Source organism: Glycine max, chromosome 9 (genome assembly GCF_000004515.6).
Source record: "Glycine max cultivar Williams 82 chromosome 9, Glycine_max_v4.0, whole genome shotgun sequence".
In the NCBI taxonomy this organism is placed as follows: Eukaryota; Viridiplantae; Streptophyta; class Magnoliopsida; order Fabales; family Fabaceae; genus Glycine; species Glycine max.
The window spans coordinates 9,711,447-9,783,535 of NC_038245.2; the positions used below are offsets into that span (position 1 = coordinate 9,711,447).

The 72,089-nt window shown below is 34.7% G+C and overlaps 2 protein-coding genes and 1 long non-coding RNA gene across 3 annotated transcripts; 2 read left to right on the forward strand and 1 right to left on the reverse strand.

Annotated features, from left to right (window-relative positions):
* Positions 1-33,279: 33,279 nt before the first annotated feature.
* On the reverse strand, positions 33,280-35,234 carry LOC102661256 (uncharacterized). The gene is made up of 2 exons (XR_005886304.1): positions 33,834-35,234; positions 33,280-33,628 (listed from the first exon to the last, which is right to left on the reverse strand). It is a non-coding gene; the product is annotated as an uncharacterized lncRNA (long non-coding RNA).
* Positions 35,235-35,297: 63 nt separating this feature from the next.
* Positions 35,298-36,997, forward strand: LOC100775567 (UDP-glycosyltransferase 43). Its single transcript, XM_003533778.5, has one exon. The coding sequence runs from the start codon at positions 35,413-35,415 to the stop codon at positions 36,889-36,891; it is 1,479 nt and encodes a 492-aa protein (XP_003533826.1). The 5' UTR covers positions 35,298-35,412; the 3' UTR covers positions 36,892-36,997.
* Positions 36,998-50,156: 13,159 nt separating this feature from the next.
* Positions 50,157-52,614, forward strand: LOC106794472 (uncharacterized). Its single transcript, XM_041004882.1, has 2 exons — positions 50,157-50,476; positions 51,525-52,614. The coding sequence occupies exon 2, from the start codon at positions 51,528-51,530 to the stop codon at positions 51,876-51,878; it is 351 nt and encodes a 116-aa protein (XP_040860816.1). The 5' UTR covers positions 50,157-50,476; positions 51,525-51,527; the 3' UTR covers positions 51,879-52,614.
* Positions 52,615-72,089: the final 19,475 nt, after the last annotated feature.

Sequence of the window (72,089 nt, forward strand, 5' to 3'; positions counted from 1 at the left end):
GATCAGGAAAGTTTTTGTTGACAAAACCAGGTGGTTGTATCATGAAGACTTCCTCCTTAAGTGTCCCTTGAAGAAATGCATTGTTGACATCAAGCTGACGTATGGGCCACCCTTGACGAACTGCAAGAGTTAGGACAATGTGAATGGTCACCGGTTTAACAACGGGGCTAAAAGTTTGTGTATAGTCCCAACCAGGGCGTTGGTGAAACCCTTTGGCGACTAACCGAGCCTTGTAATGATCAATTGATCCGTCTGGATTTCGTTTGATTCGAAATACCCATTTACAGCCAACCAAATTTTGATCAGAGGGCCGACTGACAAGATCCCAAGTGTTGTTGTGGTGTAAGGCATCAAATTCGGCTTGCATGGCTGAGCGCCAATCAGGGTCGCGAAGGGCCTGGGTGATGGTGTTGGGTTCAATGGGAGAGGAGGCTTGGACATGGAGATTAAGCTTTTGGATGGGTTTGATAATGTTGTTTTTAGACCGAGTGATGATCCCACCTCCATTTGGGTTGACAATGGTTTGGGGTGGTGGAGTAGAGAGTTGTGGGGATGATTGTGAGGTTGGAGGAGGAGATTGAGTGGGGTTTGTGGGTTCGGTGGAGGACTGGGCCATATATGGGGAGTTGGTGATGGATGGGGAGGAAGGGGCAGGAGATGAATCTTCCGGTGGGTTCATGGGTTGTAAGATGGAGAGTTGAATTGGGCCTGTTTGTTGCTCCGGACTTGGACTAGCGTGAGTTACTAGGGAGTTGAACGGGAATTCAGATTCAACGAACTTCACATGCCGAGAGGTGTAGATCCTTCCTGTTGTGGGATCGAGACACAGATATGCATGTTGATCAGCCGAGTAACCTACAAAAACACACATAGCAGACTTTGGTGCAAGTTTATGGTTAGCATATGGTTTAATCCAGGGAAAACACAAACATCCAAAACACTTTAACTTATGATAATCCGGACTAATGTTGAGCAATTTAGAATAGGGTGATTGGTACCCAAGAATTGGAGTTGGGAGGCGATTTATGAGATAAGCGGCGGTGGTCATGGCGTGAGGCCAATAGGTGAGGGGCAAGCCCGAGTGATGGAGAAGAGAGAGACCGGTTTCAGCAATGTGACGATTCCGGTGTTCTGAAATTCCATTATGTTCAGGTGTATGAGGTGACGTTGTATGATGACTTATACCATGATTTAGTAAAAAAGGGCGAAGACCAATATATTCGCCACCATTATCTGTGTAAAGAATTTTTATTTTGTGATGATAGAAATTTTCAACGAGCGATTTAAATTTGGGAAATATAGTTTGCACATCAGATTTTCGTTTCATTGGATATAGCCAAATATAGCGAGTAAAATGATCAACAAACATGCAATAATAGCGAAGACCATCAATTGATAAAATAGGAGAAGTCCATACATCAGAGAAAATTATTTCTAATGGATAACAAGATTTAAGAGTGGATTCATGGAATGGAAGTTTATGACTTTTGCTAATTTGACACGAGTTACAATCGGATTGCGGAAATTTATTTGAGCCTAAGGAAAAATGTTTCTGAACAAATTTGAAAATAGAAGATGAAGGGTGCCCAAGCCTATGATGCCATGATGCAGAGGATTCTGTTCGAACCGTGTGGACGGAGGGTGAGGTGGCGGGCCAGAGATAGAGTCCATCCACACATGAGCCTTTATGGGTTGTGTGACCCGTCTGCAAGTCCTTCACATAAAAGGAGTTTGGCAGGAAAACAACAACAGAGTTAGTTTGTTAGGTAAGTTTAGAGACAAAGATTATTTTTTGTTTCATGGAAGGAACACACAAAGCATTAGACAAGGATAAATCATTAAGTAAAAGTGTTCCAGAATGAGTGATGTTTAAACCTGAACCATTACCCATAAACAGTGAGTCAGGACCAGTGTACGGATGATGAAGCGCCAGATTATCGAGATCATTGGTTACGTGATGTGTCGCTCCACTGTCAAACAGAAAATCATGTTGCGATGGGCCGGCAGTTGCAGTATTGACCTGAACCTGTCCAGTGTGAGCCGGAGAGTTACGAGGTGGCGGTGGGACACTAGGATGCTGCTGCTGGAAGGTTTTGCACTGAGAGAGAACATGATTTTTGATGTTGCACCACTGACAGCGGCCGAGAAAAGGTTTGCGAGTGCCAGTGCGTTGAGTTGATTGTCCAGGGTTTTGTCCATGCCGAGATTTGTCATTGGAATTGGGTCGAGCCTGAGCATTCAAGGCTGTCAACGGGGCAGGAGTTTGTCTTTGGGCAGCACCAATTGAAAGTTCCTGAATCAGAAGCCGTTCATGGAGGTCATCAAATTTGATTGGGGTGTCCCTTGCATTCACGGCATCAATGATTGCTCTATAGCCGTCACCGAGACCGTGTAAGACATAATCAGTCATGTCTTCAACAGAAACAGGAGAGCCAAGTGATGCAAGGAGATCTGCAGTTTGCTTTAGGTGATGCATATAGGTAGTGATGGATTGGGTACCTTTGGAAGCCGTACGGAGACGTTCCTTTAACTGCTTGAGATGGCTGCGAGATGCTTTGGCATAGGTGTTTTTGAGAAGGATCCAGAGATCATGCGATGTCTTGGTTTGAGACACCAGGGAGGCCACTTCATTAGAGAGAGTGGTGAGGAGAGCACCATATATAAGGCGGTCCTGTCGACGCCAGATTTGATAAGCAGGATTCTGAGTTGTTACCGGAAGTGATGCAGTGGTGGGGGTCGTTTCCGACGGAGTCGGCGTCGAAGATGTTGGAGTGGTGAGGATCGTTTCTGACGGCGCAGGAAAAGATCCATCTGGATATTTGAGGAGATCATAGCCATCAAGGAGAGCTTCAACTTGTTGTTTCCAATTAGGATAATTATTGGGAAGAAGTTTGGTGACATTGGTGAAAGTGATGCAAGCAAGGGGTTTGGATGGCTCATGATCAAGCTACCAATCTCCTAATAATTCTCAACAAATCAGAATTGGAAATAACAGATTTACACGGTTAAATAATTAAAGGAATTGAAAACTAATTATTATTATTGATAGTAACAAAGCAAGACGGAAATAACAAGATATTCCTCCACTCAGGATAGCACCTTCTTATAAGTGAACATAAAACTCAATTCAAAATGATGTTTCTTGTTATCCTAAATGACAAAAACAACCCATGGCATACAAATAGTTTTTAAATCATTGTATTTTGTTACATTTTTTTATTACTTATTTTGTAAAAAAGTCAAAAACTTGTGCAAAAATAATATAAAAATTGAAGAAAAAGAATATCAGTTTTCTACAATCAATCATAAGTTCATAACTCAGTATCAGAAATAAAGAAAAGAAAATGCACTAAAAGATTGGCAAATGACAGCAATTCCAGTACGTCACAAGATAAGGAAATGTCAAAAATATCACAATTACAAATGAAACTCTTGTGGCAGTCAATTATGCTTTAGATTTTGGGTGTGCATTTTTCTTTTTTGTAGAGCTGAATGCGCATTTCTAATACCATTAAAGTTGTTCAAGATGTGATTATGATGTTGACCCATGATGTTGAACTCCATTTAAGATTTGATACCATAAAGTAAGCATAACACTCTATAGAAAATTGTAACAAAAACTGTGCACAAAGTTTTTTAAAGTAACTAAACAACCTAAAATAACTATCACTGGCCAAAGATAAAATAATTAAGTTCAAACTTTGGGTCCATTAGTCAAGAAAATATTTATTTTAAACTTTTATAAAGAAATAAAAAGCTGCATTTATTAAGAAAAATGTGAATTTAGCCAAAAGGCCTCATATATACTCCTTTTTTTTAATGTCTCATATATAATCTGATTTAAAGTAAGAATATTTTTTTAAAAAATTTATTTTAGGTTCCACATCTCCTTATCTTGAAAAGAATTATTATAAAAAAAGTTATAGATATCTTGAAGTTGAAAAGTTAATTGGACGCTAAAAAATTAATTAAATTATAAGTGTTTCGTAAAATTAGTTGTTGAAATAGTTAAAAAGTGTAAAATGAGTAAACGACTAAAAATAATAAAATTATGATTTATTTTAAAAAAAATATAAGCAGGAAATATGATAAATATATTAAGGATAAAAAAAAAAGAAAATATAAAAAATTTAGAAGGTAGAAGCTAGAAGCTAGCATTTAAAAAAGGCTAGTTGAATTAGTGTTTCAGAAAACGCTAGAGGCTACTAAACAAATTTACATTCTAGTTGTTTTTACTAGTTTTTCAACTAGTAAAAAAAGTTAGAATTTAGTTGAAATGTCTTGTCAAACATAATTATATTAGCATTGACATTTGAATCTTACACTCCTATATTTGAATCCTGCACTTCCCAATGCATTCCAAAATATTTTTCCTGGAATGTAAATTTGCATTTATTTTGGAGGCTATGTTCGACAAAACTAGCTGAAAATTAAAATGCTAGCTGAAAGCTTTTAAGCTAGTTTATTAAATCATAAGTGTTCAGTAAAACTAATTGTTGAGTGATAATTACTATACATACTTGGTTTTTGCACTTAAATTACATATCAATTATCTCATTTCCTCTGTTTTAATGCTTGGTTTGATCCAAAAAGATAGGAATTTAGGTTCTTTTGGATTTTTAGCTTAAGAAAGTTAAAGTTAAGGAATTTTATAGTGTTTAGCTTTATTTTGTAGAGTTTAGGTACAACAACAATGGAATGGAAGATGTGTGAAGAATTGTAGCAGTTTGCTTAGTGCACTCGTGCATGCTCAACGCGGGAAGCCCAATTTGGAGGAACACATGTCAAGCATTTGGTGGTTTCTCAAGGTGCATGTGCGCTCACATGCAAGCTTAGCGCGCAAGGTCTTTTTGAAAAAAAATACTATAGTGCAACGTTTTTTAGGGGGTTAAAAGGGTCATTATTCCATTGGAAATAGAGAGATCGCCTAGGGAATTTTTCTAGAGTCTAAAACCACTTTGGAAGCTCTTCTTCTTCCATGTTCTCTATTTTATTTGTTTCTTCTTTTTGTTTTGAGTCTCTCATGGCCATGAGAGACTAACTTACCCATTGTTGGGAGCTTGGATACCAAAATTTGGTATATACAAACTCCAAATCCAAGTAAAGTTTCTGTGGACTCAACACTCAATCTTATCGTTTGTTACTACTTGTACAAATTGATACGTTTGTCAATGAGTTAACATGGAAGTAGCTGAAAAATATAAAATGATATATTTAAAAAGGATGATGAAGAAATTAAATAAATATTTTAAGGATAAAAAAGAATAAAAAAAACAAAAAAACTAGAAGTTAACCTTTTAAAAAATGCTACTTCAAATAACGTTTCAAAAAAATACTAAAAATTACTTAAAAAAATTTATTTACCAAACATACAAACAAAATTTTCAGTTAATAAAAAAATTAAAGACTCACTGAAATGACTCATCGAACTTATAGTCGAAATGAACTTTCTAAAACACAATAAAAAGTGCAAGATTCAATAGTAGTGTAGGAAACAAATGCCTACAATGTTGGGTGTATGATAAATAAGGCTTGAATTATGATTATGATGCAGAAATCACCTTAGCATGACGTGCTCACCACAAATAATCAAATATCAAAATTTACAACACAATAGTGTAGCCAAGCCGTCTAATAGTTACCGAATGTTTCACACGAGAATAATAAGAGTGTTTTTTTTTCTTTCCCCTTAAAAGAGGAAGGTTTAATTGATATTTTCATTTGTATTCACTACAATTGTTCTCACTTTATAGTTTTTTCCAAAACTGCTACAAAATGTTTACTGAGTTTTTTTTTTTTTTTTTAAGAATTGACTTCTTTTTGTCGTTTAAGTTTGCATTCTGATTTGTAAGTTCATACTGCATTGTTTTAGGTTTTACTTAAAATGTTGTGATCCATTTAAATTTTAATTCTCATCCTCTTATAATGTTTCCATTGCATTAAATTCTTGCATGAATCTCGTTTTGGAATGTTTGGGTGTAAATTTTCCATCGGCATTGGCATTTGGCATGTTATATAAGGGTGATTAACTGATTACAATAACTTGCAAGTATGTTGTTGGGACGTGACATTGGTTGCTTTTGGCTTGTTGTTTAGTATTTCATGTTACCTAATTAATTTTAAAAATGTTTAGTTAGTAATTTAGATAATTTTCTTATTCTTGCACATGGTTTGGCACATCCAATCTGTGTTTCTGCTGCAAAATTTGCTTCCTATTCTGCTTCTTCATGATGTTGACAATTTTGAAAGCATAGTGACATGGTAAGAAGCTAGGTATCATAGCTGTCACATATATGCATGTAGCATGTTTTGATTGGTAAATGGTAATCATCTAAATTGAAACAAGTTGCATGATTCAAGTGATAGAACAAAGATGGAGCCAATGTCCTATTAAGAATTTTTCTAGTGGTTGATGATTCTAATAAGAGAACAAAGAGTTTTAGCAATTGATATGAAGAAAATGCATATTTTTTCTTGTCTATTTCTCACTCTCTTGAAGATTCTGAAGCATATTTAAGTTTAGTTGGAATTAAAAAAGTCAAAGTAAATCAGGTTAAGGATTCCGGTTTCTATTACACCATTACCTATTATAGTACTATTTGAATATAAGTACATATGTTTTGGGGACTGATGATAACCATTTGTTTTGCTATCACATGCAGAGTAAGTGAAATTAAAGCACTTTATGAACTTTATAAAGACTAAGATCAACAACTCCACTTGAAAAGCTCATGCAACTCAGTTTTTGGTATAATGAAGACTTATAAAGCATCGACACTAATAGAGATATAGGACACAATACGAATACAGATATGTGGACACCTATAATGTCCAAAATATAGGACACGGACACGAACACATGAACAATTCAATATTTCACCTGTAACCGGTGGTATCTTGCTCCAAATGGCACCTCCCAGCATCCCAACTACTGCTTTGAACAAATGCTTGAGACAGGTTGTTACTTTTTCTTGGTCAAAATGTGTTTTGCACCACTTACATATACATTTGTTTTGAAATTTCCGGTTTAATCAAATAAAGGATAGTTTAGTTTCAAATTTATTTTTGGGAAGTGGTGTTTTTATCACAGATCCAATCTTGGGGCTGGGGGGTGATAGGTGCATTTTGCTCACTTTAACCTGTTATTTAATTTGATACGTCAATGTGTCACTTCTAAATATATATTATGTTTAATGAGGAATTTAGTTATATCATTCATAGAAGACTTTAATTCTTTTCAAGATTTCGTGTACATATGTCAGTGAGTATACTATGCATTGTATTTAAGTCTCAAATAGAATCTATTTATATAATAAAATAATATTGAATTGAACTTTCTTTTTATATATATAGTAGATTATTCATGATCTTTGGTTTTAAAAATCTTTTTTTATAATATTAAATTGAATTTTTAAAGCGTTGATGTATATAACAATAATTTTTAAAATTTATAATTAAGGAATTAATTTAGTTGTTAATTTGTTTAAAAGAGTAGCTAGATATAACATATATGTTTAAAGTGATAAATTAGAATGCACAAAAAAAGTGCTAAAATTAGATGATTTTTCTTAATATAGTTATATTTCAATATTTTTAATTTGAATTAAAGATTAAAGTTATCAGTATTTATAAATTTAACCGGGAGTCATTTTATTATAACACATTATTCTTAATATAGTTATCTTTTTTTTTTTTTTTGTATTTTTCAATCACATTTTTAACATATATTTTTCATACGTCTTTTATTTTTATTAAAATTATAATTTATGAATAAAATTAATTTTAGTATAGAATAAGACATAAATAATTTTATACTTTTTAATAAGTTTCAATTAATAATAAAACAGAATAGCAAAGAGTAGGCTTTCAAATTAGACTAGGCTTTCATATTTTCATCAAGAAACAAAAATTAGGTTGCTTCTTCCAAAAATAAGAAACAAAGATTAAAGAGTACAATGCAGGCAAAGTCAAAGTTAATTAGGACTATAGTATTGAATGCAGTGAGTGGAAGAGGGTCAGAGGGCATGTGCTGTGTTTCATCCGCGATCACACCAAATCAAAGATCTAAGATTATATATATAAAACAGCGAGTCCAAATAAATAGACTAAAATTATCTAAAATCTTCAGTAATTTTTTTAGGGTTTCTACTCATCAAAGAATTGAGAACAAGTCAGTAAAGGTTTGCATAAATTGTTGCTAATATACGTGTGCTATTTCATTTGGTCACGTGGTCCAAGAAATTAATTTCTTAACCAAAGTCAGGTTTTCTCCCATTCCTTATTGCTCACGTGATATTTTTAATTCTTTTTTGTGGGATGAAATTCACATACACCTAAAAAAAGGGTATCGTGAGTTTTCAATTATCACCCAATTAATTATGGATTTGAATGATGACTTAGTTCAAAATTATATTAGAAGAGTTTCTCCGTGTCATTCAGTCATTCTTAGATTTCCTTTTCAGGATAAGTTTCCTTTTCAGAATTTAAACTAGAATTTATTTTACTGCTGTGACTTTATAGGTATTGTTTACACCTTTTTCATAGTTCTGGACTTGAACCGGACCATTTCTCTATTGTAGTTGCTATGCTCTTTTATTATTGCAAACTTATCACTTGCCCATCTTTGGTTGTTCCTTCAAATAGCTTGCAAATTATGGGTTCTAGAATTCTATAATTTTCTATAGGTTTCAGTTTTCCAAGCTTATTTATGGAAGCTATGATGTGCCTCTTTTTCTATAGTTTTTTCTGCTGACTTTGTTTTATGATGCTGACTTTTGAATCCGATAGGCTAGAAAATATTTACACCGCTTGAGAGGATTCACAAAACTGAAGATCCAGACTCAAGGTTCCTCTGCTAAAAAACAAGCCGTTACCACTATAACTTATCTTCATTCATGGAGCAAGATACAGGCTGAGATTACAGCTCGTCGTATATGTATGGTTGCTGAATCTTCAATATCAAGTTGTTTATTTCATTTAGAGACTATTGTTGAATTCTAGTTAACCAATAGATTGGCTTTGTTTGTAAAGAGGCTCCTATCATACAGTATTAGAAATTCTGAAATGCATTTCTATCCTTGTAGAAACTTTCTCTTCTCTTTTCTATAGTTAGTTAAAATGCTTAACCAAATGTCTTAAAACATGTGGTCTTAATTGAAATCAGATTCCAGATATTAGTTTTTCCTATTCAATCATGGATGAAATACTTGGAATCTTTTATCATTGACCATTTAATAATGGTGGAATTATTTCACTAGATAAAAGAGTTGGATAGAACCCTCTTCAGTCACCCTTTTTCTGACCATCAGTTTGAACAAACAACAGGTGGAATGGTGTAGTGGTTCTGAAACCAAGAAGGAAATCCTTTCAAGGTTACATCAAAGAGAAGAAGCAGCAGTCAAGAGGGAAAGAACCATGGCATATGCCTTCTCTCATTAGGTAGGTTAATCTTAATCATGAGTAGTAGTCACATTACCATGTTTCACCTTGGTTCCAATGAAAATCATATGAATATCTTATGAAAAATAGTGGAGGGCCAGCTCTAGCCAAGGCCTAGGTAATTATGAACTTGGCAAAGCTAGTTGGAGTTGGAGCTGGAAAGATCGTTGGATTGCTGCACTGCCCACATTCAATTATGCATGTTCTAAGCTCTTTCTAAGATCTAAACATTTACCTACAATTGAAGATGATAGGTACATATTAAAGACTTTTACCTACAGTTAGGAGATGTAAGTAGAAGTTAATGACTTTTACCTACACACTATACATAGTAGGTAAAACCTATAGTGACAGACAATTAGCCGTCATTATACGTTCTTTCAAAGTTGATGGAAGAAACGTTCTTAGGACAAAGTCTATCATATATTTATCTACGGATTTTTTATTTATAGTGACAGTTTTTGTCTGTAGGTATAGGTCATTTTTCTTATAGTGATATATATATATATATATATATATATATATATATATATATATATATATATATATATATATATATAATAAAATAAAATAAAATAAAATTACATAAAATTAAATATGAGTGATATGCATAAAAGATCTAAATTGAAAATCAAGATTTATATATTCATCATCATCTCAAAAGAACTTTTCCTATGATAATTAGTCTCACTAAAAATATTAAGAGACCTCATTATACAATTTGTACACTTTGTTTCTTTACAAAAAAAAATTATAAAGCAAGATGATGAATTAGTAACTTTAAGTCTTCAAGAATTCCATAATCTAAGGCCTTTCACCCCTAGGTGATCATCATCATTGAAAAAGACACCCTCTAACTCTGGTTCATCTAAAGACAAACTAGCAATTTCAAGAATACCACAATCATCAAGTGATCCAAAATCATCTACAGTTACATCCCACATTTTAGTTTCCTCTTGATGATATTATAGAGTATTCCTTGAGAGAAGTCGTAGGTTGCTATGAACAAATACTAAATCTTCAGCTCTATGTGGTGTCATCTTGTTTCTCTTTAAAGAATGGATAAATGAATACGTACTCCAATTCCTTTCACAACATGAAGATGAACAAGGTTGCGCAAGTAGCTTAAGGGCAACCTTTTGAAGTATTGGAGCATTAATGCCATGAATTAGCCACCAAGCTTTTGGATCCATTTGACCTCTATCATTTAAAGAATCAAGATCATCAAAACCTTCTCTTCCATCCTAGAAGTTGGCAAACTCAATATTCACTTTCCTCCTTACATCCACATCAAGAAAGAACCTCTTGAAGCATTTTACTCTTTCACAAGTGAGTTCCATGTCTTGATGTGGAGGAACTCGATTAGAATCTTCACTTAGCCATTCATGACTATAATATCTACAATTAAAAAGAAATATATGCATGATTAAAATTTATGTAATTCTAAAAAAAATGTAAGTAAAAAAGTATAGAGTTAATTATCTTGGATTTTAGGAATGAGCTAAACAATGGAGAGGATGCTACTCTTAGTCCAACGGTCAATTAATATGGAGTGCACTACCTCATAAAAGGTTGATTCTTCACTCTCCTCCTTTCCCTCATATTGATATATGGCATTCTTCACCTTTTCAATCATTAAATCCCACATCTCATATACTAGATGGAGAGATGAAGCTTTCATATCAATTCTTCTAAGAACATCATAGATAGGGCTAGTGAAAGAAAGAATATAATCAACCTTATCCCACCAATTATCATCCAACAAAGTATCTTTCACAAATTAAGCCTTTGTAACATCATCTTCCTTGTAAGAAGACCATTGGTCACTAATGACCATCTCTTGGAGTCCTTTCTTCAATTGTTTGAATCTCTTGAGCATTACAATAGTGGAGGCAAATCTTGCTGGAGCAATGGATAGCAATTTCAATGAATTGAATGAATTTAAAATTGATAGTCTCATAGAGTGACTCATTACAAAGTTTTTCACAAACATTGCATCCTCCGCAATTTGGGTGATCCAAGAACATTCTTGATAAACAACATTGTTTTTTTTTTTTTCTGTATTCTTGGTTGCACATATGTTCTTCAAAGCAAGATTTAATGTATGGACAACACATGGAGTCCAATAGAGAGAAGGAAACTGAGCCTTAATTATTAAACCTGCCGCTTTAAAAATGGTTGCATTATCCATCACTATTTGCACAATATTTGAGGGCCCAACCTCCATAATTACCTCCCTCATATGTTTGGCAATGGAATCCTTTTCTTTTATCTCATTTGAACAATCGATGGCCTTTAAAAACATAGGTCCATTCTTTGTGACAACCATGAAATTAATAAGAGATCTTCTTTGCGGGTCACTCTATCTATCACTAACAATGCTCACACCCTTCTGGCTCCGTGCATTTTTAATTGGTTGTAACAAGTTCTCCACATGTCTCATCTCATTTTGAAGTAATGTTGTCCTTAATTTATTATAACCTGGAGGTTGGTAACCACCGATATAATTGTTGGTAGCATAGCTAAACGCCTTCCTAGAATGAGGATTTCTTGCTAAATGAAAAGGCAGCCCCGAAGAGTAAAACATCCTAGCAATTTCATGATCAAGTGTCTCTTTAGCTTGAAAATTAAAGGCACTTTCTACAGTTGATGTCTTTCTCTTTTTTGGATCAACACCAAGAATGTTTGTATCCATTTGGTGTTGAGTAGAAACCAGAGGCAATGACACAAATTTTGTTTTTGACTTCTCCACCCTCAATGTAGCCTCATTGTCTATATTCTTCAAATCTATAAGTTTGGCATTTGTTATCTTTTGACAACCTCTAACTCCCTTTCCAGTAATTTTTAACAAGTGTGCCCTCACTCTAGTGTAAGACCCATTAAAGGTAACATCACAAATATTGCATTTTATCTCATAATTTCCACCACCACCTACACTTTTTAACTTTGTAACATAGGTCCATAAAGGTTTGGTATCATCATCTTGTTCTTTAGCTTGACTAGGACTAGAAGCACTCATCTCTACAACAATTTTAAAAAAATAAAAATCAATGTAAATAATTTCTAAGTGAAAAACAAACAAAAAGCAATATACCAGAAGAAACTAGAAATGGCAGCACATACGAAAAACAAACAAAAAGCAATAACACTTTTGTATCTCCATTCTCCACACAAGAAAATAAGAGAAACATGGAGCATCTGAGCAAATTAGAAAAGAGAAACAAGGGCCTACCTGCTCGGGGAAACGGAGGTGACGATGTGCAGCAAGGGAGGCGTTTGGTTCGCTTGCGAGAAATGACAAGGAGAAGACAAAGAAGAAGGTGCATGAGAATGAGAACGGTTCGTATTTGGTAAGCATTTTTTTAATTTTTTTAATAAATAATAAAAATAGCTGAGGTGCCCGGCTAAGAAATATTTGTATGCTACTTGTTGGGTCGCGTCCGATCATGCGTGTCCGACTGTCCAACCGTGTCCGATGACGGCGGAAGCACCTGACACCGCATCGCACCGGAGTCATGTCCGCATTCGTGTCCGGTGCGAGTCCGACGCGGGACACGCCGCTGAAGTGCCACGTCCGTACTTCTTAGATGAAGACTAATAATTGAAGTTTACCTATAACAGTAAAATCACGTTTTGTAACAGTATAAGCCAACAAGAAACACAAAAACATGAAGAATGTTTGCACGGTTTTCATATTGAGAAATCATATAACTTCCCATTGCACGTCTTGGTTCAAATAATCCTATAGCGATATTTGTATGGGGTTGCCATTGGTGTCTACAAGACCCTTGTAAAGATCAAAGTATCTTTTCCAATAATTGGCACCACCCTTCCCCATTCCGCCACTCTTTCCTCTTTTCCTTTCTTCCTTCCTTCCTTCCTTTCTTTTTATCATTTCTTCATTCATTGCTTTTGTTCTTCACTCCTTGTCTCACATAGCTCTCCCTTGTGCAAGGCAATTTTTTTTCCCGGGTTTTTGCTAAACCAATGGAATCATAATTTCTTTATCTAACGATTTATGTAACACAACGGAATCTACTATTACCTTGTGTTACAAATTAGCTCCTTATGTAATATAACAAAATCAAGATTTCATTGTGTAACAATTTATGTACAATGTATAACAGAAACGTGTTTTCGTTGTACATAGTGCAACAAAATCATACTTTTATTGTACATACTTAATTGATCCCCACTTGTACAATGAGATTGTGATTCTATTGTACGTTTCTTGTTGCACCCCACCAGTGCAATGAAACTGTGTTTCCATCGTGCATTGTGGGAAATGATAAATTTGAAATTTGAGAATGATGATAGGGGCCAATAGTAACCCCTATTTCTACTTGTTGACAATCGAAAACTGGGTTTTTCTATGTGCACCCAGCAAAATTGTTGGTGTACCCAACAATAATATTGAAGTGGCGAAAATGTCCTTCAATAAAATTTTAAAAAACCTCTTTTCCTCACTCCCTCTTCATTGCGTTGCTGCTATTGTTCATCTCCCTCCTTTGTGCATCTAGAGCTCCGTCGTCGCCTTCCATGGTTGTCGTGTCGTCAGTGACAGCCTTGTCGTCGTCTCGCCGTAACTATCACGCTTCCTACCCTCTCGTGGTGTGGTTGTTTTGTGGATTAGGAAATCCGTATAACTCATATGGATTGGTCAATCCGTATGTGTTTTTTTAATTATAAATAAGTTAATTTATTTTTGTTTTTAAATAGTTTTTTAATTTATAAATATTTTAATTTATTTCTTATATATTAGCTTTTTTTTGTAAAAAAATAGGCAAAGGAACATATTTTTTGTTATTATATTTAAATAATTAATTAATTATAGTTTTTTTTAAGTTGCTTTTAAAATAGATAATGGTTTTATTTTTTTTAATTATAAATATATTATTATGATTTTTTGTTTTGAAATAGTTGTTGTTTTTTAATTATATATATATTATTTTGAATTATGTTTTTAAATAGTTACTTCTTTTTTAATAAAAAATAGATTATTTTGAATTATTTTTTAAATATTTATTGTATTTTTTAATTATAAATATATTAATTAATTTTTGTTTTTAAATAGTTATTGTATTTTTCTAATTATAAATATATTAATTTAATTTTTGTTTTTAAATAGTTGTTTTTTTTAATTATAAATATATTAATTTTATTTTTTGTTTTAAAATACATATTGTTTTTTTTAATCCTAAATATATTATTATGATTTTAGTTTTTAAATACCTATGGGTATTTTTTAATTATAAATATATAATTTTGAATTTTGTTTTTAAATAGCTATTCTTTTTTAATTAAAAATAGATTATTTTGATTTTTGTTTTTAAATTGTTATTGTTTAGTTTTTAAATTATAAATATATTAATATGATTATTATATATTAGTTTTTTTGTAAAAAAAAATAGGCAAGGAGACATATTTTTTGTTATTTAATTTAATTAATTAATTATAGTGTTTTTTAAGTTGCTTTTTAATAAAGAAGTTATTTTGATGACATAAAATTAATTAAAATTATATTTTAATATATATATATATATATAATTTTTTTATTTATGAATTATTGAATAGTAATTGATTGAAGTATTGCTTGAATTTTGACATAAATTTTTATGTATGTTCAAATTTACAGATTATGGTTAGAATCAAAGATTTTGGTCGTGCTTTAGGCATAGATATAGGAAGAATTATGGGGAGAGAAGATAATCGTTATTCAGATGAAACTTCCTAACGACGAATTATTAATATATTTATAATTTAATAAAATTTTAAAAAATAAATATTTCTTTTAATTAAAAACAATATTATAAATCTGTATAACTCATATAAATTGATTAATTCGTATGAGTTATACGGATTGAATAATCCGTATAACTTATACAGATTGACAATCTGTAAGTTATATAAAACTTACGGATTAATAAATCCATAAGTTTTAGATAACTTACAAAATATTTAATCTGTATTTTACGCAGAAAATAAAAAAAATAATGTCGATGTACCTCTGTTAACAACCAAACCAACCACCATCATAACCATCACCAACATATCTCCGTATCACTTTCACCTTAATCGAAGCAGCACATTGCACCTCTCATGATAATGAAAAAACTAGAAGAAATTGAGAAAACAAACGAATGAATGTGTTACAATAAAAAAAATAAACTTAAAAGGAAGAAGAAAGCATATAGGGGTATTTTTGGAATATCAATTTATTGTTGGGTGCATAAGCAATATGGCTGGTGCACCTAACAACACCCCCGAAAATTTAATTTCAAGTTCAATGAATGCAAGGCCTAATTGGCGGCTTGAAAATTGAGGCCATGAGTGTTCTAGATTTGAATGGAAGAATATGGACTTAACTTCTAAGACGCATTATTTGAATTTGGATCAGTAGCTAGTAAAAGGATGATTAAAGATCTTATTCTCCTACAAAATTGGAAGTGGTTCAGCTTATTGTTAGAGATCTTGCCGAAAATATTATCTTCAAATTCATGCTGCTCCAATGACCAGTGGACATTTCCATTTTTTGACATTGACAAAAACAGCACAAAATTTGTATCCTCGGAGAACAACAGCAGAGGGGGGAAGAACTTGGTTAAGTTTCTGTCACTATCTTAAAACCATTGAACGGAAGAGGAGAAAATAAAAAATAATTTTATGATCATTTTACAAACATGACATGCAGTATGACATCATTTCGGTGTGGCTTAAGATAAGGATAAAACTTTACATAATTAAAAAATAAATACAGATTCTAGGACTGATTGAAAAGAAAAAACAGTTAAATAATATAATTAAAAGTTGTTAAATAATTTAGACTATTTTAGAGACTCAATTGTGCGTAAAGATTCTCGAAAACGTAAAAACAAGCTAAAAAAACTATCGTGCACGTTTGATCTTGGATTGTGATTAGTAAGTCTAGTATACGACCCAAACACTATTAATTTGTATTACATTAACTATTGAAAGAGAGGCGTGTTACCTGTATTTATAAAATAAAAGGAAAAAATAGTAACAACAATTATATTTTAAATATTTATGAAGGAAATAAAAATATTTCTATATATTAAAAGATCATTTAAAAATAAAAATATATACACGAAAATGAATAATTATCTTTATTAATATATATATATATATATATATATATATATATATATATATATATATATATATATATATATATATATATATATATATATATATATATATATATATATCCTATATAATAAAAGAGAAGTATAGCAAAAACCCTAAAATGTCTCAGCTTAAAAATTTGACACGTGACATTTTTTGTGGTTTTTTGGTCATTTGTTGTGTTCAGCTTCCACTGCTTTTGTTGTGTCATGTGTCTGATGATTAAGTCAGCTTCCACTCTTTGGTTGGGCCACGTGGTTGGATCATTAAGCGTTGGGTGTTTTGTAGAATCCCGTTGCTGTGTCATTTTGGTTTACTGCTTCTTTTCTCTTTGTTTGCTTCTCCATTTCAAGTTGTGAGCTTTTTAGTATACTGAGTATGGTTATGTTATCTTTTTTGCTGAACCTCTTTGCCTTCGGTTTGTTTTTAGTTTGCATGTTGTGCATACCTGTGCCTGGGTTACCTTTTCCCGCTGATTTTAGAACTTTTTTTTGGGTGTTTTTCTAACTTTCGTGCTTTGTTTTTTAATGAGTTACGTTTGTTTTACAGTTTTCCTTTGCTTCGTTGTTCGTTTTGGGTGCGAGAAATCAAAGTTATACTTTTGTACCCATGTTGTTGGTTGTTTATGTTGTGCATGTCTGTCTTACCTTTTTTTTTCTTATTTTACAGTTTAATGAACTAGGTTTGTTTTCCAGTTTGGCTTTGCTCCGTTGTTCAGTTTGGTTGCGAGAAGTTAATGGATGGTTGTTTGACTTAATTTTCTCTTATTTTTCAACTTTTTTTGTGTGCTTTGGTAAGTTTCGTGCTTTGCTTATGTCTATAGTTAATGCATTCTTATATGTTTGCCCGCTGTTTTGTTAACTCTGTTTACTCACATGGTCAGGTGTTTATTTTTACTGATTCATAGGCATGTGTGTCTCTTGCTTTGGTCTTGATTGAAGCTTTTTTGCCTGCTTTTGCATTTACAAAGTTTCTTGCGGTCCTATGTGTGTTTCTGAGTTTTCTTCTTTGTTTTTTTGGTCACAGATTGTTAACTTTGGTTTCCCGTGGTTGAGGTGGTAATTTAATTTTTTTTCGTTCGGCTATATGCTTAGTTTTTAACTGATGTTCTGTTTTTCTTGGTGTTGTTGTTCAGCGTTTGTGATTGCCTACATCATAGATTTATGAGCAGCCAATTTTATATAAAGTTATGGCACGTGTTCGTGATAAGATTAAGTCGATAGATGGATCAAGGGAAACTCTTAAGCTTTCTGTAAGGATCACTGATCTTTGGTTCATTGGGATCCTTGAAAAGTCTGAACAAGCCAAAATGGTTATTGTTGATTCTGATGTATGTTTTTCCCTTTTTTTTTATTAATATATACTATATTATTGACCATTCAATCAAGTATTTATATACTTTGTGTATTATAGGGAGATGAAATCCATGTTGTTTGTAAACAAGATCAACTAAAGTTTTGGAAGGTTGATTTGAAGGAAAATTTAACTTATGTGATGCATAATTGTAAAGTTATGAAGAATGATGGTCAATTCAGAATTTGTGATCATGAATATAAATTATCTTTTACTGGAGTTACTGTTGTTAGGAAATCTGATATGGAACACCTACCTTTTAGGAAATTCAAATTTGTTGATTTTTCCACTGTCATTGCTAGTCATTTTCAAACTAGACTCTTGGTTGGTAAGATCGTTTGCAATTTGTGCATTAATTTTGATTGAGATACTTATGGATTTTCAAATAACATGCCTTTATGTTGTGATTGCTTTAGACATTATTGGTGTGGTTGATGAAGTGGTGTTCCGATATGTCTCATAAAAAAATACGAGGGTTGTTTTCAAATTAAAGGACTTGAGGTTATGTTTTAGAATTTAAGTTTTGAGTGTGTGTAATTGTTATTTGTATCTGATGATGATTAGATACTGATATATTGATATATTTATTGTTGTTTGCTTCTCATAGTGGGCAGGTGCTATCCTGCACACTCTGGGAAAATTACTGCTTACAGTTTTTATCTTACTTGAATGAGGTTGAAGATGAAAGGCCCATCATTATTCTTTTGACACATGTCAGGCTCAAGGAAGGCCAAGGTCAGTGTAATGTCAAATTTGTCAATTGTCACGCTCACCAGATAACATTTTTTTTGTCTCATCTATAGGATCATATCCACCCTCAGTTAGTAATTCTTTGAAGGTGTCTAAACTAATGATCAACGAGCTTGTGTTGGAAATTCAAGAATTCAGAGAGAGGTATTTTGACAATGTGTTAGTTTTGTGTTTGTAATTTCAAACAGTTAAATATGTAACTAATTTTTCCTGTGTTTTTGCATTTGTTCTATTCATATAGGCTTTCAGATTTAGGGATTAAGGTCAGATCAGTTTTGATGCCTATTGGACAAGGGAGTTCATAGGTTTCAGGGTCATCTCAATTATCATCAAAAGATGTGTTTCTTTCAAAGGTTGTACCAAAAAATATTTGTCAGATTAATGCCATTTCTGAGGTCATGTTCTTATTCATTTCTAGCTTCTCTTTATACAAAATCTAATGCCAGTTTTTTCAAACAGGAAATTGTTTGTGTTACTGTCGCCATGATTACAACTATAGTGATGGACAACCATTCATGGTGCTATCCGGCTTGCAGTCAATGTCACAAAAAAACTAACATAGAAACTGTGCCATTCACATGTCCATGTGGCAAAGACAACGATCAACCTGTACTAAGGTCATTGGTTCGCTGCTCAATTGGTATGACCTTCATTAACTACTTTTTCTTACACTGGTATGTATATTGGCAGGTATAGAGTTGAAGTGATGGTTAATCACAAGGGCGAACAAACCAAATTTTTGCTCTGGGACCGTGAATGTGCAGAGTTAATTGGTCAATTAGTCGATGAAGTCAACAGGCTCAAAATAGCAGTATGTTATTGTATTATCATGCAATGTTTTTTTAGTTTACAATCAAAATTTGTTAGGTTGCTATCCATTTTCATTGTTCATATTAAGTCATCGATTTTTTTTCCCCAAGGATGGCGATGTTGATTTAAATGCCTCTCCTCAAGCACTAGATAGGGTACTGGGTTGTTTCCTTGCATTCAAAGTCAAGGTACAATCAAGGTTCAGGAATGTTGTTGTTCTTAAATATTCAGATGAATTAGACTTGATCAATGTTGTGCTAGATATGCTTCCTGATACTGAGGTGGTCTTTTGTCAAGTGTGTTTTAGTTGTTGTCATAGTATCGATATATTCCATTTGTTTCTTTACTCTCAATTCATATATCATGCAGCCATGTTGCAAGATCGAGAGTTCAATGCTAGACTCGACCGACCCTACAAAGCTTGAATATGTAAGTTAACATTGTCCTTGTGTGTTTTTCCTGGTGTATCTTGCAATGATGGCAACAAAATTTAGCTCACTGATCAGTTAATATTTTATGCAGCAATTTGTGTCTGTTACCGTAGATCATGACCCCCTTCTCAGGATTCCATTAACACCAACTAAGCGCCTATCCTCTGATGAATTGGATGATGAACCCAAAAACTTTGAGATTTCACCCGCGCAAGTTTCCTCAAACAAATTACCCAGACATTATCAGGTTGAATGAATTAACCTGTTCATAGGTTGTCTTGGATTTTTTTTTTATCATGGTATGACCTAATTGTAATATTGGTCAAACTTTTGACTATTTTTCCTTTGTGCCCCTGTGTAACTTTAAAAAAACAATGTCATATGTTATGTGCTACTCAGATTAAATGAAACAATCATTTTTTTTTGTTTCCATTACTTCATTTGTTAATACTATTATGAAATTGTAATATGTTCTATTATGAAATACTATTACGAAATTGCAATCTGTTCAATTGTTGTCAAAATCCTGATCAATGTAAACAACTCAAGTTAACTGATGAATTAAGGTTTTTTTTTCTCGAAGGAATTCGCCTTCTTGCTGCTTGGATGAATGTTAGCTATTTTTTAACAATCACAGAAACTAAAACATAAGCTAACATTTAGCAATTAAACTCAGTTTTTTGCCGACTTAAACATTAATTATGAGTCATTAAAATCAGCAAAATAGATTGGTATATTAAGTAATTTTAAAAAGTATTTAATCCTATGTTTATTGGTAATATACAGTTAAACCAATTTTCGTTTAAAGTTGCCTTCAAGTTTAGCCTTGAAATTTAATATAGTGAGTACTTACTAAAGCTATCTATATTACCTTTCATATCAAAGTTTTCTGCACTGACAGCAACCCCTGTCTCTAAATGAAAGTGCAATGATTCCTATATACCAAATTTTTGTACCCGTGAATCTTTAATTGTAGTTTTGGCTTCTAATTTCAATTTCATCCTTAGCTTTCTTTTTAATTGCAACAACTGCAGATTTGATACTTACCATCTATTCCTCTGTGCCAAAAGAAATTTGTTTATTAATTATGAAATTCATTATATAAAAACGTCTAATCACATTTAATCCACCAAACGTAGATTTGATATTTGTCATCTCTTGCTTCATGTCAATTAAAATTTTGTTTATTAATTTACCCATGAATCTTTAGTTGTAGTTTTGGCTGCTAATTTCAATCTCATCCTTAGCTTTCTTTTTTATTGCAACAACTACAAATTTGATACTTACCATTTCTTCCTCTGTGCCAAAAGAAATTTGTTTATTAATTATGAAATCCATTATATAAAAACGTCTAATCACATTTAATCCACCAAACACAGATTTGATATTTGCCATCTCTTGCTTGATGTCAATTAACATTTGTTTATTAATTTACAAAATATTCCATCTTTTGTTCCAAGTTGAGCTCCAAATTCTTCACCTTTAAACGTGCAAATCAATCACATAGCTGACTCTACATCAACAACTTACCCCTCTATATACAATATATTTACATGTGAATGTCATTATTGTTAGATGGCTCATTTTTCAACCCACTTAAATTGAATTGCAATTCTGTGTCTCATTTGTCATTCCTTTCATCTTTAATGTTGTTCCATGTGCTATGCATTTAAATTAATATTGTCTTAATACATTTCAACAATATTGCACAACTGCGCATTTGCAATTCCTTTCATCTTTAATTTTCTCTTTGTGCATTTCAAAAGTGTGTGGTATTGAATTTATATATCAAACAGCTTCATCGATATCAATTGACAACATGCAAAACCAAGGAAATGCAAATCCACCTAGCTCAGCTAAAGCCAAGATGAACAGGAAAGCTATCCTACAAAAAAAAAAAACTCAGCCTCAGACACCACATGAGGCAACTATAGATTACACTGTGCAACATATACAATGTCATGGTGAGAAATTATAAATACCATGTTTTCTTTTTAAAAAAAACATTAGTCTATTCAATTTTACTTAATTTGTCTCTATTTTTAAGTCATAACAGCTAATTCATTAGATGATATAAATTCTGAATCCACACAAGGTACGATGATAGAAAATCCTTGCTCCATTTTTTTCCCAAATTTTAATTATAGCTATGATATCTAACTGAAATTGTTACAGCATCTGATTCTAATTTTTTGTCTGAGAATGAAAATTGTCAATCCAGCGCTAATGAACCTACAATCAACAGTGAAGGTAATAATTATAGCTTTGACTTAAGGTTAACGATATCAACTCATATGCTTTAAATTATGTTGTACTATCTCATTAAACAATTTTAGGCTATTCTGACCTCGGTGATCAAGCCATGCAATGTAGACATTGTAATGCAAAAATGTGGTATAATGAAAGAATTTCAAAAGATAAAAATACAACAAGCCCAAAGTTCAGCTTATGTTGTGGAGATGACAAAGTTGAACTTCCATTATTACAAAATCCACCAAAACATCTTGAACGACTTTTGTTTGATGATAATGCAACTGATAGTAAAAATTATCAATATAACATACGGACATATAACATGATGTTTGCCTTTACCTCTACTGGTATTAAGCTAGACAAATCAATTAATGAAACCAAAGGACCTCCTACAATTAGAATTCAAGGCCAACCATGCCATCGAATAGGCAGCCTATTACCAATGCCTGGAAAACAACCCAAATTTGCACAATTATATATCTTTGATACACAGAATGAAGTTGAAAATAGAATTAATACCATGAGGTAGTAGTTCTTTTGTTTATTTTATTATCAAATATGAAGAATTCTGATTGGCAAAACATGTTTTGTAACAACAATGGATGTATTTTGATATTGTTTTTTGTAGCCAACATGTTGCAATTCAGCCACACATTGTTTCAACTTTAAGTCAAATGTTGGATGACCACAATGTCCATGCAAAAAATTTTAGAATGGCCAGGGATAGATTGACAAATAGTCAAGTAGATAATGTGAAATTGAGATTGATAGTCAGTCGTGAAAAGGATGGTCGTACATATAATCTCCCAAATGTTTCTGAAGTTGCTGCTCTCATTGTTGGTGATTTTGATGCAAACTCAAGAAGGGATATTATTGTTGAAACTCAAAATGGAGAATTACAAAGAATCCATGAATTACACTCTAGCTATCTAGGACTGCAATACCCTTTACTCTACCCTTATGGTGAAGATGGATATAGACCTGACATACTTCACCGTTCTACATTTGACAACAAAAAAGGAAGAGAAATCGTGTAACGATGAGAGAGTGGTTTGCTTATAGACTTCAATCCAGGTCAAATGAAGCACAAACTTTGTTGCATTCTAGAAAACTATTCCAACAATTCATCGTTGAAGCATATACCATGGTTGAGTCTGAAAGACTTAGCTACATCAGGAACAACAAAAAAAAACTTAGAGTTGACAAGTATTGCAGTTTACAAACATCATTGGATGCTGGAACCAGTAAAGGCTCATCTAAAGGAAAAAGAGTGATTTTGCCTTCAATGTTTGTTGGCAGTCCATGTTACATGGATCAACTTTACTTTGATGGTATGGCAATATGCAACCATGTTGGTTTCCAAAATCTTTTTATTACTTTAACTTGTAATCCAAATTGACCTAAAATCCGTAGAGTACTTGCACCTTTGAATATGAAAGCAACAAATAGACCAGATCTTATCTCCCGTGTTTTCAGATTGAAGTATGAACAAATGCTTTCTGACTTAAACAAAAAAACACCTGCTTGGAAAAGTAGTCGGATGTGAGTTAGTTATTAATCTGGTTGTTAAACTTATACATTGGTTTATTACTTTCCATTTTTTCCTCATATGATACAACTGTACAAAATTTCTATATTACTGTTGCATTATTAATACCATCACCTAACAATTGCAGATATGCACACAATTGAATTTCAGAAAAGAGGACTTCCTCACGTGCATCTATTGCTATTTTTACACCCAGATAATAAATATCCATCTTCAAATGAAATTGACTAGATGATATCAGCAGAAATACCTTCACATGAAAATGACCCTGAATTGTATACATTGGTGCAAAATCATATGGTACATGACCCATGTGGAATTCTACCATCTAAGTCTCCATGTATGAAAGAAGGCAAGTGTAGTCGTTTTTATCCTAAAATGTTTCAGCCTCAGACTCTTTTAGATTCAAATGGCTATCCAATCTATCATAGAAGAAATGATGGTCGTACAATCTCAAAGAATGATGTTATCATTGATAATAGATATATAGTACCTTACAATGCAAAATTACTGAGGAAATACCTAGCACATATAAATATTGAATGGTGTAATCAAAGTACTTCCATTAAATATCTATATCACTCAAAATGATGAGATTAAAGAATATGTAGATTGCAGGTAATATTGATTTAACATGCATACTTCATTTGCTCATTGTTTCTTTAATTAACTTCTTTAATTAACTAATCTTTATGGCAGATATATTTCTCCCTGTGAAGCTACTTGGAGAATCTTTGGTTTTCCAATACATGCTAGAAAGCCTGCTGTCAAGAGATTACATTTTCATTTCCCAGGCCAACACAATGTTCTTTATGAAGATGATGATGATATAGATGATATCCTATCAAAGCCAAGCATTTCATATTCAAAATTCTTAGCTTGGATGAATAGCAACAAATGTTTTATAAAAGGTAGAAATCTTACTTATTCACAATTTGTTTCCAAATTCGTGTACAACCAAAAGGCTAGATCATGGAACCTTAGAAAGAAAGGCAATACAATTAGGAGGCTAATATGGGTTCCACCAACCATTGGAGAATTATTTTATGTAAGAATGATGCTTACTACATGCAAATGACCTACTTCATTTGTGGATATTAGAACAGTTGAAAATGTTCTATACCCTACATATAGAGAAGCATGCTTCACAATGGGTTTTTTGCAAGATGACAGAGAATTTGTGGAAGCAATCAAAGAAGCTAAGGACCGGGGTACAACTAATTATTTGAGGAAATTATTTGTGTTAATGTTATTAACAGGTGTCATTACTAAACCTGAAGAACTTTGGAATCAGACATGGAATTGGTTAGCTGAAGACATTGCATATCATTATATAAAAACAACACTAAACACAGGTTAATTTTTATGGGTTTGTAACTTTGTATGTTGAATAACATCAGAGATAAGCATTGTTTAACTATTTTCATTATCATTTGTTAGAATTACACATTGATGATGAGCAACTTAAAAATTTAACATTACTGGAAATTGAAAAACTTCTACATGCAAATCAAAAATCACTTAAAGACTATCCTACAATGCCATATCCTGAGGGTGCAAATCCTGCATGGTGTTTAGAGAATAGCTTGATATTATCAAAACTTAATTACAACAATGATGACGCTAGATCAGAATTCAAAAATCTTTTTTCATCTATGATAGGTAATCTACCAATGCATATATTATAAATTGTATTTAAGAAAGTTAAATTCAGTTGAAAATATGGAAAATGTAATTATCATCTATATCTTCCAATTTTGCATCTACTTATTCTTCATTTCTATCTAATGTGAACTTATTCCTGATTCTAGATGAACAAAAGCAAATTTATGAAAAAATTATGCAAGTTGTGAACAACGATGAAGGTGGTATGTTTTTCCTATATGGATATGGAGGTACAGGAAAAACATACATATGGAGAACATTAGCAAGTTCATTGAGGGCAAAGAATCAAATTGTGATTATGGTTGCTTCTAGCGGCATAGCTTCTCTGTTGTTGCCAGGAGGCAAGACTGTCCATTCCAAATTTAAGATACTTGTGCCAATTTTCGAAGACTCAACATGCAACACACTTCAAGGAAGTCAGTTAGCAGAATTGCTAAATCAAACAAATCTGATAATTTAGGATGAAGCACTGATGACTCACAAATTTTTCTTTCAAGCACTTGATCAAATTTTAACAGACATTATTAAAGAAAATAAAAATCCCAATCAAATCTTTGGAGGCAAAGTTATTATATTTGGTGGAGATTTCCGAGAAATACGGTCAGTCATTCCAAGAGGAAGTCGTTCAAACATTATAAATGCAACAATTAATTCATGATGTCTGTGGCGTTGCTGTCAAGTCTTATGGCTCACAAAAAACATGCGTTTACAAGCCAATGCCCAATCAGTTGATAATCAAGAAACTGCTAGATTTGCAAAGTGGATTCTAGATATTGGAGATGGAGTTATTGGGAATGAAAATGATGAATATGCTACAGTTGAAATTCCTGAGTACCTACTGATTACTGAATATAATGACCCAATTGATGCTATAGTTAGGTCAACATTCCCAAATTTATATCAACACCACAGTAATCCTGAATTCTTCAAATGTAGAGCAATATTGGCTTCCACCAATGAAACAGTTGAAGAGGTCAATGATTATATACTTTCTTTGATTCCAGGTATTTATACATATCTGTGAAACTTACAAAAACTAGGATCTATTTAATATTTGTGCTCTTTATGATAATTGTTATTATTAAGTTTGCATGCTAACTGAAATAAATATAATAGGTGAACACATGGAATACCTAAGCTCTGATTGTATAAACAAATCAAAAAGCATTGAGAGTTGGCATTTCCAATCAATTACCACCGAATTTCTTAATTCACTAAACACATCTGGTTTGCCAAATCATTGTATAAAGCTAAAAATCGGTAGTCCTATAATGTTGCTAAGAAACTTAGACCAAACACAAGACCTGTGTAATGGTACTAGATTAGTAGTTACAAGACTAGCTAAACATGTAATTGCAGCTGGAATTATTTTTGGCAAAAATCCTGACCATAATGTTTACATCCCAAGAATGTCAATGTCCCCTTCACAATCACCATGGCCTTTTAAACTTTTGAGAAGGCAATTTCCAATCATGCTATCTTATGTAATAGCAATTAACAAGTCTCAGGGCCAATCACTTTCTATGGTTGGACTTTATTTGCCAAAACCTGTCTTTAGCCATGGACAATTATACATTGCATTATCAAGGGTCAATTCAAGGGAAGGATTAAAAGTTCTTATTCATGATAAAGACAAAAAAAATATGACTTCTACTACCAATGTAGTTTTTAAAGAGGTTTTCAAAAATCTTACAAGGTAAATCTAAATTTTGCAAGAACATAAATTCTACTATTTATTGGCAACAATTCTAAACTGCTATCTTACTCATGTACATTATAATATACAACTAAGGACGAGATCATATATCACAATCTTAAATATTATATTATCAGGTACATAATCTTAGTTACTACATTAAAATCTGGCCGCTGAAGTTTATAATTCTATCTTTGATTTAAATTTCATCTAGTAAACTTACTTTTAATAATGTTATATTATTAACCGGTTTACAAAGATATCCATAACCTCTGAATGTTTAGTAGTTTATCAATGCTTAGCATAGTGCTGTCGCAGATTTAAAAATGTCTTTTACTTAATTAAACAATGCTCCTGATATTCAATTGCATTGTTTTATAGGGAAATCATAGAATGACCCCCTTTCATCCATAAATAGCAACTGCTCGAAGTCAACTACCATCAAATGAGTTCAATATATCTGACTCATGAATAATATTATGAAAATAGGATACAAATTTTTGGCAGATATATTCAATTTCTGCTATGTAAGAATTGTGTTTGTTTTTCTCCAAAACATAGGAATTTAAACAAGAACTAAGTTGGAAATTCTTCCTTTGACGTTTTTTATGACCTCTTGAAGTCCAATAACTCAAATAACCACTGATAATAATGTATCTAGCATTCCTCCGAGGCTAAAATTTCTTTTTGTTTCATCTACTACTCCTTATACGATAATTATTTTTTAAAGAATATTTATCAAATTTACCTTGCACTTTTTTGTGACTATGAAAAAAATTCACTTATGTCAATCCTGCAAATATATCAAATTATGGTGCATATGCTCGATTGGCTAAAAAAAACATCATTCTTATTTTACAAAAAAGACCACACTAAAAAAATCCAATTATGTAGAATGACATAATTATTTTAAAAAAATTGGTGTATATATGCTTTAGATATCATATGATTAAAAAATATCATATGATATTCACTAGGTACACAAAACACAATATGTGTTCATATTTGGCCACTCTACAATATATATTTTTTTTTCTACTGTTATTAAATTGATCTTCCAATCATTATTATATTCTACTATTACCCTCTGTTGTCTATGTATTAAAAACAATGCTAACAAGGAATTCTAAAAATTGCGCCAATGGTCATATCCAACATGAAAAAAAAAAACTGGACCGTTAATGCCCCATGATATCAATGGTGTTAACCTTCTGGTTTTAAGAAAAACTCTTCAGTTACTTGGCACCTATTCACTTCATGACTATTCACTTGACGCCTCTTGACAACCGTGCTAAACTCAAAAACAATGATGAAACCAACCGTAAGTTATAGCATTGGGAACAAGCATACATTAAATATTACACTCTGCAAAATGCTATAACCTACCTTTTTACGCCATCCACAAAATGAAGAGCACATCTTCAACAACATCAAGTGAAGTAAGTCGTTCCTATTATGCTCTTTATTGCATAATTTTTTTTCTCCTTTTCTTCAACATCAACACTTAAACTATTAAAATTACAATGTCTCTGTCATTGCAGATGAAAAATCCCATTATCGGGCCGCCGTTGATCATCCAATTTATCGCTGCCTTCAACAACGACAAAGTCATATTTGATTATTCTGTTATTTTGCAATTCTTTTATTAGTATTATCATTCCATATACATGCATTTACATTTCTTAGTTTTTTTGCAGAACATCATACAACTTCCAGCGTTCTACCATACACAATGGGCACCACAGGATCCCGAGTCTGTTCACCTGAGATATGATGGAGCCATCTACGAAATACAAGTCAGACGACACAAAGAAAGAGTCTATTTGGCAAATGGACTCGAAAACTTCAGGAAAGAATTGAAAATCTACGAGTCAACCACCATTAACTTTTTTGCCTATGACCATCAGTGCGTGTTTGACATACACTTCATACCACCACTGGAGTGGCAAACTTGTGGCAGGCAGAGGTATTCATCCAGAAAGCATATGTGGACTGTTTGGTTTACTCAGGAAATGCTCGATGCTCCTGAACCCCTGGTAAGTTGACCTTTCATAGATTAATCTCTTTAAACAAATTTTTAGCAATTTATTAATTTTACTTTTTTTCTATCTGTAGAAACTCCCGCTTTGTACACAAGTTCCTCTTAATGCTTGTGGTCACCACATGACAGTCTTAAGGCGATTTGGTCCTCCATTGCAATGGAAAGTTGAAACCCTGAATCCTGGTATTGGTGGAAAATGCGTTGTTCAACCATGGTATGATTTTCTTGAAGAAATGGACTTTGATGATGGAGATGAAATCTCTTTTTACTATAGATATTATGAAAAAATTTGGGATATTGTAATTAGAAGGCAGAATGATTGGGACGATAGTAACACTGATTAAATTGCCTTTTGTAGTCTAAGATTTTGAAAAAAAAATCTTGTTGATGTAGTTCTAGCAAACAATTACTTATAAATATTAACGATATTATTTTGCTTTATACTTAATTTGTGTATTTGACTTTAACTCTATTTTTTAACGTTTGCAAACTCGCTTACCAAACAACCCATGCATGTGTATGGATTGCATACTAACTAGAGAGACGCCCGTGCCGATGCATGGACTCATACTTCTATTTGAATATTGATAAATGTGAAGTATGTCAAAATATATGTATAATGTTTGAAAATTTTATTTAATGGGACGATAATAATATTGAAATATGTGTAGGGAAAAGAAAACATTAATTTAGAAATGTATTTGAAACTAACCTGATTGTATGGTAGAATGTTTTCATGGTGCTAGAAAGATTATGATGGTAACATCTTGTACGGAGTGAGAGACTATACAATAAACAGAAATAAATGAGTTGTTGCATATGCAAATAACATCAGTGAATATTTGGAATTTGTATGCAGGAGTTAGATACGATATACAACAACACTAAGCTAAAAAACGTAAGTTGATATGAACATGTAGTAATGGTCGTGATTTAATAAGAATGAAATATAAAGAGATCGTTTATAGTAATATATGAGATTTTTTAAATGTTAAATATTAGTAATATTTAAGAATGTATAAAAAAATTAACTTGTATATTTAAGCAAATAACAAATAAGCATATAGTATGGTTCAAATTACAAAAATAAAACTTTGTTTGATAAGACTGGTTAATAGAATTACAATTCAAAATACTATGTCAGACATATAATATATTCACGAACAAACAATTACAAAAAAAAATGTATGAGAGGTCTCATGACGTCAACTTGAAAAGTAGTAATGTTTGTCCCATGCGTCATCCATACTGGTCATATAATGATAATCTTTTTCACTTCCCATGATAATCTTTTGCACATCGGCAAACATTTAGTCTATTAATCCATATATATACTCTAATAATATACTTAGTATATTAAGCGCTGACCTTTTACTGTTTCAGTGCGTCATCCATATTTATTGCTGATCAGTATAATGATATTTTTTTTCACTTCCCGTGCTAGAAGAAATATCATGAATACGGTTGTATATTTATTGCGAGGCTATTACACTTCCCGTAATCGTTAATATTTATTTTCTTTATTAGAGGCTATGTAAAAAAATATTTGAAAGATTAAAAAGATAAACATAAAAAATACGAAAGTAAATAAATCTTGTAATAACATATACCATAAGCGAAAAAATCATAAATCTTAATAACATATTACTTTATAATATGTACCACCACAATTAAATTGTTCCTAGTAATGTATATTTATTTTATTAAATAATAAATTTTTTCACACGAAGAAAAATGTTTAAAAATACTTACAATTACTATTAATAAAAATAAAAATAATGGAGATCTCAGCATATTCATGAACAGATACAATGATGGAGAAGTTTCATGAACAAATATAATGAACAAAAATGAAAGCATATGAAAATAGTACAAAACCCGAGTATAAAAACTTAAAACTCCTTGAATATTGTTCAATAGTTGGGGAGGTGAACAACTATAATGAATAGTTAATAATGTACTTAGTATAATAAGCGCTAGGCTTTAACTATGCATAATCCATATTTATTGTTGATCAATGCATATTACTGTATCACAATGATAATTTTTTTTACTTCCCGTGCTAGACTTTTATCATTTATTATGAATATAATGATAATCTTTTTCACTTCCCGTGCTAGACTTTTATTATGAAAATATTGTTGTATATTTATCAATAGTGTTAAAATTCATTATGGAATGACTGAAAATTTAGTTTATTTGGATAATAATAATGTTTAAGTATTAACAGACAAAATACATTAAATAAAATATGAATTTGAAACCTGCGCCAAGGTGTAGACTTGTTAATAGTATTTCAAATCAAGACATTTCAATTAGTTTGAATGATCATGGAGAATCAAAAGGAGACATACTTATTCATGACATTAAATGATGATTGACACTGATGAATTTGAATTATTTTGATGATGATTGACTTTAAATTATATTTATTAATTATTTATTGATTTTTCGTTTGGAACATTAATCTGATGTTAACATTAATCTTATTTTTTTAACTAACATAATTAAAATATCTAACTCTTCAATAAAAATTTGAAATATCTACTCTTTGATTCAAGTATGAAACTTATTTTTGATAAAAAAAAAATTAACTACACTTAAAGATTTTTTTATTTTTTTAAAATATATAAATTATTTTACGCTATTAGTGTGAATTATTCTACACGTAAAGATTTTTAATATTATAACTTATAAAAGAAACTACATGTAATTTTTCTATTAAATATTTTGACAATATCATATGCTATTGAACTGTTAAAGTGATTGTGACACCATCAATTCACTTGTTACTCCATATTAAAGACTAAAGTTATTAGCAAAAGGAAAAGTATAAGAACCAAAGATGCTAAAAAAATTGTTTATGATATAAAAATGAAATTTGCAAAGCATAATTTTATAAAAAAATTAAACATAAACAAATAGTAAGTAAATATTAAAAGCAATATACTGTCTATTAATTATACTAAAATTAAATCATATTAAAATTTTATAAACTCAAACTTATTGAAAAAATATTCAATATAATAGTTAGTAAATAAAAGTTAACATATATAAAAGTTATTCAAAGCATAAATTTATCAATTATAATTATACACAATTACACACGTAGTATATTTTATAGAAAAACTTAATATGATATATTTAAATTGATAAAAAATAATTCCGACTCATAAAAAATGATGAAATTTAATTTATATAATAATTAATAAGGGCTAAATTATGTATCAAAAGGGCCTTATCTCGTCATCTCCTTATCCCAAATTGAAGTATCCAATCTACTTTTTATGCTTCAATTATTATTATTACTTTTAATAGGAAACCATCGACATGAATAAAACATTATGTGAAAAATTTGGCAATCAGTTGCCGAAAAATAGCCTAAAATATGCTTAAGTAATTTCGGAGATAAGATTCGTTAATTAAATAAATACAAATCTTTTAAGGATGATTGGCGAGGATTCCAAGCTAAACCATCTCAATGGCAATAGGAGAAATGGATGAAAACATTTCATTCAAAACATAGAAAATGGAAGAAAACACCCAAAAGTAGAAATGACTAAAAATATTTCACTCAAAACGTGAAAAATTGTAGAAAACACTCAAAACAATAACTAATTCTAAAAAATTATACTGATAAGAGGTACACTGTTTTACCAAGCTAGTCCTTAGTCATGTGTGGGTTTTTTTTTTTCATTTTAATTATTTGTTTTATTTGAATAAATTAAATTTTAAGTTTAATTTTAATCTTTTTATATTTTTAAATTATATTTATTAATTAATTATTTATTATTCGTTTGAAATATTAATCTTATGTTAACATTTAAATTTTAAAATAATTAATTTATTATAATAATGACTAAAAGCATCATAATAGAAAAACATATTGGAAAGACAAAGAAAAGTGCATTGGAAAGCCAAGTCTTGGGAACAGAAAAATGCATTGGAAATGCAAGTGTCTTGGGACCAAAAAAGCGCATTGGAAAGACAAACGTCTTGGGAATAGAATACAAATAATTAATTTTTCTTGGAAACATTAATTCATTGGAAACGAAAGCAAAATAAACATAAAATTCAAAAAAGGTAGCCATAATAAGAACGTAAAAGGCATAAAATAGTGCGAAATTGAAGGAAACAAAACACAAAAACATTAAAAGTAATTTCTATTTTATTTTTAACCGGTATAAGTACAAATGCCAAGAATATCTACATAGGGATTTTGTACAATACGTTGCCATAATAAGAACGGGAACATTAGAGAAGACTGAAGATCACTCGTGAACCTCAAAGTTAATCATAGTAATAAACGTCATTTTTTTCAAGTAATACAAAAATGAACATGATAAAGAAAGGAACTCAAACATGCAACACAAAAAAAAGATAAAAATAGGTAGCGAATGCAACACAAAGATCCATATTTTTCAATATTGTGCTATTAAGGCAGAACATCGGCAATCGAACTATGTTCATCTGAGTAAAGAAAAAAACGAAGCTTTCCCCTGCAAAGAAAAAGAAAATGAAGCACTACTCAATATTTGTACTGACAAAACCCAAAAATCAAAGTTTTTTGGAGAAAAAAATCGTAGCTTTAAGAGAAACAATGACCATGCAGTGAAAAAATAAAAAATCGAAATGAAAAACGCATACAAATACAAAAAAAGGGTAAAAAGAAAACGCAGAAGAAGACGGGGAGGGAAAACGAACCTGTAATTTATCCAACATACTATGATCTATGGCTTTTGTCTTGCAAAGGAAGAAGAGTAGGTTAACCACAGTCAAATAAGACTCAATAAGACTAAGGAACACAAAAAAAAAAAAAATTCAATCTTTTATACTGAAAGAACCCATAAATCAAAAGGAGAAATAAAATACATCACAAACCTGTCCTTCAAATGCCGAACACTATTTGCTCTCGATGACAACTTTATGTCGGAGAAGGTTCAAGAACACAAAAAAATTTAACCTTGTCTTGTGAAAAGTCATTATAACACAAAACAAAGACAGAAGACACAAAAAAATTGAAGCTTTTGTCTTGCAAAGGAAGAACAATACTCAGCCACCATCAAATAAACCAAATGAAAAAAGAAAACGTAGAAAGATAGGAGAGAAAAAACCCATAAATAATTTTTAGGCCAAATCAAGCAAAGAACTGCCAAACCCAGCAAAAAAGCTTTAGCCTTTGGGTACGTCGGAGAAGGCTCAGGAACACCAAAAAATTTAACCTTTTGTCCTGCGAAAAGTCATTATAACACAAAACAAAGACATAAGACGCAAAAAAATTGAAGCTTTTGTGTTGCAAAGGAAGAACAATAGTCAGTCACAGTCAAATAAATCAAATGAAAAAAGAAAACGTAGAAAGATAGGAGAAAAAAGAACCCATAAATCATTTTTCGATCAAATCAAGCAAAGAACTAGCAAACCTAGCAAAAAAGCTCCAGCCTTTGGGTACGTCGGAGAAGGCTCAGAAACACCAAAAAATTTAACCTCTTGTCCTGCGAAAAGTCATTATAACACAAAAAAACAGAAAACACAAAAAAATTGAAGCTTTTGTGTTGCAAAGGAAGAACAATAGTTAGTCACGGTCAAATAGAAATACAAACTTGGAGAGGAACGCAAATATGATATCGTTGTCATGGAATCTGAGATAAAAATCACAATTTTGGTGTAAAAAATCACAGCTTTAGATGTAAGAAAATACAAAAAAACGGGAAGAATGAAAAAAATGGAAAGAAGGAACAAAGAAGGGGGAGATAAAAATTCGAGAGAGAGAAATGAGAGAAAGCAATTTGGGAGAGAGAAATGAGAAAAAACAAGAATGGTAAAAAAAATGGCGTTTCAGATTTCTAAAGAAAAAGAGAAGGAAAATGCCTTCAACAATAAATGAAAATGATAAATGACGTGCCACAATAAATGCTTGCCTTTTTTAAAAAAAATAAAAAAAGTAATGCATCATCAATACTCCTAACGTGGAAAAAATAAAAAGGTTATGTTGATATTTTTGGGAATGGAAATGCATAAGTCTTCGAGACATTAATTTTATTCAATTATTTATTATATATTATTAATGGAAATGCACTGTAGCATGATTTGATATTTTTAGGCGAGAATTACATTACACCACAGCGTGACACGTAAGCCATTATATATATATATATATATATATATATATATATATATATATATATAATTCAAAGCTCGCGCGTCATCGCATCATGACTTATATTAATTCCTGATAGGATACAAAAATTATTAATAATTTTATTATGTTAGTTATTAACTATTAATGATACTATATGTATACATATATATGTCCATCATTCATCTCAATAATTCAAAGCTCCTTGGTCATCTTATCATGACTAGATTTGAAGTGGTTTTCATCGCTACCCCAGCCCTCGGCAACCTTGTTCCAATTGTGGAATTCGCGGATCTCCTAACCAAACACAACCCTCAATTATCTGCAACCGTTCTCACTGTCACCACGCCGCAACGACCCCTCATAAGCACCTACGTCCAATCCCGCGCCTCCTCAGCCACTAATCTCAAACTCCTCCACCTCCCTACAGTGGATCCACCCACACCCGACCAGTACCAATCCTTCATCGCCTTCGTCTCCCTCCACATCCAAAATCACAAACACCAGGTCAAGAACGCGCTCCTCAACCTAAAAAAAAACGAGTCAAACTCGTTTGACTCGGTTCGACTCGTCGCTCTCTTCGTCGACATGTTCTCCACCACGCTCATCGACGTCGCCGCCGAGCTCGCCGTCCCGTGCTACCTCTTCTTCGCGTCACCGGCGAGCTTCCTCGGCTTCACGCTCCACCTCGACCGAGTCGACCCGGTCGAGTCGGAATCCGAGTTGGCGGTTCCGAGTTTTGAAAACCCCTTGCCACGGTCCGTTTTGCCCAACCTCGTGTTGGACGCGAACGACGCGTTTTCTTGGGTGGCATACCACGCGAGAAGGTACAGGGAAACAAAGGGCATCTTCGTGAATACGGTTCAAGAGCTTGAACCTCACGCGCTTCAGTCACTCTACAACGATTCGGAATTGCCACGCGTTTATCCAATTGGGCCGGTTCTTGACCTTGTTGGATCGAACCAATGGGATCCGAACCCGGCCCAATACAAGCGAATTATGGAGTGGCTTGATCAGCAGCCTGTGTCTTCAGTGGTTTTTGTCTGCTTCGGGAGCATGGGAAGCTTAAAGGCAAACCAGGTGGAGGAGATTGCAACTGGGCTTGAAATGGCTAATGTTAGATTCTTATGGGCTTTGCGGGAGCCTCCGAAGGCCCAATTGGAAGACCCGAGAGATTACACAAACCCCAAGGACGTGCTACCAGATGGATTTCTTGAACGAACGGCTGAGATGGGTTTGGTGTGTGGGTGGGTCCCACAAGCGGTGGTGTTGGCCCACAAGGCCGTAGGGGGTTTCGTGTCGCATTGTGGTTGGAACTCGATATTAGAGAGCTTGTGGCATGGTGTACCGATTGCCACGTGGCCGGTGTACGCTGAGCAACAAATGAACGCGTTTCAAATGGTTAGGGAATTGGGATTAGCGGTGGAGATTAGGGTAGATTATAGGGTGGGTGGGGATCTGGTGCGGGCAGAAGAAGTGCTGAATGGCGTGAGGTCGCTGATGAAGGGTGCTGATGAGATCCAAAAAAAGGTGAAAGAGATGAGTGACATCTGTAGAAGCGCATTGATGGAGAACAGGTCATCTTACAATAACCTAGTGTTCCTAATTCAACAGTTGACAAGTTGAACAACCCATGCAATCAACTGCTTTTTTAGGGATTAAATAATAAAGTTTCATAAGTATGGATTATGCAATTTTTTATTTTATAAAAATGGATAATGCAATTCTAATAGTAGTTTTTATACTATCGATCAATAAATCATTTTTTATGTTATTTTAAGATAATTATTATAAAATTTAAATTAAATAATAATATAAAAATGATACTTTCTGTACATATATTATTTATTTTAAAAAATCTAAATCTTAATTTCTCTCTTAATGTCAGTACGTCAAACTTTGGACAAATAGCTCAACCTATTCCCAATCTCTAATACTTGATAGTAGACATAGTAAGAAAATCTGTATTTGATGTATTATTATTTTAAGCAGTAGTTTTAAGTTTAGTCTTTAGAAAAATTGAGTTTGCTTTAATGCCATGTCTTTTTTCCTGTGTGCTTGTTTCTTCCACTAATTGTTTCATTACTTTCGAATATAAATTGAAGATATCTAGTAGTTGTGTTCTTGATTATTTGTAAACAATTGATGATTTGTGTGGTGAAGATTATACCTGGAGGTTGTCCAATCATTTTAAAAAATTTAATAAAAAAAGATTGTGGTGATTTTGGAGTTAAATTAATTATATTTATCATAACAATTAATTTAGACATAGTTATAAATTGCAATTATGTTATAATTAATAATTTCAAATTTTAAAATACTGACGCACACTAAAAGATATAAATGAGACTTTTGAAATTCAATGAATCAAAACAAAAATAAAAACTAAAACACAAATGGCCATAAATGATATTTATAAAAAAAAATACTCTAATGTAACAAGCTAAGAAAATGTCAAAAATACCACAAATCAAACTTTTGTGACAATCCATTATTTGTTGAGGTAAGAGATGGGAAATGAATTACTCCAAACAAAAGGTAAAACCTGTACATCCAGGGGCAAAAATCCTCAAATGGTGCCTTTTTACAAACTAATTTCTAAAATGGGGTTATTCTGAAACTTATTCCTGGCCGGTGCAGTTTTTCTACGTGAAGGCCATGCATGGTGCCACCACCATAGGCGCTTCCGCGTAGGAGCTGCCACGTGGCCTCGGAGACTCCAGTAGCAGCAGCGCGTTGCCCTCCTGCTTACGTGGCGATGGACGCGCAAGGAGCATTGGCGTGTTCTGCATGGGAGAGTGAAGGCGCCAGTCAAAATGGCGTTTTAGCTTTGCAGCAAGGATAGCAACTTTGGCAGGTAGGAGTAGTGAGGGTCTGGAAGTGCAAATGGTGTTGGCGTTTTAGGGTGGTCTGGAAGCGCAAATGGTGTTGGCGTTTTAGGGTAGAATATGGCGCAAATGGGGTTGGCGTTTTAGGGTGTTTAAATACACCTCCTCCTTCACCATTTTTTTCAATTGTTTTCGCTTGCAGCAGTTGCTTTCGTTTTTGCTTTCGTGGGTTTGAAAATTTCTGTGATATCAATTTTTTTTGTAAGTTATTTTGTTAGGTGGTTTTGGAAGATCACATATTTTTTGTAAGTTATTTTGTTAGGTTGGAATAAAGATATATCTTGAAGTATTTTTTATAAAAATTAAATTAGTTTGTTATATTTAATAAGCTTGTTAGTGTGTGTTTAAATGTCTAAAATAAAAGAAAAATTATGTAATAATTTTATTTGAAGAAAATTTTATCAGTGAAAATAAAATATTTTGAATATGAATTTTGTAGTATTTTTTTAATTAGATTAGGTTGGTGTTAATGATTTATTAGTGTGTTAATAATTGATGAACGTTTCAACTTTCATTTAAAAAAATTTGTAGATCATATTTATTTGAAGAAAGTATTTTGAGTATGAAATTTATTTTAATATGAAGTTGTAGTATTTTTTTTAATTAGATTAGGTTCATTTTTTTGTGTGTTAAAAATTGATAAGCGTTCAAGTTGAAAGTGTTATTTGATGATGTTTTATTGTTGCTTGTATCATATTTAATTTAATATATTTGTAGTAATTTTTTAATTACCTATTTTCATTTTGAAGTTATTATTGTTAAGATTAATTATTTTTACTACTAACTTCGTTCATGAATTATTTTATTTTGTGGTAAAAATTAGTATCTTGAAATTGTTCATTTTTTTAAGTGTGTCCCATGAAATTAATTTGAAGTCAATTAATTTTTTTTAAAAGAGAAATTGAATGTGAAGTTCCAATAAAGAGATTTTTTGTGATTACATTTTATTAGTTTGGATTTAAATTTTTATAAAGTTGTTTGTGTTATTTAAGTGTGTTGATGTGAAATTTATTTAAAGTTAATAATTTTGATTACATCTTGATTAGTTTAAAATTACTACATTGAAATCGTTAATGTTTTTAAAGTGTCTTAATGTGAAATTGATTGAAGTTAAATTTTTATTTAAAATAAAGTTTTATTTTGAAGTTCCAGTAATGACTTTTTGTGATACCTATTTGATAATTTATTTGACGTGTTAAAATTTTGTTTTTGTAGGTACACAATGAATTCAGTTATAAGAGTGTTGTATTTCAATGGAAGGGTATATGAAGATAATGATGATGTAATATTTGAAGGCAGTAAAAAAACAATTCAGATTAAACGTGGAATTATTTTCAATGCTTTGAAGAAAAAAATTGGAGATAAGGTAAAGTTACAAAATAATGAAATTATTTCTGCTATCAGCTGTAGATTTTTAGTGTCGGGAAAATATATTGCCTTGCAAATTTGTGATGACGAAGTCATTGAAACGATGCTGGAAAGTTTTAAACAACAAGACCAAATGTCAGTTCTGGAATTGTACATAAAAAAGGATGTGGCTGGTGGTTCAATGTTTCATTATGCAAATTCGCTTACATCATGTGGAAATTATTTATCTAATGATGAGACACAACCGACAACAAATTTGAGCAATTTACATATTGACGAAGACGATGATGATGATGACGATGATGATGATGACGATGATTATCTTGTGTCTAACTCATACGTTGAAAAGTCTTTAGACGAAGATGACAGTCTTGACGGTATATCTGATACAGACGATGAAGTCATCGACATTCCTCAACCAGTAAGAATTGTTCACCAGCAGAAGGTATAATTTGTTGTATAAAAAAATTAGACAATACATTTATTATTTGATGACAATTGTATTTAATGCTAAATAAGTATTATTTGATTTTTTATTTTGAACTGTTAGGTGCACAACGAATTGAAAATCCATTTTGGAATGATGCTTTACATTATAACAATATCAACTGGAGTTATCCTGATGAGGAGGACATTTGCGGTTTGGAGATGCCGTCGACCTTTAATGTTGGCCAAGAATTATATGTTGGCATGGAATTTGATAGTAAAGATGCGGTCAAAAATGCAGTCAAACAATATGTTATGAAGGTGCATCAAAGTTTCAAAGTTGTTGAAAGCAAATCGAACAAGTATGTGGTTTGTTGCTTGAATAAAAGTGCAGAGTGTCCTTGCCCTTTCTATATGAGGGCAATTTTATCTAAAAAAACAATACGTGGAAAGTCACACAATGGGGTGGACCACACACATGTCTGAATATGACCATGACACAAGATCACGAGAAACTTGATTCAGATTTAATTGCCACTTGTGTAGTAGGTACGTATTTTATGTTCATATTATGTTATTTTTGTTAATTGTCATTTAAATTTTGTTATGTTATTGACAGGCATGATCAGAGAAGATCCATCAATAAAAGTTTCTTTGATTCAAGAGAGGATTAACAGTGAATTTGCGTACAAGGTGTCGTACAAAAAAGCTTGGTTGGTGAAACAGAAAGCCATTGCAATTGAATATGGCGATTGGGATGAGTCATATGCGAAACTTTCGTCGTGGCTAACACACATGCAAAATCATTCTCCTGGATCATATTTTCAAATACTACATGACGATTTTATCGTTGGAATATGGTTAGTCGCGAACACCGTCAGTTTCATAGAGTTTTTTGGACTTTTGGCCAATGTAAAGAGGCTTTCAAGTACTGTAAGCCAATCATACAAGTTGACGGCACACATTTGTATGGCAAATACCGTGGGACCCTCTTAATGGCCACATCACAAGATGGAAATGGTGGTGTCCTTCCTCTAGCATTCGCGGTGGTCGAAGGTGAGACGTTGACAGCGTGGTCATGGTTTTTGGCACACTTGCGTGAACACGTCAAGATAAAAATGGTATTTGTCTGATATCTGATCGACACGCGAGTATAAAGTCCGCTGTCGCTAACGAAGCACTTGGTTGGCAACCTCCCCACGGTTATCATGTCTACTGCGTGCGACACATAGCAAGCAACTTCAATCGAAATTCAATAATGCCAAACAAAAAGAAATGTTGAAGAAATTGGGTAAGATTTCATATTTGATGGTCACGTTTATTTAACTTTCATATATACTTAAAATTGTTATTGATAACTAATTTTATGCAGCCTACACTCCTTGCAAGCACATTTTTATCAAAATTTAGAAAAATTTCGTGAATGAGTCCAGCCATAGCAACATGGATTGATCGCATTTCAAAGGAAAAATGGACGATGGCTTATGATAGAGAAGGACGTCGATATGGCCACATGACAACCAACCTCTCAGAATGTATCAATAAGGTTTTGAAGGATTGTCGCAACATTCCCATAACAGCATTGGTCAAATCAACGTACAGTAGGTGTCGAAAGTACTTTGTTGAGCGTGGCCGCCAAGCCCAAGACAGTTAAATGAAGGACAAGTATATTGTTCAAAGCTTGTTAAAGAACTTAGAAAAAATCAAGAACAAGCTTGTTCGCACATCGTTCGCGTGTATGACATCCACTCCACAAGGTTTGAAGTAGAGGAGACCTTCAATCCTATTATGCAACGTGGCAAAAGTGGGCAGTTAACTTGAATGGTCATTATTGTCAATGCGGAAGGTATTCTGCGCTTCACTATCCATGTTCACATATTATTGCAGCTTGTGGTTACGTGAGCCTGAACTACTACCAATATATAGATGTTGTTTATACAAATGAGCACATCTTAAAAGCTTACTCCGCACAATGGTGGCCTCTTGGGAATGAAGCGGCTATTCCTCCTTCTAATGACGCATGGACACTTATCCCTGACCCAACTACAATTCGTGCGAAAGGTCGGCCAAAATCAACAAGGATAAGGAATGAGATGGATTGGGTCGAACCATCTGAGCACCGACAAAAATGCAGTAGATGTGGAGCCGAAGGGCATAACAGGCGTCGCTGTCCAATGCAATCTGAGCGTGGGAGTTGTTCAAATCATTGATTTATGTATGTTAGTCGAGTGACTTGTATTTGTTTAAGTTCTCTTCAATGTATTGAATTTGTGGGTTGAATAAATTTGTTAGTTAAAAACATTACTTATTTTGGTTTGTGTACATTAGCTATTTGTGGGGTTCAATGAATTCGTTAGTTAAAAACATAACCATAACCCTAACCCTACCTAAACCCTAAGCCATAAACCTAACCCTGACCCTAACTATAATCCAAACCCTAAGCCTAAAACCTAATGCTAAACCCTAACCCTACCCCAAACACCTACCTAAACCCTAACCCTAAACCCTAACCTAACCCTAAACCCTAAACCCTAACCCTAAAACCTAACTAAACCCTAAGCCCTAAAACCTAACCCTACCTAACCCCTAACCCTAAAACCCTAAGCCCTTAACCTAAACCCTAACCCTAACAATAAACCCTAACCCTAACCCCACCTAACCATAACCCTAACCCTAAACCTAACCCTAAACCCTAAACCCTAAGCCTAAACCCATAAGCCCTAACCTAACCTAAACCTAACCCTAAACATAAACCTAACCCTAACCCACCTAACCAATCCATAAACCCTAAACCTAACCATAACCCCTAACCCTAAACCCTAACATAAACCCTAACCCTAACCCTAACATAAACCCTACCATAACCCATAACCCTAAAACCCTACCATAACCCTAACCTCAACCCATAAACCCTAAACCTAACCCATAAACCCCTAACCAAAACCTAAGCCTTAACCATAAAACCTAACCCTTAACCTACCTAAACCCTAAACCCTAAACAATAAACCTAACCATAAACCCTAACAAAACCATAAACCCTAAAACCTAACAATAACCCTAACCATAACCCTAACCCTAAAACCATAATAAAGTGGGAGTCCAATGCTGTAGTTAAGGGTATTCAAATTGATACTAAAGGAGAACTATCTACAAGATGAACTATGGACTTAGTCAATGTGGAGTATCTGCACATATGGCGTTGGTGTTCGGCTTTAGTTACTAAAACTACTTATTTTTCGTTTGTCTACTTTAGTTTTATTTTTAAACTTTCTTTATTATTATAGTTTGATGCGCCACATAAACTTATACATTAGTAAGCATAATAAATGAGATGCGATAGATTAATTGTCAAAATCAAATGTCATACATACAACAACAAATTTACACAGAGACATCAAAATCAGTCATTATGGTGTCCGTGATGTCGTGAGGATGTGCCACATGGTCGATCCCATCTTCGGCTTGACGATCAGGATTTCTTCTGCCGCGTTGTCTCCCCGCTTCTGCTTGCTCAGCCTCAGCAGAAAACTCCTGACGCAAATCAACACCTAATAAGTCGCCCATATCAGGTATTGCTCCGGGTACATTCCATTGCGGAGCAAATGGGGCGTTAGGTGTTGCCATTGGGGCATCGTGTTGCTGTGAAGGAGTCATAGTGGGCCATGAAAAATGAGGTTGTGTTTCCGCAACACCACCGAACGAATGTTCGCTCGCAGAAGTATCAGTGTGATGACCTTCAAAAGGATACTGATACATCTGTGAAGGATATTGGGAAAATGTTGCTGGCGTGTAATACATTCCATGACCACGCTCCATCATTTGTTGGGAATATTGTTCCGCTTCAACAGGCTCCCTTCGTCTGCCTATGCCCCGAGTTTCAACACTTGACTAAAGAATGTGAAACTCTTGTGCTGGGAATTCACACTCTGATGCTGGACCATGTGACACTGGCTCAGTGATTCTCTCTTGCTCTTCGGATATAATCGCTAACTTTTCCACGTAAGGCACGAGATCATCAATTGTCCATGTGTTCCTCCCTTGTGGTGACACCATATACTGTAAAGTCTCCACAACTTCACCCTGCAATTATTAGCGTCAAGAAATTAATGCTCATGCTTAACAAAATAATTTGAAGTTAAACATTGAAAAACAGATAAATACCAATGTAGTTGTGTTTGCATTGTTTGGGTCGACAAACATCTTTGTTTTACGCCTATACCACACCATGTAGTCCGAGTTAAAACCCAGTAGGCCCTCCTGTCGAGGATAAACGTCGACCCTAAACTCATCTCGATTGTTCCACTGACTAATCATTGGGGCCAACAGGTGGAACCAATTCTCATCTTGTTTGCCTTTGAGCGTTATGCCATGGAGATTCTGCGGTTGCGAAGGACACCCGGAATAGGTTGTTGCAATCCAAATTGTCGTAAAACTCTATCGGGTTGGTGCCACTCAACAACATGGAAAAAATCAGTGGCACCACCGCGAACCAGGCTACACTTCCAACCACACAAATTGGAGGCAACGCTGCCATCACAGTTGTGTGTATGGCTCCCAGACAAACTGCATATAACAACACACTTGTCAATTTTCAGTCAAACATAACATATTAACATTTCATTTAACAATACATTACGATCTTCTTACCTCATGTCGTTTCATGAGATCCAATTTGCGACGGAAAACTCTAAGATCATCATTGCCATATGCTATTTCCACGTCGCAGCCACCTACAATAAAAATGAAATCATCATTGTCAACACGTTCCATCATTAATTATTTTCAATTCAAATCTAATTTTTTAAACGACAAACCTGTGTCCGAGTGGTTTATTTTCTATTACGGGAGGCGTCCTCTTTGGAGCCAAAGTCGTGCATCGTTCCCATGCCCACATTTGGATTAAGATGCACATACCTCCGATTGATTTAACTTTGTAATCGGTGGCGCTGCACATCTCTCTATATAAATACGCAAGCACGACAGGTCCCCAGCATACGTGTTGCACTGTTCAAAGTCACGTAAAAATTGTAGGTACCTTAAGGAAACTCTGCTACTGCTTTTGTTAACAAAGAGGACACCTCCTATGAATCGAAGGATCCATGCACGGGTAAACCTTTGTAATTGTTCAACGTTACCTCATCAATATTTATGTGAGAAAAATGGTGAGCCAGCCAACTTAATTTTACCACACTGCCTTCAAGTTCGCCTTCCTGTGGTCTGACTCCTAATAATTCTTCACATAAATCGGCCCAATCAAGATTTGTTGAACCAATTAATGGTGTCCGTCAGTACGAAGACCTAATAAAACTGACACATCTTGAAGAGTAATGGTAGCCTTCCGCATCTCAAGTGAAACGTGTGTGTTTCGGGCCTCCATCTTTCAATGAACGCACTAATTAAGGCCGCATTTATCTTTAGGTATCCCATCTTCATTATCCAATAAAACCCAGATTGCGAAGCAGAGGAACAATTTCCTCTGGTATTTTTCTTCACCTTGATACGTCGGGACTCGTTGATGTGTAATTTTCTGTCTGGTTCCCCATTCCAAACATGTTCTGAAACATGCTTGGGTTGCATCCACAAAACGTCACCATCAATTGGACCAGACCTAATTTGTATACTTGATGAGCATGACGACGAAGATGCATTGATCCTACAAAATAAAATATAATACAATTAATTGACGATAAAAATTTATACATACTCTCCAAATAATTACAAAAAATTAATAAATAACAAATTATAATATTTTCAATAATTCAAATATTTCAATAACAAAATATATTACACAATCAATAAAATTTAAATATATTCTACAAATAAATTAAAACAATATATATATATATACACACAAAATTAATAACTTAAAATACTTACGAGTCAAATAATTTAGCATCAAATATTCAAACTAGATATAATGTACCATATAAAAATTTAAACTAAACCTAATCTAAAATTAATAAGTTACGGAACCTATAAATATTTTTAATTTACCATATAAAATATTTTAACTAAACCTAATCTACCATATAAAAATTTAAACTAATTGTAATTTATCATATCAAATTTTTAAACTAAATGTAATGTACCATATAAAAAATTTAAACTAAACCTAATCTAAAATTAATAAGTTACGGAACCTATAAATATTTTTAATTTACTATATAAAAGATTTTAACTAAACCTAATCTACCATATAAAAATTTAAACTATTTCTAATTTATCATATCAAATATTTGAACTAAATGTAATGTACCATATAAAAAATTTAAACTAAACCTAATCTAAAATTAATAAGTTACGGAACCTTAAACTATTTTTAATCTACTATAATTTTTTTTTTAACTAAACCTAATCTACCATATAAAAATTTAAACTATTTATAATTTATCATATCAAATATTTAAACTAAATGTAATGTACCATATACAAAATTTAAATTAAACCTAATCTAAAATTAATAAATTACAGAACCTAAAATTATTTTTAATCTACTATATAAATTTTTTTAATTAAACCTAATCTATCATATAAAAATTTAAACTATTTCTAATTTATCATATTAAATATTTAAACTAAATGTAATGTACCATACCAAAAATTTAAACTAAATGTAATGTACCATACAAAAAATTTAAACTAAACCTAATCTAAAATTATATTTTTCAAAACCTCAAACTATTCTTAATCTACTATATAAACAATTTTAACTAAACCTAATGTACCATATAAAAATTTAAACTATTCCTAATTTATCATATAAAATTAATAACTTAGATTACCTAAAACTATTCCTAATCTACCATATAAATTTTTTTAACTAAATCTAATCTACTATATAAAATACAAAACTCAAACTAATAATATTAATAAATAAACTAACTCTAATGTATCCTATAATACAAATACGAACATACTAACTAAAATTATAACATATACATATAATATAAATAATATTAATATTTCAAATTACTACTTAAAATTTATAAATACCACCTAAACATACATAACATTAACATATAAAACAAACCTAACCTAAACATATTTAACACATAACACTTAAAATTTATAACCTAAACATACATAAAATTTATCATCAATTAAAATAAACTTACCAAGAAGTTACAAGCAGCAGAAACCAAAGAGGCAAAGGAAGCAAGGAAGCAACCAAAGGAAGCAAGGAAGCAAGCTTGAAGAAGGCTGAGGACAACGGGTAGCAATGCAGTGCACGAGAACTGCATATAAAAGGAGCAAATCGCTCTTCGTGATGGCGCGTTCCACCTGCAAACGCAACCCATAGGCTCCAATGGCGTTTCCTGCTCCTGCTTCCTGCAGCTGCAGCAGACTGCTGCAGCACTGTGCTCCCTGTCCTTGCTGCAAAGCTAAAACGCCAGTTTGACTGGTGCCTTCACTCTCCCTTGTAGAACGCGCCAGTGCTCCTTGCGCGTCCCTCGCCACATAAGCAGAAGGGCCACGCGCTACTGCTACTGGTGTCTCCAAGGCCACGTGGCAACTCCTACGCGGAAGCTCCAATGGTGGTGGCGCCATGCATGGCCTTCACGTAGAAAAATTGCACCTGCCAGGAATAAGTTTAAGAAGAACCCCATTTGGGGAATTAGTTTGTAAAAAGGCACCATTTGAGGATTTTTGCCACATCCAGGTCCAGGTCAATTAAATAGACTAATTGGTGGGATAGTCCTAAAGCCAATACAATTCCTCTAAAGAAAAAAAATAATTTTTTGTTAGAATCCATTAATTGTAGGGATTACATATGATTTGGATTTAAATTGTAATTGATTCAAATCCCTATATATTTTTTCATTTTTTATTTGTGATTCTGTTTTGATATTTTATTCTTAATAATCATGAAAAGATGGTAGAGAGGAAGTTTCATATCAATAAAAATTACCAAATTTCATTTTCTTAACATGGTATCAGAGCCAGGTTGAGGGAGTAAAGAAAACCGTCCCCCACTGAGGACAGCCCATCGAGGACCAGCTGTCCTCGATAGATCTTTATACTCGCCACACCTTTTCTGGCAAACTTCTTTTCTATGTTTTTGCTTTCTGGGGAACCCTTATGGTTATCACATTTATTCTGGCAACTTGCTTCCGCTTTGCCACGACCCTTTTCTCCTTTCCTGGAAAGTTTTCCGGTCATCATCGGCTATCGTCACTTTTTCGGTGATCCATTGTCCCGGTGGACCTGTCTGCTCGTCACCCATCTTCCAACGAGCCTTTTACGCTTTTCTGGCAACATATAAACCTTTTTTGGCGACCGCCATCCGCCATCGTGTTGGCAACCTTTCTGATTGGTGACTACACCATCGGACTTGCCTTTTGCGGATCTACACAGATCGGCCTACCATGTTGGCGTAGGAGCCCCCATGTGTGGCCCCTTTGATGCGCCAAACAGCACCCTTTGCTGGTGCGTGGCAGCACATGCGCCATCCTTTCCTGCCACACTTCCTGCTATGATCTCGCTTCTCAAGTGCAACCGCACCCCATGAGTCTTGCCTAGGTCTACGCATCCTTGTGGGACCACATCTCCAAGCGTGGTGCTGTTTGTTCATGTTTTTATTTTGTTAGCAGGAACTGTTTGGTTTGTGTCTTACAGTTACTATTTTTCACTCATCATGACATCTGCTGGTCTTGTGGGGATTTTAGCCAGTACTACCTTCTGCTTGCCTTCATCAGAGTTCTTTTGTGTGCTCGCCTCTTCAGCTTAGGTTTTGTAGAACAAGATCAGAGGTCGTAGACATTGGGGTTACACTCAATCCCTTGGGCAGGATTATCAAGAAACCTTTGCACCAGTTGCAAGAGGTTACACTCAATCCTTTGGGGTTGATTACCAAGAAATCTTTGCACCAGTTGCAAAGCTCAATACGGTGAGGATGTTATTATCACTAGCAGCAAATCAAGATTTACCACTTCTTCAATGAAGATTTAAAGACCCTTAGTAATTCTCTTGACAAGTTGGGAATGTGTGACATCCATGCACCAACTTCATAGGGAGTGTTAGAATCCATTAATGATAGAGATTAGATATGATTTAGATTTAAATTGTAATTGATCCAAATCCCTATATATTTTCTCCTTTTTTATTTGTGATTATGTTTTGAAATTTTATCCTTGATAATCATGAAAAAATGATAGAGATGATGTTTCATATCAATGAAAATTACTAGATTCTATTTTCTTAACAGTTTTGCAAATCTATTAGCTGTTCCATTGCACAACTGTTTTGTGTGGAAGAGCTTACTTGTAGTCAAATTTGACTTCAGCTACTCATAATCATCAATCAAAGTTTGGAAATAATCTCGCGGACCCCTTTGTTTTTCCATGCTCGAAGCACCTGGATACAATCAGTTTTAAAGATAATATGTGTGAAGCAAGAATTAAAAAAAATAATGGAAAAGAAAAATTAACAAATACTAAAATTTAATAGAATAAGAAAAATGAGATTTTATTATTGAATATAAAAATGTTTATATGCCATTCTTTTATTAACAAACTAACTACTAAAGAATTATGATGCGAAAGACTTGGATTATGCTTTGACATGCTTCTATTATTTTAATTTTTAGCACACCAGACCAATTATAGGGTGTATGCCATGCAAATCAACAAATGATTAAATACAACAAAATTACAACACCATTTATGTTGTAGCCCAACCCGATGTCTGATAGCTTCCCAAAGAACCAAATAAGAACCATAGAAAAGGTAGAGAATCATAAGTTTTTTTAATAAATATATTCTCTGATAATAAAAAAATACACTATTATTTAATTATGAATTACCATATATAATAATAAAATTAAAACAGAAATTTGATTAGCATGGATGGATCAACTTGTGAGCTCTTGAATCATCGATATCAGGTTATTATATGATGACCCATTTTCAATCAGTGCGACTCTACACTTGTCACTCGTCTCTTTTACCTTTTTTCTGATCTCATCGCAACCCTTCATAAGCAACCTCACATCATTCTCCACTTCTTCTGCCCGCACCAGATTCCCATCCACTCTATAATCCACCCTAATCCTCACCGCTAATCCCAATTCCCTAACCATCTGAAATGCGTTCATTTGTTGCTCCGCATACAACGCCACATGGCAACCGGCACGCCATGCCACAAACTCTCCAACATCGAATTCCAACCACAGTGCAACACGAACCCCCCCCACTGCATCATGGGCCAGCACCTTCGCTTGTGGGACCCACCCACACACCAAGCCAATCCTTGCCGTTCGTTCCAAAAATCCATCTGGTAGCACGTCCACCTCACTTGCGTAATCTCTTGGGGAGATGCTAGGTGCACCCAGCAATTTTTATGAATGAGCAATTTTGCCCTTTAATAAAAAATTATAAAAAGCCCCCCTCTCCGGAAGAAACTCTTCCTGCTCATTCCTTCCGTGAAGCTTCTCCCTCTCCGCGACCTGCTTCTTCTCCCTTCTCCGCGAACTGCTTCTTCTTCTCCGCAAGGCAAGCGCGAAGCTCGTCTTCTTCTTCTCCGCGAACGAGGTTAGTCTCCCTAACTCCCCTTTGCTTGTATGATACAACATTGTTGTAGCAGTGAAACCTTAGGATAGTTACCTTAGGATAGTAACCTTAGGGTAGAAGACGAGAGGAGAGGACGTCGGAAAAAATGGGGAAAAGGGGCTCACGGCGGAGAATTCCGGAAGAAGATCTTCCGGAATATTTCCGGAAGAAGGGTTCTTCCGGAAGCAATGAAACGACTTCCGGAAGAACAGGTCTTCCGAAAAGCTCTCGGAACACCTCTTCCGGATGACCTTTCAGTGGTTCCGGAAGACCCCTTCTTCCGGAAGTTTTTTTTTTTCAAAAATATTATTTTTGTTAATTATTTTTGTTAATTGTTTTAGTTTATTTTTTATATCATTTTAGTCGAGTATTTTACTAATTATTTAATTTTAAATTACTTATGTATTATTTTATAAATGAAGTAGTTTATTTGTATAAATAAAGTTGTGTATGTTTGGAAATATTTTTTTCCCATTATTGTTTTATTTGTATATATAATTTTAGTTGTGTATGTTTACTAATTATATATTTTGAAAGTAGTTTTTTTTTCTATAAATAAATTTTTGTATTTTATTATAAATAAAGTTGTTTATTTGATTATAAATGAAGGATTTTTTTTTATAAATGAAGTTGTTTAATTTTTTTTTAAATTAAGTTGTGGATGCTTAGTAATGAATTATTTTTATATTAAAGTTGTTTATTTGATTATAAATGAAGTTGTTTATTTTTTTTTTAAAAAATTAACTTGTGGATGTTTACTAAATAATTTAGTTGTGTTTTTTTTTATAAATGAAGTTTTTTTTTTAAAAATTAAGTTGTGGATGTTTAGTAATGAATTATTTTTATATTAGTTGTGTTTTTTTTTTATAAATGAAGTTGTTTATTTTTTGTTTAAAATTATGCTGTGTGTGTTTTCAAATAATTTGATTTAAATTAGTTTTATTTGTTTATAAATAAACTTGTTTTATTTTTATAAAGAAAGTTGTGTATATTTTGACCGAAAAATATACGTGTTCGACATGATTTGCAGATCATGGCTAGAACACGAGGTATAGGTCGTGCCATAGGTAGACTTGTAGGCAGAGATAGACTTGATGACCAGGATGCAGCTGATGTTCCCGAGAGGCGTAGGCCTACTGCCTTAGCCCATAGGCAACGGGTTCATCAGATGACTGCGGATGCACGTGATATGACTGACGACGTCCCTGATGTGGCTGCGGAGGCACCTGAGATGCGTGCGGACGTAGAGGGTGCTGATCGTGCTGAGGGGTCAGATGCTGATGATGCTACTGAGAGATTCCCTGGTGGGCCACGTGACCCGTCAGTGTTGACATCATTTGCGGACCACGTTGCACATGCTGTTTGGAGTGGACAGGTATTTTAATTTGTTAATTTTTTATCATTGTCGATTTATTTGTTTGTCATTAATTTTTTTTAATAATTGTATAATTTGTACTTCAAATCAGGAACGTCCTGATTTGAAGTTAGTGTCACATGGGAGGAAGTTGACACTGATTGGGAGGCCAGTGCCTGAGATTGAAGGCCTGGTGGGTGCCACAGGATTAAGTCCACTGATCGATTGTTCAGTTACTACTGGCGATCCTAGACTTATATCCGCATTCGTGGAGAGGTGGCACGGTGAGACTAGCACCTTCCACCTTCCGGTAGGAGAGATGACGATCACATTGGATGATGTGTCGTCACTCCTTCATTTGCCCATCTCTGGCGCCTTGCACAGTTTCCATGCTCTTTCTACGGAGGAGGCCAGATTTTTGCTGATAGAGTTGCTGGAGGTGTCTGCCGAGGAGGCCAGAGCGGAGACAGCACTTACACGTGGGGCATATGTATGACTAGGATGGGTTCGAGACATTTATGAGACGAGATGTCAGGCCTGGCGGTGGATTGTCACAGCTTGCGCTTATCTGCTGCACCTTGTCGGTTGTACTCTTTTTGCTAATAAGAGTGCAACATACGTGCATGTGGTTCACCTTGACGCTTTCCGGGACCTCACTCACAGTGGTGGTTACGCTTGGGGAGTTGCCGCACTGGTTCATATGTATGACCAGTTAGATGAGGCTTGTAGGACCCCCACCCGACAGCTTGCGGGGTACTTGACGCTACTTCAGGTAAATTTTGTGTTTTTTAATATGTTACGTTCGATTATGATTTAAACATGTTTTTATGTTATGTTAACCTCAATTATTGTGTAGTGCTGGATCTATGAGCACTGCCTGACGATCGCGAGAGGGGGACTCATTGCTGATGGGACTGTCAGGGCTCGTCAGAGACGCCGCACGGACCATTGATCATTGTATCTATTTTTTGTGTTGTAGTTGACATGAATATTTGTAATTATTACAGTTTTTTGTTTAATATAGTTGACGTGTTTTGCACAGTTTATTATTTTATGATATAGTTTATTATTCCGATTGTGGTCCTTAAGCGAAGTTTACGAGTGTTTTAAATTTATTTTTTAAAAAAGTGAACCCAAAATCATGAGTTTTGTTTGTAAGAATTACATAACAAATAGTCTCGTTTTTAAAATCATTCATAATTCATAATTCATAATTATGTATTAAAAAAAATAACATGACAATGAAATCGCCATATAAGATACTACAAAGATGACTTTAAAAAAAATTCATGTTTAAGTACCCATGTTTTGGGTTTTTTTGCGTGGGTGTGCCAGTGTCCTGAGACAATGGAGGGTGGCCATTTCTCATGTTTGGACGTCAAAGAACCCGAAAAAAATAGTCTCGTTCCTTGGTTCCATCAACTAATACGTCAAAACAAAGCCTAAAAATCCAAAAAAATAGGAAATGGACCCTTTTTTCATGTTCAAGTACCCATGTTCGGGATTTTTTTGCGTGGGTGTGCCAGTGCCCTGAGACAATGGAGGGCGGACATTTCTAATGTTTGGACGTCAAAGAACCTGAAAAAAATAGTCTCGTTCCCCGGTTCCGTCAACTAACACGTAAAAAAAAAGCCTGAAAATCCAAAAAAAATAGAAAATGTACCCTTTTTTCATGTTCAAGTACCCATGTTCGGGATTTTTTTGCGTGGGTGTGCCAGTGCCCTGAGACAATGGAGGGTGGCCATTTCTCATGTTTGGACGTCAAAGAACCCGAAAAAAATAGTCTCGTTCCCCGGTTCCGTCAACTAACACGTCAAAACAAAGCCTGAAAATCCAAAAAAAAATAAGAAATGGACCCTTTTAACAATTAATTTTTTGGACCACTGAAATAACACATTCAACTTTATTATGGGAATTAAACACGCCGTAAACAGATAAAGGTTACATCAACGAAAAAACAAAAAATTAAACATCACATTCAGTTGTTTAGCGACGCCCCAGTGTCATCGTCTTCAATTTTCACAACATATTTAGTGAAGACAGCTAAAATTTCTATTGGTCCATATTTTTTCCAGTAGTTAGATTGTACTAACACCTTCAGCAGTTCTTCGTTGGTGATCAGCTCATTTATTTCATATTTTATAAGCGTATCTGAATACTCAAAGCGAGCTGGTTGGCGGAAAGACAATCGTCTTACCGTTTGTGATTCGTGAATTCCAAGAGGGGGAATCCCTTTAGGTGCAACTTGCTTGATTAAATTCTTCAGTTCATCGATGGTACATGTTGAAGGAATTTGAAATTTCTTAGGATTTTTTCCTGTGAACGCGCATCCAACAAATTTGTTCTACGGTGGCATGTTCCATTTCCCGTTGTAATACAGGATCGCGTCATGAGTACTAGGCATAGTGCGTTCAAGTAAGTTTATTATTCCATCCGGTGTTCTTCCAACGGTGCATAATAACTCAATCGGACCAACACAAGAAAATTGATCATTACACATTAACATTGTCTTGACATCGTCATCATTTATCAATTTCATACACTCAAAGCAAATTTGGTTACCTGTATCGGTGAATGGCTTCCGGTAGTGAATTTCATCCAAAAATTGTTTGTCAGATAGCTGAAGGGTATTGTGTATTCTGGTTTTTAGGCTTGCAAAATCACACCTATTTGGTAGTCGAATGGGCACCAGAGTTGAAGTTTGGAAGTAAACCCCAGTATCATTGTGAATAATCGATCCATTTGGATAAATGAAAGCCAACCTTGAGTTGACAATCGTCTGACTGCTAGTTTCTCCTAAAAATGCCATAGTTTGTGTATCAGTTGGGAGACTATTTGAAAGCAAGATAATGTGTGATTTAGTAGCCTATTCTGCCATATATATACATGGTTGTGACCGAGCCATTGTTTAACTTTGTTTACAAAAAAATAGACACGCCTAAATGTGTAGTCAAGTCAGCCAATGTGTTGTCGGCAATGTGTACTGAAGTCAGCCAATGTGTTGTCGCGCTCAAACTGTAATACACATGCATGTCATTATGTGTTGTCAATTATGACAATGATGTATGCTACACGTGTAAATGATTTTTGTTGGACCAATAATTTCCTTGCTTAACCAAACGACTACTTGATAATATTAATTGGTTAGTAACGGGTTACAACAAATTATATCGCATAATGAATACAATTACATAAACAATGCATGTTTAGTCTTCATTTAGGTCTACATAGTGTGTTTTGAATGACATCAAGCTTGTGTATTGCTTCATTCTACTAATATATGGAATTGCCCACTGCTTTGCCTGAGAATAACAATTGCTTGACCACAACAGCGCTGGAGGCGGCAAGGGACAATGGTCTTTCAAATAAACCTGTTGTACATGAACAAACATTATATCATGCGCTGACCGTGCCAAACGAACCAGCGAAGTCATTGCATAATTGTTATACTAACTATATTCAATGTACCTGAACAAAATGATTTCCAAACACGTGACCGACACATATGATGTGGTGGCCAGAAGAGTCAGGTGGTGGTTGACTTCTGAGAGGGAAAAATGTCATGCTTTGTTGTTGGGACAACGATACAAGAATTACGTTATCTCGTGAAGCAATCACATATCCCATGTCCGTTATATCCATCCACTTGTCCACACTAACCTGAATGAACCAAACATACACATGTAAGTAATTTAAACATTGTTATTAAAAAAAATTAACCTAAAAACATACCTTTGAAAAGCCATCAACAAGTAGGGACAACTTTAATTGTTCAAATCTCTCTGTGCCACCAAAGAGGTTCATGTACTCATGCGACCACCTGCCAAGTTCTTTAATCAATTCATTACGCACTAACGGCCACGAATTTTCCCCCATACCTAATAAAGCGGCAATGGACCTATATCCACAGTTACCGTCCGCTTTCACATCCACAACGTCACGAATGAAACCTTGAAAGAATGACGCAAATTGATCCAACATCGGGATGATCCTTGTTGGCTGAGGCGGTTGGAACATGATGCACTTCGTTTCACTGGAGAGTTGCTGCTTTGAACAGAATGAAAAGCATCAACATACTCCCAGTAAGACGGATCACGCTTTGTGGATGTTTGACTTCTTTTCATCGGTTTCTTCGGTGCACCTTTAGTGTTCACCTTTGACGGAGGAGGGCACATAGAGTTATGATCAGGGTATGCATTTCTCGAAGTTTACTCTTCAGATTACTTTGCCAGCCACATCAAGTTCATCAAACCTTTTAGATATGACCTCTATTTCTTCCTTGATGGTGACTTCCGTCTCACATAACCCTTGGTCTGAAAAGCAAAGTCTCCTCCAAAAAAGATGGACTGACTCCAATGGGATGCTGCTAGCAGTATACCTAGAAAGCTCACATGCACAAGGAAGCCGTGCGTGCTTCTCATCACACAACCACAAGAAGAGAGATTGTTGCCGAGATAACGTAGACGGTCAATCTCAGAAGCAATCTGATTTAAAGCATCCCTCGAAACCATCCCAAGAAGCCTCTTGTATAAGGTTTTTTTATATACATGGCCAACCACATGCGTACTGGTTTCAAAGGATGCTTTAATTTCGACGTGTTGCAGCGTGATCATGTTGTTCATGGCATCCCAAACACTACATAGGTCTCCAACGCTATTTTGTAGTACTCTTTTGAGAGCCCAATGAGCTGATTCAACCCTACATTTAAAATACACAACAAACATGAAAATATACAACAATTAAATACCATTTAATATTAATCGTTACTAACAAATAAAATCAGTTGTTAATACCTGTTTGTTGTTGTGTTGCCTAGGTGCATGACCTTATTCGTCCATGCTGTAATAAATTTTTCCTTGTGGGGGATAATCCATGTGTCGTTAACATAGTCAACGAACATCGGCCAAGGCGAACAAGCAACTTGAAACTTCTGATGTGACTCATGGAACTCGTATTCGGACGGACAATCAACCAAAGTACCCCAGTTATCCATTACATAGTCCCACGCATTTTTTTCCCCGATTAAAGATTTGCACTTCGCCTTCACATTCTTATCGATATGAAACCTGCACAACAAATTAGTAGACTCGGGAAACACAGTTTTCACTGCATTCATCAGTGCTAGGTCTCTGTCAGTGACAATAACAAGAGGGAGGCGATCGTGTCTTAAAAATAGGCCTCGAAATCGTTCCAAAGCCCATACAATATTATTAACACGCTCAGCCTCCAGATATGCAAACCCAGCAGAGAATGTCATCGCCGTTGGTGTCACTCCAACAAAGTCAAGTAGTGGGAGTCTGTACCTGTTTGTTTTGTAGGTACTGTCTATAAAAAACACCAGATGACATGCATTGCATAACTTTACTGCATCTGGGTGACACCAAAACAGATCACGCACCACAACTTCATCCTTCAATCTATGCCAATGAATGTATTGATCACGTTCGAGAAGCTTCATCAGATGCTGCATTTCGGTATCAGCTCCTCTTATTGAAGAACGATATGCACTTCTTGCATTGTAAATTTGCTTTATCGTGGTGTAACTGTCGGCATTGTGTTCCTTCAACGTTAGCAAGATGTTTTTCGGTTTCACCATCGACTTTGTCATATCAGCAATAATTTTCTTTTCTTCCTTAGTCAATCGCCCGCGTATGGATGTCCAACTAAGGACTTCGCCAATTCATGATTATGAATCCCACAGATCAACTTCACCATCCAACCTTCCCCTCCACGCACTGGTTTCCCACGAAGCCTAAAGGGACAACCACATTTCCTACTCCCGTGTCTTTTCTAACGAATTCTTTATTTCTACACTTGTACGTACCACTCCTTTCACACCCAATTAACACAAATGAACTTCTTCCTCTGCTACCGGTCTCTGTGTCAGATCTCATAATCACTGCAACAAATCCATTTTCATGGGCAACTGTTCGAGCCCATTGCAAAACATCATCTCGAGTAGCGAATACCTACAACGCAACCCTAACATATTAATTTTCATACAAACCATCAATTCAACCAATGACTCAAATTATCTATGATTACCTGAGATGTATTAAAAGCATTTGAACAATCGACATGTGGTTCATTCACTCCACATTCTTCTTGATTATCATAATCATAATCCATATGAACTTCTTGTGACATCGCAAAGTCATACCTCCATTGATCTTCGTCCATCTTAAGGACATATGCATCATACACAAGTACATTCAAATTATCATATAACCACATCCAAAAATTTACTACACCTTAAATAACAAACATATTAATAGACATATGCATCATACACGACTATATTAAAATTATCACTATATATTCTAAATTTATAACTACATTATTTACTTAAACTAAACTTATCACTATAATAAACAACTAATAAAACATTTTTGTACCATTATACATTTAAGTTACCTAAATCATTTAATATTATACCATTATACCTAATTAAATTATCCACAACATATATAAAAAATATATATATATATATAATATATATATATATATATATATTATAAAACAAAATAAAAAAATTGTAATAATTAACATTCCGAAGTAATCATTCCGGAAGACTCTTCCGGAAGTTACTAAGGCTATTCCGGAAGAAGTCTTCCGGAATAGCCTTAGTAACTTCCGGAAGAAGGTCTTCCGGAAACATTCTCATTCCGGACTTCCTCCTGCTGTGCCTAAAATTTCTTCCGGATACATTTTTTACTGTTTTTCTTCTCTAAAAACTAGCCGGAAAACGAAAAAAATACTCATAAATGCGTACCTCCGACGAAATAGGAAGAACAACCACTAACAAAACTTCAAATACAGAACACGGGACCACCAAATCTTCAAATACTTCATGGGACCACCAATGAAACTGCAAAGGGACCACCACGAAAACAGCAAGCAACCAAAGAAAAAAGCAGAGAAGAAACAAGCAGAGAAGAAAGCGCAGTAAAAAGAAGCGTGAACGCGTTAATTTAAAGAAAATTACACAAGGGCAAAATCGTCATTACATACGCATTAAATATTATTTTATTTTTACTTATTATTATAAAATGAAAATTCTTTTTTCTTCATTTGTTATAAAATAATAATCATTTTTTATTATATATTAACTTTTGTAATAGAAATTAAATGTTATCATAATAAATAATTTATATTTTTAATAAAATTTACGAATTAATTAATTTTTATGGTTTAAATATACTAAATTGTCACAAAATTAATATTTACATGCGGTAAAAAAAATTATAAATATTAGTCATAATTACGTTCACTAATTATTTATTATTTATGTATAATAATATTAATTATTTTATAATTTAGTTTATCCATTAAAAGTAAATTATTACAAAATAAATTTTTTTTAAAAAAAAATTAACCTTCCGGAAGAAGGTTCTTCCGGAAACATTCCGGATGACGTTCTTCCGAAGTAGTTTTTGGGTACTTCCGGAAGTCAAAAATTCTTCTTCCGGAAGAAGGTTTTCCGGAAAATTTCCGGAAAAAGGTTTTCCGGAAAGTTTCCGGAAAAAAACTTCTTCCAGAAGAAGAATTGCTGAAGGGCAGTTTCGCCACTTCACTGTTTGCTGGGTGCCCCAACAATAATGCTGGGTGCACGTAGCAACTCCCAATCTCTTGGGTCTTCCAATTGGGCCTTCGGAGGTTCCCGCAAGGCCCACAAGAATCTAACCTTAGCCCGTTCGAGCTCAATAGCTATCTGAGTGCTGCTAGGTGCACCCAGCAGTTTTGCTGGTGCACCCAGCAATTGCTATGAAAAGGCTATAATGCTCTTCACTAATTTAAAAAAAAAACAAAACCTCTCTCTCTCTCGCCTCTCTCTCTCCCACGCACGTTCTTCTTCTTCCTCCAACGGTTCTGCTTCTTGCTTTTTCTGCTTCTTCAGTTTTCTTCTTCCTCCCGCGTAGCTTCTTCATTCTTCTCTTCTTCTTCGCCGCCATTGTTGCCATGTTTAGGAGGAAGGTGTGGATCTTCGCGTTTGTGGTGTGGTTCTTCACGTTTGGGCTTCTTCTTCGCATTTCTGCTTCTTCTTCGCGTTTCTGCTTCTTCTTCGAGGTAAGTTTGTCGTTCGCATTTTGGTTTTTGCCGACGTTGGCGGAAAACGCTGTCGGGAAGTTGCTGGGTTGTTTATGGATCACTTGATCCGTAAGCATTTTCCGGATCAAGTTGATTCGGAAGATGCTTATGGATCACTTGATCCGTAAACTACTCATAACTTCATTTTATTTGAAAAATTGCCAATTATTTGATACATTGTGAGTTTTTTTTGAAATTAGGAATTTTGGTTATTAGGATCAGCTCTGAATGTATGCTAAATATTTGATAAATATTGTCATTTTGGAGAATATCTACTGTTTCAATTTGATTCAATCCGAATATGTAATTGCCTTTGATGTAATTGCCACTTAGAACTGAATGTGGTATCGGAAAACTGATTCAAATGCCTAGACAACCTCAGCAAATTAAGTTCAAAAGTAACATGATTAGGACAAATCCATAAAACTTGATTAAATGTTGAACCTTGAGAGAAAAAGGAAAATGGGAAATCATTGCTTCACCTAACTCACCTGCCTAATGTTTATGAATTTCTTTTGCTCCCTCTAAAGCTCAAAGGCCTGCAATCATTTCATTCTTCAAAAAGCAGCCCAACCTCCTTTGCTTTGAACAAAGACAATGAATTTTATTCATGTCTTAAAAGGAGAAAACATTCATTACTGGTGGTCACACTACTAACTTCAATTTCAACGTTCACAACATATTTAGGACTAGCATTATTAGCTTTTTACAGAACTGGTCAACAAAAACATATTGGTCAATGTGGATTATTTCTAGATAGAATGCTATAAGGACAATCAATTAGTGTATATAGAAAACATTTAGAGAGAAATTTTTATGAGGGTTAGGAGAACAATTAATCCAAATCCTATAATGATTGCAACTTTTACTAGCTGTTCTTATTTCTATTTCAGACTGAACATCAATATTGTTCTATATATTAATATATATTGTTCTTAGATGGAATTGCCACAAGCAGTATAACAAGGAATGGTCCTAGTTGTGATAGCCAACAAGGGAGGGAATTGACATTGATATCATAATGAAGTGAACATGTTATGGAAATTGAATTAGTTTAAAGTAGTGGGTTACTTCTATTAGAGCCATCCAAATTTGTACATTTTAGTAAGAATTTAAGTCTTCTTCTGCACTTGTTCAAGTTAGCTATTTTATTCCTTCACTGAATCCTCTAATGGGTTCTATTCTAGCTTTGGTCAATCATAAAAATAGAACAAAACACAATATTGTGTTGAGGAAATGGTATATTTTGATTCTATTTCGTTTATCCACACACATCAAACACTATCTTAGCATTAATTCCTAATTTTTGTTTATCCACACACATCAAACACATCAATCCTGGTTTGATTCTATTTCGTTTATCCACTCACATCATTCCTTCATGAATCATTGTTTCTCAGATTCATAAAGCTCAACAAGTTTCCCACTAAGCATTTGAGATGTTGTTGACCATTGTTTATGCTTAGTTTGTTTATCCACACACATTTGAGATGATGTTGACCACAAAACAACTACTTGCTGAATCAAGGTCAATACCACTAAGCATTTGAGATGCTGTTGACCATTGTTTATGCTTAGTTTGTTTATCCACACAAATTTGAGATGCTGTTGACCACAAACACAAATTTGTTGACCATTGTTTGTCAGATTCATAAAGCTCAGCAAGTTTCTCTCTAATAAGTAAAACATATGATAAAACAACAAGTGGCCATTAGAGTAATTGAATTGAGTTAACCAAATGCTTGAAATTTGAGAAAATGAAATGAGTGATGGATTTTGCGGTACTCATTTGCAGATCATGGTTAGGACTAGAGGATTAGGTCGTGCCTTAGGTCAGGTAACTAGCAGAGGTCTGGGCAGAGGAGATCATGATGATTCTGATGATGCTCCGCAATGTCGATGACCTACTGCATCCGCACGGAGGCAGCGAGTTGCTGTGACTGCGGATCTCGTCGATGAGCCAGTCATCCCTACGCCAGATGTTCAGGATGACCCGATGGAGGCACCAGCTGCTGTGGAGGACATTCGTGCGGACGCAGGCGCAGAGGCGGCTGAGGATCAGCACTAGGGATTTCCGGGTGGTCCGAGCGACCCATCCGTGTTGGCAGCGTATGCGGATCACGTTGCTTGCAGCGTATGGACGGGAGAGGTATTTATACTATTTATTTTTAGTTACTTGTAAATTATACTATTAGTTTTCCTTTAAATTATAATTTTAACGAATTTTGCGTTCCTTTATACTTCTATTCAGGAGCGTCCTGAATTGAAGCTATCCTCTCATGGGAGGAAGGTCCACAGTTTAGGCAGGCCTACCCCTGCCATTGAGGGACTTATTGCTGGTACAGGACTAAGTCCTCTGATCGCGTGTTCGATAGACACCGACGATCGGGGACTTTTGTCCACGTTTATGGAGCGGTGGCACCAGGAGACGTTTAGTTTCCATCTCCCGGTGGGAGAGCTCACCATCACATTGGACGATGTCTCCTCTCTTCTCCATCTTCCCGTTATTGGCGACTTACACGCATTTAAGCCCTTGCACGTGGACGATGCGGTTCAGATGCTGGGGGACTTGTTGATGGTCTCTCCAGAGTCTGCTAGGGCTGAGACAGTCCAGTGTCGTGGACCGTACGTACGCCTGCAATGGGTACGTGATATATATCAGCGCCGATGCCAAGCAGGTCATTGGACAGCTGCGGCTCACGCATATCTACTTCACCTACTGGGTTGCACTCTGTTTGCTAACAAGAGTGCAACCAATGTCCATGTTGTCTACTTGGAGGCCCTTCGTGACCTCAGTATGATAGAGAGGTACGCCTGGGGAGTGGCTGCTTTGGTTCATATGTATGACCAGCTAAACGATGCATCTATGAGCCACAGTCGACAGCTTGGTGGTTACTGTGGCGTCCCCAAAATAATGACTGGTTTAATAGTAATGATTTAAATAACAAAAACCATGGTAATTTTTTTTCTTTTTCATTTCTTTCTCTTTTCACAATAATTAGGTTCAGAAGAAAAATCCTCACTATAGAGTCTTGAATGGCCAGTTCACAACTCTATTCGGAGTCATTTCTTTCTTACCGCTCGTACTCTCTAAACTATTTTGCTGTTTAAAAAAAGGCAGAGTATACCAGCCATTACTTTAGGTCGTCATGTGAAAATAGTAAAATAAAATATGGTCGGTAAACTCTTTTGCAAATAAAGTTTGCTACTGCTTCCTTTCCAATTAACAAGATTAAACATGAGTACATTCATCATTTAAAAGCTGTCCAAAATATGGGAGTTTTACAAAATACATAGTGTCATCTAGAGCAAAGGCGTCCACAGTGGTGGCTTCAGCCACATGTATACAATCATCAAATTCCTATACAATAGGTCTACCCATACAAAAACAAAAAAGTAAACCTAACAGTCAGTCCTAGATGCACCCACCCTCAAAAAGTATATGAAACTAGTCCGAAGAGCTGTCCACTAGGATGAAGAGCCTCCGCTGATTGCCATCTCTCCAGGGCTACTATCCTCCCTAAAGTCTGCCTCAGATGCCGACATGACGTCCTTGGGAGAATCCACCTCAGGAAGGGGATCCTCATCACCCTCTAGAAAGTCAAGAGCATCCACAGCAGGCTCAGGAGGTAGCTCCTCAAGATCCTCCTCAGGGTCTTCCTCGGATGACGTTACCTCGATCACTTGGATTGGCTCCATTAGACGATATGGTGTAGGCGTGGGTAGTATCCACTCCACAGTACGCTGAAGCGTGCGCGCGGGTTCATCTGGATGCACCAATGAAGTAGCCATAAATCGAATCGTGCCCCGAAATTGGCACCTCGTGTTGCCTTCGAGGGTCTCCCAAGCTCCCTCTAGGCACTCCATCTCCACTTGATCATGGATTAGCTGCGTCGCCAGCACGATCTACAAGAAAGAAAAGAAAGGGGTAGACTCTTTCACGAAAATCTAACTACGCCGCACACAATTCGTCTCATAACCACTACATGCAAGTAAAATGGGTATCTTAAGGCTTTTCATCTCTGGTAATCGATTACACAGCCTTGGTAATCGATTACCAGAGGCCAAACTCGAATTACACAGCTTCAGGACATGAAAACCTGAAAAAGGCACTGTGTAATCGATTACACATACCTGGTAATCGATGACCAGTGACCCATTCCTCTGTGTAATTGATTACACAGACTGGTAATCGATTACCAGAGGCCTCCACAGTCTTCCAGTTCCCTTTTGAAGCCTGGTAATCGATTACATCCCTTGGTAATCAATTACCAGAAGCTCCCCTAGCTTCCTGACCTCGTTTTGAAGCCTGGTAATCGATTACACCCCTTGGTAATCGATTACTAGAGACCATCTTAGCCTCCTATCTTCATTTTTAAGCCTTGTAATCGATTACCCACCCTTGGTAATCGATTACCAGAGGCCATATCCCATATATCAATCAAAATTCACAGCTGGCCAGCCACCACACAAACCTCCTTGTTTTGTGGTCTTTGTTCCTTTTATCTGTTGACTGCCAGGAGCTCGCCTGTTTAGGTACATCACAGGTTTTCACTGACTGACTATGCCCGGGTTGGGTCGGGATTGGTCAAGCTTGGTTTTGGGCAATAGCACCCCACCTGACGTCCCCAAGGTCTCTTGACCCCCGCGACATATCTCCAGGTACCACTCTGTGGTCAACGAATAAAAGCAGGAAGTTTCACCCTTCTACACTTCCTCATCTCAAGCTTGTAGGATTATTGGGTACCCATCACATGTGGTACTAGGTGGAGGTCGGGAGATGGTGCACTACAAGTTTTCCACATCCACAAATCACGTATAAACCCACCATCCCCTGTTGCCCACCTCCAACTGAGCTCACGTACTCCTACGTAGCCCATATCCTTGTTCCTCTCAACGTCGGGTCCCCATCAATTCTCCCAAGCTTCCCCAACATCCAGGTAATTCAACATCCACTCATCACAAACTAACAAACCAAGCAAAACAGGGCAAAGTCAGAAAACTCTGCCCAAAACCCAAACCAAAATCACAGCTCTTTCTCACTTAAAGACCCCAGTAACATTTCCTTCGTTCCAATTCGTTAACCGTTGGATCGACTCGAAAATTTTACTGGACGTCTCTAGTACATAAGTCTACATTTTGACCATTGGGATCTACTAGCAAACATCCAGAACTCATTCTGCACTACTCTTTCCACATCCCGCAAATACATAGCATTTTTCTGCACTTATGCAAAATTCTACTGCACACTTTCACAGCAAAATTCTGCATAAAGTGCAGATTGCGAAAACCACACTTTCCCTCATCCAATTTTGCCCAAATCGAATCCTACAAGTTCCAAATCATGTATCAATCATGTCTAAACCAAAGTCAAGCTTCAAACCACAGCAACACAAAATCTAGGTATCCAAACCCCCCCTCCCCCAATTTAATGGATTTTCAAGGTTTGAGAAGTGAAATGGAGGATGGGGTAAATTTGAAGCAAACTCTCACCTCACACAAGTCTATAGCATCAATTTAGACTTGTTCAAACTGGATTTACACCTAAAATTTCACCGAATCAAAATTTGACTCCTCAACACCCAAATTTACCCTAGAAATGACTCTTTGTTCACTTTGGTCATTTGTTTTTCTCTCTAGCACAGCCCAAACTTTCTCATAAGTCCTAAATGACATTTCAAGCTAGGATTAACTCACTCTAACCCCCAAATACCACTGAATCTAGATTTGGCCTTCCAACTCTCAAGGCTCACTCTTTTTCCACTCATAACACCATATTCTCACCTTCTAATCCTAGGTTAATTCCACCCTTCATCTCTAACAGTTTTCCATAAGCAATTTCAACACATAAACATCACAAGCATCATCATAAAAACCCTAAAACAGAATGGGTAAGCTTAACTCATCCAAACATGACAAGTTCAACATGCTTTCAACAAATTTCTTCACAAGTAACCATCATGAAGCGGAAACCTAGCAAGACTACCTATCATATCTCCCAAAACCCAATACCCACGAAAATCAAGTGAGAAAGAAGTCCACCCAAACCTGAAATTTCGAGGTCCCACACGTAGAGATGCGCTTCACGACTCCGAAAATGCCTTCCTTTCGCGATTTGGGGCAGAAATGGTGACCAAAGGTTGGAGCTTTGTTGGGCAACAATGGTGGGTGAGAAAGGAAGAAGAAAGCTACGTGAGAGAGGGAGAGAAAAGGCTTATGAATTTCTTTGGCTGAGTGAGGAGAGAGAATTCAGCTTTTTAGTTTAAAAGAAAGGCTTTTCTCTTTTCCTATTATTTTATTTTAAGCTATGCCACATGTCTCCATTTGAGTGGAGCCAAAAAGGGCTCACTTTTTCCTCTTGATGTGACTCATACTCAGTCACAAAAAGTGATAAAATCTGACCTTTGAAACGCTAAAATCCTGCCTCGGTTTGCGTGCCGTTTCTCTGGTTCTAGTTCCTCGCTTTTCTCTGCGTCCGTCGGGGCCAGTTTTCGAAAGTAGGCAATATATATATATCAAAACGCTCAGAATGAAACCACGAGCGTGGTTCAGAGGTTGGTTTTGATAAATTTTAAGTTGTATGCAAAACGATGATTTTTAGACTAATTAATTGAGAGTTAACCCATAACCATCCAGTTATGGATTTCTCTTCATTAATTAGCCTAACCCATGTATCTTGCCCCCATTATTCCTACTTCTACCAAGAACATATACGCATATACACTGAATAATACTTTTATATATATATATATATATATATATATATATATATATATATATATATATATAATAATTCAAAATACACCGTTTACAAAAATTCCGGGTAGAAATTTCCAGGATGTCACAGTTACATCACACTGCTGCAGGTAAGAAATATGTTTTTTCATTCATTCAGACTAAACAATGTTCAACTTTAAATTTTGTTACACTTACATTATTAATATTTATAATTTGAATGTTACATTTGTAGTGCTGGATTTACGAGCACTTTTCCTCGGTCGCGGAGTCTACCGCTGATCAGGACTACGGCGAGGCTTCTCCGTGTGCGTGCAGGTGGATTACGATGAAGAAGACCGTGAAGAGCATTCGCACGCCATCATACAAGGAGCGCTTGGACCGACTCCGAATTCCAGATGTCTGTTGGATCCCTTATGGGGAGCATCGGGAGGTCCGGGACTTCCACGTCAGATTATGCTATTTCGGTCTCTTGCACTGGGGCCTGTTGCTGTTTATTATCGACCGGAGAGGGTCGTGCGGCAGTTTGGTTACACGCAGACCATTCCTGCTCCTCCTGTCGATTCATGGGTCTCGTATGATGATATACACGACAGGTGGATGCACTACGAGGATCATATCGTACCTGCAGGTGAAGTGTGCATTGTGCCAGGGGTGTGTTCTAGTGACTACATCGACTGGTTCTTCCGCATCTCCCATCCTTTCATGACACCAGGCCACGCATTAGATCCTCTGCCTCATGGTCATGCCCCGCAGCCCCGAGTCGTCCCTCAGGCCCCGCAGATGGATATCCCTCGCGTGCCGGAGCTAGGAGCATCGTCGACATCTGCGGAGGAGCCCAGACATGCTGTGGTAAGTAATACTAATAATTTACGTCATTTACCTCAATATTTGCATAATAATTTGTGTAATTAGTTTGTTTTGAATGTAACAGGAAGTTTATGATGACATTGCTGAGAGGTTGGAGCGCCATCTGAGTCTAGGGGTGGTCGCGCCTGGCTCATCGACGCATGAGGTGATCGAAGAATGCCCCAGATTGGCTAGGAGTGTGACACAAGACCATCTAGTATACGTTAGGTGTAGACGCAGGCGACGCACTGATCAGGCGTAGTTTATGTACATATTTTACATTTATATTCCTTGTATATACAAATATTGTACATGAACTCATTTCATGAGTATTGTTGGTTTTATTTATTTTCATTACTAATGTTAGTTTCATTTATTTTCATTGATTGTGTATTCCATTTGTGTCTATATACACGTGTGTTATTAAAATGGTCTAGTTAACTTAGTTTACCAACTAATAAAAAATAATTTAAATATAATTGAAATAAAGAAGTTGAAAAGGGTGTAAAAAAAAAATTAAACAAAAAATGGACATCATTCGTTATCTAAGATCTTATATAACGTACTAATATTTTTAAATTCTCTTATAATTACTATTTTCCCACTTATACTAATGATCATGTAAAAAAATGTATTATAAAGTAGTTAGTATTTTAATTTTTTATATAATACTAATTATTTTTTTATATTCTTTATAATATTAATAATGATACGATTAATTCTTTATAATATTATCTTTTATGTATTTATTGATTTTTATTAATATGTATAAAATAACCTTAAACAATAATTATAATGGGACTGAGTAAGTATTTTAATATCATCTTCTAAACAAATTTATTCTAAAAAAATATATTAAAAAATTAATTATTTATAATAAATCAATATTTATAAATATATTATAATTAATAAAATAAAATATATATTTAATTATATTATAAATAAATATGTTGTATTTTAAAGTATATTATAATTATTTTTCCTCTTACGGATCAAGTTGATCCGTAGGAGGAAAACCAAGCAAGGGCAATTTTGCCATTTTTTAAGAATGCTGGATGCACCAGCAATAATGCTGGGTGCACCTAGCAACACTCTAGCTATCTGCTCCACTTGGTTTGGGATACTACTACGCCTACCTAGCGAAATTGTTGGTACACCCAGCTGATCCTTATGAGCTATAAACTAGTTGATCCATATGGGGCCCACGGATCAGCTAATCCGTATAAGCTCAATCCGAAAGTTTTTTTTTATTTGTTTTCGAAGTTTGTGATGAAGAAGATAGTCACAGTGCATGTCATCTCTAAAATTGGAACACAACCAAACGATTCATCTTAAAAGAGGAAGAGAATCAATTTCTGGTAGTTTTTAGCGGATAATTTTTTGTTTTAAATTTTGAAACAATGATTTCTGAATCGTCACAAATTATCTTTGGAAATATTTAACAAATATGTCATCACTTGATTAACGGTAAAAACTTAAAATAAAATTTCTCAAATATCAAGAAACAAAAACAAAAAAAAAAATATCAGGATCAAAAACAAAAATCAGATATATATTAGATATGACAAACATATTTTAGTTTTATTCAATAATACAAAATACTTGTTGCCTAGAAAATAGAAAACAAGTCATGTTATCTAGAAATATTTATCGTCTATTTTTCATCTCTCATCCTAAGTTTTTGTATGGTTGACGAATTCGATCTTACATTTACATTGTTACAAGGTTGATGGTTGTACAAACTTGGAGTTGAATTCTTGCTGGGTTTATTTTTCAATTGCCTAGGTCACATACTTGTAGTACTTGTTTGTGCCATCAAAATTGAATAGAGGGCACAAGGGGAAGCAGCAAAAGACAAAGGAGGATGAAATAGAACAAGAAGAAGGGTTATACTTATATTACAATTGGTCCCTTTACTTATGTCACATTGTGCTCCTGTATTTTTTGTAAACTTTGGTATTTTATAATATATAGGGGAGGTCAGAGAAATTAGTGGAATATAAATGATATACAAGACCTGTTGGTACAATTTGTTCTGCCTTTGCAAGGGGATTTAATTTGTTATCCTGATTTTGGGCATGGTATAAAGATTATGAAATCTGAAATCAAGAAGGAAGGAAAGACATGATATCCTTATTTTTAAATTTCAAGTGAATATTGTATGCAGCAGTGTATTATGTGTATCTTCTTGCCAATGTGTGCATAAGAGAGTTACTGTGGAGTAATGATTTAATGCAAATTGATCCATCTATGGTGCTCCATTGCAAGTACTTTGGTGGTTATTCAATCCTAGATTCTAGATACACAGGAAATTGATCATTAGTGTATTTTTAGCTGCAGCCGCAACAAATCAAGCTATTTGGCTAAGAACAAATTTTATTAGATGTTGGACAAATCCAAGATGCAGCTACTGTCATTTGGGTGGGCAAGTTAGCTATTGCTATAGCAAAGAATCTTGTTCAGCATGGAAGGACTAAGCATGTTAAAGTGAAGTATCATGCTATTACAGAAGCAGAAAAATAAAAAGAAACCAGTTTGGAGCACTGCAATTTAGAAAATCAGATTGCAAATATCATGAAAAAGGCTCTCTCCAAAGGCATGTTTGAAGAATTGAGATCAAAGCTTGGAGTATCGAAGAAAAATCTCAAGGAGGAGTGTTAGAATTTAAGGATTTTTTTGACTATTTTATTAAATACCTCTACAACATGTTTGTTTACTTTTTAAGCATGATTTTTGTTTAATAGCTAGTTGTGGGCTAATGATGCATAATTTTAGTTAGCCATAAATTAGGGACTTGTTAATTTTCTATTTAAATCAATGGTTCTAACAGTTCACTTGGACAATCACAAGGAAGTGCAAATGATATGTGGAACAAGATGTCCCAAGAGATTATTAAAGTGGCTAAAGAGACGTTGGGTGAGTCTAGAGGTTTTGGACCTAGGGGTAAAGAATCGTGGTGGTGGAATGAAAGTGTTCAGAGCAAAGTTAGAGCAAAAAATGAGTGTTTCAAGGAGTGGTCTAGGTGTAGAAATTCTGAAACTTGGGATAAGTATAAGATAGCTAGAAATGAAACCAAAAAGGCGGTGAGTGAGGCAAGAGCCCAAGCTTTTGACGGACTATACCAAGCTCTAGGAACCAGGGACGGAGAAAGATCTATATATAGGCTTGCTAAGGGTAGAGAGAGGAAGACTAGAGATTTGGATCAAGTAAAGTGTGTTAAGGATGAAGAAGGCAAAGTCTTAGTGCATGAAAAAGATATCAAGGAAAGGTGGAAGGCGTATTTCCACAACTTATTTAATGATGGATATGGATATGACTCTAGCAGTCTAGACACAAGAGAAGAGGACCAGAACTATAAGTACTATCGTCGGATTCAGAAACAGGAAGTAAAGGAAGCGTTGAAAAGAATGAGTAACGGTAAGGCGGTGGGGCCAGACAACATACCTATTGAAGTGTGGAAAACTCTTGGAGATAGAGGTCTTGAGTGGCTCACCAAACTCTTTAATGAAATTCTGAGGTCAAAACGCATGCCGGAGGAATGGAGGAGAAGCACGTTAGTGCCAATCTATAAGAACAAGGGGGATATACAAAATACTGCAAATTATAGGGGAATCAAGCTCATGAGTCATACCATGAAATTATGGGAAATAGTGATCGAACGGAGATTAAGAAAGGAGACTCAAGTTACTGAGAATCAATTTGGTTTCATGCCGGGAAGGTCGACCATGGAAGCGATCTATTTATTACGGCGGGTGATGGAGCAATATCGCATGGACCAACAAGACCTGCACTTGATTTTTATTGACTTGGAGAAAGCGTATGATAGAGTGCCTAGAGAGATTTTGTGGAAAGCTCTAGAGAAGAAAGGGGTTAGGGTTGCATATATTCGAGCTATCCAAGATATGTATGATAGGGTATCGACTAGTGTTAGGACACAGGGTGGAGAGTCAGACGATTTTCCCATCACAATTGGTTTGCATCAAGGGTCAGCCCTTAGCCCCTACCTTTTTACCTTAATTCTGGATGTCCTCACGGAACAAATCCAAGAGATAGCGCCGAGATGCATGCTTTTTGCAGATGACATAGTCCTCCTTGGAGAGTCGAGGGAGGAGTTGAATGAGAGGTTGGAAACTTGGAGACGAGCTCTAGAAACACATGGTTTTCGCCTAAGCAGAAGCAAATCAGAGTGAAATTCTGATACTGGGGACAGATGTCGTACAGGATGTCACGACATCACGCTTCAGAACATGCAGATTATATTTGACAGTGTGTACAGTTTAAACAAGTAAATAACACAAGAGAATTGTTAACCCAGTTCGGTGCAACCTCACCTACATCTGGGGGCTACCAAGCCAGGGAGGAAATCCACTAAAATAGTGTTAGTTCAAGGTCTAACAGCCACTGTTTACAACCTTCTCACCTAACCACTACCCGTGCAATCTCTACCTAAGAGCCACTCTTAGATATGAGAACCCCGCTCACTCCCTCTCAATCACACTCCCGTGTTTACAAACAAATCAAAGACACACCAGAGATTGCTCTCTGAACAATAGAGATCAACTCCACACA

What these genes read in the sequence shown, in the direction of transcription:
- LOC100775567 (XM_003533778.5), top strand. Translation starts at nt 35,413, where the DNA reads ATGATACTATATGTATACATATATATGTCCATCATTCATCTCAATAAT.
- LOC106794472 (XM_041004882.1), top strand. Translation starts at nt 51,528, where the DNA reads ATGGCTAGAACACGAGGTATAGGTCGTGCCATAGGTAGACTTGTAGGC.